The sequence below is a fragment of the Lepisma saccharinum genome, chromosome 25, assembly GCF_977018435.1.
Source record: "Lepisma saccharinum chromosome 25, izLepSacc3.1, whole genome shotgun sequence".
NCBI classification, from domain to species: domain Eukaryota; kingdom Metazoa; phylum Arthropoda; class Insecta; order Zygentoma; family Lepismatidae; genus Lepisma; species Lepisma saccharinum.
In genome coordinates, this window is record NC_139253.1 from 56,046,687 (window position 1) to 56,118,775 (window position 72,089).

At 39.5% G+C, this 72,089-nt stretch overlaps 1 long non-coding RNA gene across 1 annotated transcript; it reads left to right on the forward strand.

Moving 5' to 3' along the window:
• Nucleotides 1-23,825: 23,825 nt before the first annotated feature.
• Nucleotides 23,826-45,176, forward strand: LOC145978845 (uncharacterized). The gene is made up of 3 exons (XR_014440751.1): nucleotides 23,826-24,130; nucleotides 27,212-27,284; nucleotides 44,752-45,176. It is a non-coding gene; the product is annotated as an uncharacterized LOC145978845 (long non-coding RNA).
• Nucleotides 45,177-72,089: the final 26,913 nt, after the last annotated feature.

The following is a 72,089-nucleotide window of genomic DNA, read 5'->3' on the forward strand; positions in this document are numbered from 1 at the left end:
CAATATTGTGGTCCTGGTACAAACTTGAGAAACGAGTAAAAAGTGGGGACAGTGGTATTAATCCTCTGGATGCAGCTTGTAAAGAGCATGACATTGCATACAACACACACAAAGATCTGAATGATCGTCATGTGGCTGATCAAAAACTGAAAGAGGCAGCTTTTGGAAGATAAACAAGCAGAGATGCATCATTTGGTGAGAAGATAACAGCGTTGGGTACAACCATTGCTATGAATACAAAACAAAAATTAGGGTGGGGTTTCTAATATAAATACCCTGAATAATAATAATAATAATAATAATAATAATAATAATAAAACAACATGAAACCAAAAGGAGTTGTATACCAAATAGCATATCATGATTTTAAAAATTTTAAACTTAATTCGATTTTAACTAAAAAACAACAAGAAAAGAAGAGGCAATGTATAGGCAAAGGAAATGGAATGAAATTATTACTCAGTACGTCACAATTAAAACGATTGCAAAATACGAGAAAGAAAACACACAGTGGACGATTTATATTCACCATTTCAGCTATCCTGGCTGCATTGGGGGCAGTTGGGAGCTTAGCTGGGGGTAGTGCTGCTATTGCCAAAACTGTAATTGATTCGAAAAAAAAAAGGCAAAACTAGAAGAACAAAAGCGTCATAATCTTGCCATGGAGAAAAAAAATAGGCAAAGCCATGAAGTCTAGAGCACTCAGAAAATTAAAAAAAGAAGAATCTCTTACCAACCAAGACATTGAATCTTTAATTAAAATATTTAAAATTAAACACTTCAGGGGGGTTTTCATGTCTGATTCTCTCCCTAAAGGTAGTCCCTATTCTCGAGAATGTGGCGTGGTGAATTTGGACAAATCCGAAAACTTTGGTAATCACTGGATAAGCTATTATAAACAAAATGACAATGCTTTTATTTTCGATTCTTTCGGAGGGGTACCCCCTACAGAATTAATTCGTTACTTAAAACATGTTAAAATTTATTACAACGACGATCGTATTCAAGATTTCGATCAAATTATATTTGGCCATTTTTGCATTACGATGCTCAGAATTTTAAATAAAATACCAAACATCAAATTAAAAGATTTTCGAAAAGCTGTTTTATATATTAAATATGGGAATTTTTCATCTCTCCAGCGAGACTTCGGTTTTGAAACTACATGTTCACGATGATATTATCTATCCAAAATCCACAGCTCTAAGAGCTTTCTACAGTATATATCTGATACCAAATGCAACTACCTACAACAATACTATATTAGTAGGTAATAAAAAAATAATTATTCATCCTGGACAGTATAACTTATCTACTTTACAATTTGAACTTCCAAACACTGTCTTGCTTTCTCAGAATTCTGTAACACACAGAGTAGAGATTGTCACTACCAATGAAACAGTGGACTTATCTACCATGGGGGAACTTTTAGGATTTGAGAACAATAGCAAATTAGAACCTAGTGTTAGGCACATAGGTAAATTTATACCAAAATTCTTAGCTGTTGAGACATTGAATATATCACTGTAACATTGCCAAAGGTATGATTATCAAAGCAGAAGAATATTCGATTGCCAGTCACAAGGAGACAGGTATTTTGCTACATTTAAACCGAATTCGGAATTTATGGAATTCATCTTCTATTCCCCAATCCCACCAGTCTATTTCCCTGTTTCTATTGATAAAGTTAATTACATAGAAATAACAATTACGAATGAGAAAAATGAAATCATCGATTTTGCCGCTAATAGCACTGCGATAATAGAAATTAATATTTAAAAAATATTAATAAATACCAAGATGGAAAATATTGAGAGTTCTGAATTACAGTCCCTCCCTCCAAACAGCAGGACATTTGCAAATTTGAATCAGCCCAAGAAAGAGATACAGTATGACATCGCAGTGGGGGACGGATTCATTCATCCACATAGATCTGATCTGAATAAAAGATTTGATATTGTAAAACAAAGTAATGGTGAAGAATATCCAGCTACTGCTAATGTAAAACTTATAGATAATTTTGTTCCATTCTTTTTTTCTCAAATTGAAGTCAGAAAGCATGGTACAGTGATTGACAGGATTGATTGTCCTGGAATTACATCCACTGCAGTGTGGGACATTGAAACTGTCCAAATCAGAGAGTGCATATTACAAAGTTGGTGGGTTCGAAGCTGGAACAAAAATTCAAGCAACAAGTCATACAGTACTGTTCCCAATGAGATTGCTATTTGTATTTTTCTCTGATTATAAAGAAATTATGTGGAAAGGTGGTTTGAGTGTCATATTTCGCAGAGCACCAAATGATTATAATACTATCATGAGATACAAAACTTTGAATGCAGATGGAACAGCTAATGAGGCTAGCTTACCCGAAGCTGCGAAATGTGTGATCCAGTATATGGAGTTACGAATGCCTATAGTTGAATATGAATCGAATTATGCTCTCATATACAAAGCCAACATTTTGAAAAATCCCCAAATTCCGATACAGTTTTATACATATCAATACATACAGAGGTCAGTGGAGAGTAAATTGTTTGAATTTGATCTTACTAATCAGTTCCAATCTTTCCAATATGACATGCCAAAGTTTGTAGCTGTGCTGTTTGAAAAGGGAGAGATGACAATGAGGAAATGGATAGCAGCCAGTTTGATAATTGTAAAGTTAAAAATGTGTTTCTGAAGAATGGTAGAAATGAAGTATTTCCTCGTGAAAATTACAATTTAAACATTACAGAACAAGATTATTTAAAATTATATGGAGCTTATAGTGCATTTAAAAGAGTAACTGAAGGTAACATAGATATGTATTATAATCCAGATGAGTTCATAGTTCACAGACCAATGTTTTTACACAATGCATCAAAAAGGAAATTGGTAGTTATAAATGATCAAACTAATATAAAATTAGTATGTGAATTTCATGAAACTCTACCTGAAAATACAATATGCAGTGCAATTTTAATTGTGGAGAAATCATATTTTTATGATGTAAAAATGAAAGTGATAGAAAAATTTTAATAGGAGAGAATAATTTTTTTTATTTATTTTAAAGTCTTAGATTTAATAAAATGTATAAAAAATTAGACTACATGTAGATTGTTTTGTTATTTTCAAAATTTTGGTTTGATGTTAGGTTTATTTTTTTCACATGTGTTGAGTGCAATTATTATTAACTTATAAACTAAAGTGCCCCCAAGGCAAAGTATGGATTCCACACTCGAGGATACACCTTTTGTCGTCGTGTGGATCCAGGGTTCTTTTTTTTAAATTTTATTTGTTGTAATCTCATGGTTTGAGCTTTGTATTCCATTATCCTCTCGACGTATCCTCGACTGTGAATAAAGGCAATAAATATAATCCTGGAATGCTAGTTTGTTTTCCACGGTCTTTTTGTACGTTCCTTTTGCTTTTTTCGTGATACTGCTCACTGTTCTGAATGTATACATTTTCGAACGCAAACCAGCAAACTCAACAATAATCTCACCGTTACATTCATCTTTCAATTTGTCAAGAACCTTCTTGTTGCGGGAAGGAATTCCAAATCTGTTGGGTTGAGGATAGGAAGAAATGTCGAAATACCCAAGCATGGAAGGATGTTTAAGATCTTCGTAGAGGTTAGGTGTTTGTATGTCATAAATAAAACTATCGGTGTCTCTGTACAAAATTGACAGCTTATCATTATAGAAGGGTTTCATAATATTATAATGAAATTCGAACATGTGCAGTTTTGACAAGTCGAGAACTGTTGCACCAACGTAAATAGGTTTTCTGAATTTTATCAATTTTATATCTAGATTAAAAAGTGTCAATTTCTCGTAAATTTTTCGCGATTTGAATCTAGGATCAGATACCAATTTTCTACATTTATTGTTATCTGAAATCAATTTTATGTCCACACGCTTTCTAACGTTCTCCATCGTTTTATCATAAACAGCATTATTCATTAGTTTATAAAAATCTTTATCTAATTCTGAAATGGCAGCTGTTCTGTGTCTCGTGTTGGTCTCAATATAAGATTTTAACCATGGAGAGTGTTTGAACTTGAGAGTTCTTCTCACATTTAATATCTGAACACCCTTCCCAATCAAAAACCGGAGATTCTTGTAGTGGACGACATATCTCTCTTCTCTCTCCAGAGTTAACAAAAGGTTGCTTTGATTAGAATCAGGTGGACATTTAATTTCGGGAGCCGGAGGTAAATCGGAAAAAAATATCATGCAAATTATTTGGAAATTCAATGTCCACCTCAATAAACAGACCCAATTCACGATCGTCGAAAACGATTTATACCAATTGAAATGGAATCTATCCACTTGAATCCTCCGTAGGGAAGTTTTCGTATCATTGCGAATCCGTAGAGATTGTTTACGTCACAGTAAAATGTGTAATTCGCCCGACCCTGTGGCCGAGTGGTTAGCACATCGCGCTGCGACGCCAAGGGTCCTGGGTTCGAATCCCGGTCGGGCTTGGTTGTTTGTGAATGTCCATTCATCAATTTCATCATTTCATCACTCATCCCCATCTTCGCAAATTAGCCAAGAGGCACAAATGGCGAAGTAAAATAAACTAAATTAAATAAAAAAAAAATCAAATAAAAAATGTGTAATTCGAAGGTCGATTTGAATCGTATTGATTCTCAGACATGTGAATATTGTTTGCCTTTGCCTGTCTCTGCGAGCATTGAACCATCCCCCCACGTATCCCCCTTTCTATAAAAAGTAACATGTCCACGTCCGAAATCAATTCCAACTTGATCCTGGTCTAGAGCAACATAGCAGACCACGCCAAACCAGGAAGACTGTAGAAATATGCTGGATCTAATTTATAAATATTTATTGCTGTTTTTCTGAATACCTGAAAAACATCAGGAAGTAGTGTTACGTCTAATTTGAGATATGCATCGTGATAATCCGCGAGAGTATTGCATCTCAATTCCTTCCATATTAATTTCGCATGTTCGTATTCTTCATTCGTAATTTTGGTTTTTTCAGTTGACTGAAGAATTCTTTTTGAGGTGGGAGAGTGTCATCATCATATTTGGATTCATCGGTTACATATTCGTAAGGATAAATGCCTTTAAGTTTAATCAGTTCTACGTGTATGTTGGCGAAACTAGCTTTTGTAATTTTAAATTGTTCGTCGGTAAGTTTACTCGCTAAAGCATCGAGACTTGCCGATAGGAATCTAAAAGAATCTAGGAACCTCATCTCTATGATTTCATCCGTTCCTGGAATCTTAACTTTCTTACTTATAGAAATATAACGTTCTTGGTTTTGAGCAAGAATATCTATTTTTTGCGTATCGTATCCAAGATTCCTAATTAAAAAAATGGAAGTCGTAAATGGATCCATTGTGAAAAAATATTGGTACGAATTTGGGCTTCTGGATTTTGAGGTTGCACGTGTTACAGATTCCACTAATGTAGTTTCCGGTGAAATGATTATGGTGAAATACTTTCCAATTCTCATCCGTGAAATGATGATCACACACCGGACACGTTTCAATGTTATTGTAAGATTGAAGTTCATCACTAGATAATGGAAGCATTGGTTTCGATTGGCATGAGAGGCTGCCAGTATTCTTAACCTCCTCTACTATCTTTTTAAAAAAGAGTTCAATATCATTCGGTCCGCGATGTATATATGGTTTATCTATTCTATCCTGCCAAACAACAACATATCCAAAACTATTTGGATCATGAAACTGGTACGGTGTTGTGGAAGAAAATTCGGGATCCGGATCGCAATAGGACAATGGTTTGAGTAAAGCCTCAAAGTCTGCGATGATAATGGCCGGATGTTCCAACAAGGCCTTGTACATTTTAAATTCTTCGAATTCATTTGCTTTGGGCATCAACATGCGAGCCGGTCTGTTGACTCCACAGTAGACTTTATGTTCAGCAAGTTTTTGTTTGGCAATTTATTGATTTTGGAAATGTTGGTAATTACGTTGGTCACGATCGTCGAATACGGTTAAACACCTTGGACAAACTTCGATGTGTGCATGATGCTTGTTTGTTTGGCTTCTGACCAAGCGGGAGAGTGAACGAATTAGCGTGTAATGATGAACATCATCGTCAGCAATTGTAACGTTTTTTAATATCCACATATTATAAACATTACATAAACTGAAAATTCGACGTAATTATCCGTAGTTCAATTTTTGGCCATCAGAGGCCGTTGTCCTCGATAGCTCTACCGGTGCTGCCTCTAGCGGCAGACTCGGTACAAGCGGGCTGTGCGTAAAACCTCAGCAGTGCTTCAGAGTCGCTTCTATCGACTGGAACGGAACGGCAACAACCCTTTGGCTCTACTTGGCCGGCGAGAGGCGTACCTAGCATGCTGCCTTGGTGGATGGAAGCCTTCCTGGTGTTTCACTCGTAAAATGGGCCACTATTAAGAGAATAAGGACAATAATCGGAGTGCTGTATTACATGACTATAGAGGCCGAACACTGTTGGTTTAGGTACGTAAAAACTCTCTGCTGTGCTATAGGGACTTAATAACATCGTGCCAACGTTCCAGGTCGCCCCCCTTTGCCCTTTTATCACGCATAAGGTGCCGTTAAAAAAAAACAACCTTTTTTGTACTCTTATTCCCCTTCCCCCCTTTGTTTGTGTCGCCTTTTTGGGTGCAGTGAATGTACTAAGTGAATTAAGAAAAACTATTGACCAAATTAGCAAGAACTGAATTGCGTAACTTTTGCTTGACCATGGATTCAAAATACTATTTTGGTCGCTAAAGATTTATTGTGGACGTAAATGATCTCTTAACAATTGTGTACTCCCCTTTTGAGTGGACGAACGTATTAATTGCATTTCGTCGATCTTGTAATGTAATTCTTCGACCCACGTTTGACGTTTTGGTCTGATCGCCCAAGGCTTGTGGTTAAAATTCATTGCTTACAAAAAGAAAATCTACGAACCTTCCACCCCTCCTTTAGTCAATTCGGGACCATTGTTCCATTTACACCTTTCCATTTTTTAATGGTAGCATTAAAAGTCGGGAGAATTGGGACAATATTAATGAATGGGAAAAACGACTATCATAAAGTAAATTAGCGTGACAATATAAATGAAGACTTGCAGTGTATTTAACACCTGTGGAAGATAGTTGAAAGGTATTGTCTAATTGTCTAATGCATGTTGTTTAATTGGGTCAGGTTAAAGACACGTATGCGTACTTGTTACGTATTGTTAATGGTGTTTGATTAACTGATGTGAATTTAAATATACACGCAGGACGTGTTAGGAATTTTTGACGTGGACGCACGTCGTCTTTGTGAACTTGGAATTTGATTTATACCGACCTTGTTATTGCTGGACTCTTTTACGAGTTGCTTGTTGTTTACGAAATATATACATGTTAATTGAGCAATGCATTTTGTTGTTGATAATTGACAAACATAAGTTGTAGTTTTACCTTACCTATAATCTATAGTAAGCAAGTCAACATATATAAATAAAATACACGTTACGAGGCAATTATAATTTGAAGACAAAAATTACCATTTTGATAATAGTAGACATATACGATAAGGAGGGTGAATAAGATACGGGTTTACGAGGACAAACTAACGCAATGAAGAAGGCACGGCGTGTTATTCATTGCTGGACCCTTTGACTTTAAATGTACATTTACATATATATTTGAGTGTGCATTTTTCTTACAGGGCTTGTTTCGCGCTTCTCGTCGATTTTGCCTGTTGACTCCTGCATTGTCGTGCGAGAAGTGCGACACAAATTGTAATTTGTGATATATAGTGAGGGTATTCAATCTTATAGTGAAGTTGCGATTGCCGCGCAGCCGCTTCCAGATATAATATCGCGTGCAATCACAACTTGACCCCACTGTATCATTACACAATGAGAAGCAGATTGATTTCCACGGCTTCGTCATCAACAATATTAGTTATCCTAACGGGATGCACAAAATGCTTAACTGATTTATATGAATGAACATTTATAGCTAATCGTTTTCCTGCCCTGTTTTCAAACTTTGTTATGTCAGAAATAGCAACAGGGCATTTGATGCCTGTCATAGCATATTCAATCTCTTCGATATATTTCTTATAGTGACTAACCTGTTGCGGATGATCTTTCCAATGAACCGGGTGAAGTGCCGCTAAAACGCACCACATAAAACAATTATTGTAAGCGTTATGAATGTTCAGCACGGCTCTCTTATGCTGAATTTCTACCGGAAGTGGAACGCAGCTCGGAGCAGAAAAAGATGTAAATTTGTTTACATAAGCGATTAATCTGTGAGGACTTCTACATAAAGACGAACCTGATCCCTTAGCCTCGAATTCATCATGTTTCCTAATTAATTCACTAGTAAGAATAGAATAAAAAAACGTTCAAATTATTAATGTCTGCCAAATAAAGAACTTGGTTTTTCGTTTTGTGAAAAAAAATATTTCTTACACCATTGGTTTTCTCATATTTACAGATTAGATGAACATATACTTTTATGGAGTTGTTTTCCACTTTATTTTTCAAAATATTTATGATAAATGTTTTAATTTCACTCAAGAAACTAGAAATATCACAGCCTGGTTTCGAAGTAAAAAGAAAATCCAGGAGTTGGTTGTTGAATGCAGATCTAATCGGCTTTTGATCATTAGACATCTTAATTTGTTTGGAAGTAGAAGCTTCAGTTTCAGGATGATCAATTTTTCTTTTCAATGTTCCATGTCCGGTTGATGCCTTGCAAATTTACACGTGTTTATTTAAATTAGCATTGCTAATTATTTTTCCGCATTGAGTACAAGGCTTAGTAGGTAACAAACAATTATTTTCGAACCTGTTTCGCTACATCTTGCCCTATGCTTGCTAATATTAGTTTTGGAGATTAAGTTCCCACAAATAACACATTCGATGAAATTGGTAGTTGACATTTTTTTAATATGCTTTTCTAGAAAAAACACAAATCGAAAAAATTAAGTAAATAACAATAAGACGCAAAATCAACTCAAAATTCAATAAGATTCTATTTACTAGGAAAAAACACTATTAAACTTACGATTATTGATAGAATGTAACTTAAAAGACAATAGTTATAATTATAATAATTTTTTCAGCTCCGGTATTTATATATAAATTTTCTAGGGGAAAAATACAAAGCGCACAATCATGTCAAAATTCAATCTATATGAAAAACAACTTGAACCACCTTCAAAATAAAATAATTGTAGCTATTACGATAAAATTTTCAGCTATGCTATTTATACAGAATTTCCGGAGACAACAAGTAACATCTGATCACATCAAAACTCAATCTGATCGAAATTACTATGAAAAAAATCACTTGATACACTTTTAAACTTAAAATGATAAATAGTATGTAGCTTTAAAATAAATTAAATACTTAACTTTTAACAAAAAAATATGAGGAGCACTGCAATAACACATCCGTACTCTTACATTACAATCTTCTCGAAAATTTTGTGCAGCATTAAAATGTTCTATTCCATTCACAAATGCACTATCATGCATGTTTGGTGACTGTTGATTACCAGCAAATTATGTGCAAGGGTAAGAACGATTAAACAGTTCCCTTCTAGACTCATCGTTATCATTATGAGAATTAAATGCTCTCCGTGTATTTTTCATTCTTGAAGCTGTGTTATTTGATTTTATTTCAGGAAATGCGTTATTCGAGGAAACATCAATGTTATTCTCAGTTTGTGCTCTGTGTTCCTTTAAAATACTACTAGATATATTCATAAAAGAGCAATTAAAATTTACTTGTGTCTTTCTAAGATTATGTAATCTAGATTGTTTGCGATTTTGCTTCCAACTTATATGTTTAAGGTGCAGCTGTCTTTCATAAATAGTCTTTACTTTAGCAGTATCCGTAGAGTTAGTAGAACTTCCAACTGACTCACTCAAACCAGAATCATGTTTATGGTCAATTCCAGAATCACGCCTTACATTTAACCTTCTCGATTGGCGATTTTCAACATTATCAATACCATGAACTTGAGTGTTCGTATTAGAATATTTGTTATGAGAACTACCTGTAACATTACAATCAGCACCACCATAATTTACATTAACTGGTTTCTGTATATTATTCTCAATTACATCAACACGCAATACAAGCTGTTTCAAATTATTATCATACTGATTAACAATTTCGAAACACTGTGAAACCTTAAAATCGATTGTTTCAACTTGCGAACTACAATCATCAAATCCACATTTGAGTTTACCTATATCGTATTTTGCATTTTGCAAAGAACCTTCAATTTCATTTATGTGTTTCTCATGAAGATTTTGTGTACTAAGAATGTCTGATATTTTACAGTCATAATTTCGCATGCTTTCTTGCAACTTCTGGTTTAATTCTTCATTTGAACTTACACACGTTTCTGCTAAAGATTCTATTCTTATTGCTACATCAGAAGCCTACACGTCTATAGGGTTATTAACCTGCTTAAAATCAAAATTCATAGATTCAATTTTAGACTTGTTACGTTCCCCGGATTATTCTCAATGGATCAACTTACGTGTATTCCTCAACTGCGAGCCTGAGACTTATCAGCCTACTTTGAAGCCCTCACGTAGTGGGAAATCAAATAAGAATATGCTAACGTAAACTTTGCTAACTCTCGCACACCAAAAATATATTTAGATGTCAGTTAATGTTAATATATAACACTTGCACTCACAATTAAACGTCTTATTACAAACAAAATTGTATTAAGATCATAGTTGTTCCTGATACACAAATTAACACATTCACATTTCCAAAATCACTTCAATTATCCACAACATTTATAATAATCTCTCTCCTCACAACCCACAATCAAATGTTTTAAGGTTAGTCCATAACCATAACAGACTACCCAATTGAACAAAACAAATTACGTCATAATAGACAATTAACATATTAAACATATCAAACACATAAAAGTATACAATAAGTGGGTGCATATCATGGCATCCTCCCACAAACAAAAAGAAAATTAACAAAATGAAAATGAAGTAAATTTTCTTTTTATATCTTATTTATAGCCATTCTTCCACCTTCTCAGCAATTCTTCCCTTCCAGAATCAGAGCAGCTAATCTTCTTTAGATTATCATAGTTCTCTCGTCGAACCACTTCCTTAGTCCAGGGATCCATCAGAGTTGCAAGGTGTTGTTTTTCGTTTCAGATACTAGAAATGGTCCCACAAAATACTCGAAACATTTAGCTATAACTTTTTTTTGGCTGAGCTGAGTTTACGATTCGGCTTGAGAACGAGGTCACCAGAATGCAGGGAATAAGCGTTGCCCTTATTTTTGAACTAATGCTTATCCTTTTTCCTCCTATTACTCCCCTGGGCTCTAAACAGTTTGGTTTCCAAAGCAATTGATCGATTTTGCTCGTTAAGGGACCACTCTAGTTGCTTTAACAAATTAGCTGGAACTGGTTTGTTGTAAAATAATTCCACAGGCGCGTATCCAGTTTCCTCTGATACCGAAAAATTCAGCATCCAACACACTTTATTTACGTATTTGTGCCAGTCTCCTTGCCTTTTCTGCAGAATGTTCTAAGTAATCTAACAATTTCTTGATTGCATCGCTCTAATAAGTTACTGGCAGGGTGGTAAGGAGATGTGAGCAATGGTGATATGGAATAGCCTTCTAAAAACTTCTTTCATCTATCCGAAGTGAACTGACTTCCTCTATCTGTCACGATGTAGTTTGGTTTCATAAAATGTGTTAGATATCCCAGCTCCAACTTATTGATAATTCCTCCTGTGCTGGCAGTCCGCAGTGGGTAGGCAATCAGGAACCTACTGCCGACATCCAGCATGGTGAGCAGATAAAGATATTGACTGGATCTAGGAAATATTCCGATCAGGTCCACGGTCAGAACTTCGTGCGGAACCCTTTGAGTGGTTGTTAGTTTCTCCTTCACAATACCCAATCTGTCGGGCTTATTCTTCGAACAAATTAGACATTCCCTTACATATTCAGATACGTTTCTTTTCATATTTCCCCAGACGTATCTGGACTTTATTTTATTATAGGTTTTAGTGAATCCAAAATGTCCAGTTCCGTCGTGCTCCGCATGCAAAACTTCTTGAATAAGACATTCTGGGACTACAATTTGATGAAATTGCTGGGAGTTTTTGTTCCTTCGGAACAATAAATCCTGATGCTCCAGATATTTTTCCTTATCCTTAGTACTTTCCCTTAGATTCCTCCGTACTTTTTGACAAAAGGCGTCATTATTCTGCCTTTCCCTCCATTTGTCCAATTCAACTTCATTCAAGTTATTAGGAATTATATGCCAGACATTAAACACTAGGGTGGATTCATTAGGGAGCTTCTCCTCAGGAGCGCTAGGAGGATAACGGCTTAGAATATCAGCGAGTTGATTTTGTTTGCCTTGGATGTAATGGATTCGATAATCGAACTGCTGCAGTTTTAAGGCCCACCTAGTAAGTCTGGCATTCCAATCTGTGCTGTTTTCCAACCACACAAGATTCTTATGGTCTGTATAAATGAGGAACTTTGTGCCATATAAATACACCTTGAAGTGTTCAATACCAAACATAACAGCAAGACACTCTATTTCTTGAACAGTATAATTCTTTTCCGAAGTTTTTAATTTTCTACTGGCGTATTGCACGATAGCAATTTCTTCTAATTTCGCAGCTTCAGACAGACCTCCTTGGAAGAGTATTGCTCCCAGACCTATGAGAGAAGCTTCACACATAATGCATAAAGGTTTTGAGAAATCTGGCTGGGCCAAAGCAGGAATTTGAATCAGCTCCCTTTTCAACTTTCGGAAGCTTAACTCATGCTCATTGTTCCTTTCTCAATTTTTGTTCTTACTCAGTAGTTCCTCTAACTTAGCAGTCTTTTGATCAAGATCTCGCACAAATCCCCGCCTCCAATTTACGAGAGCCAAAAATTGTTGTAAATGCTTTTCGTTCTTTGGCCTTGGAAACTTCGTAATGGCTTCATCCTTCCACGGATCTATTCGTATATATAGTCCAGAAACAAGATGTTCTAAATATTTAATTTCTACCTTTACCAAGGAACATTTCTTAATTTTTACAGTAAAGCCTTCCTCTTGCAACTTCTGCAAAACAAAATCAACATGTTCAAAATGGGATTGAATAGAATCATCAAAGATTAGGATGTCATCAATATATACAGTGAGAAAGTCTTCTGTATCTGGACCAAATAAATTATGCATTGAATGCATGAAAATAGCAACTGCATTGGCTAAACCAAAAGGCATACTGTAAAAACACCGACCTACCATTGAAGTTGAAAGCAGTGTAGATTTGATGCTCGGTCTGAATGGGAATCTGTAAATATCCTGATACTAAATCTAAACAAGTGAAATATTTTTTTCCTCTAAATTTTTGTAACGCTTCTTGCAACAGAGGCACTGTGCTCCTGGGAGAAATGATAAGTCTATTTAGCTTCCGAAAATCTATGCAGGGCCTGACCGATCTGTCTGGCTTATCTACAACCAACATAGGATTTAAATAAGGTGAGTTACACGGACGTATCACTCCCCATGTTTTCCATTTGGTCAATTCCTCTTCCAACTTCGCCATAGGTATCGGATAAGGATGCGTATAGACTGGTTCACCAGATCCTTACAAAATTTTACATTCGTAATGTTTTGCAAGTCCAGGCCTATCCGAGAAAATATGACGATAACTCAAGAGTAATTCGAACAACCTTTCCTTACTTCTTGCCTTATGATTTCGGGTTCATAGACCTTCATTCTTAAAGCATCCTCAGAAGCTACGAAATTATCGTCCACTGTATTTTTATCACAATCTATACTATTGACCACTTTAAGTCCTTTCTCCGTCAAATCACATTCTGAGGTGCTCTTTGGAATGAGCCCCTCTTCAACAACTTGTCCATTTTCAGTAAGATATAATTTATCAGATCCTGCATCTAAATTAGCTTTATATCTTTTGGAAAATGGGTATCCAAAAAGTAACTCAGCCTCTAAATTCCAAATGACATAGACTAAATCTTCAAAGGTAACTCCAGCTATTTGAAAGTGAATTCTTCGACAACACACAACTCGGGATCTCTCAATTCCTGAAAAGTCTCTCAACTTACCTCCTGGACACTTTTGTAGTCTCAAACCTGGGAGCTTTTCTCTTAATTTTACCACATTAGATAACCCATAACGGTACACTCACTGCCGGTGTCTAAAGTACAGTTAATTTTAATCCCCAAAACTTCAGCTATAATTTCAGGTTTCTTATTAGAATAATCAAATTCTTCCAAAGCTGTCAATCGAACAAAGTTCCAGTCACTAGGAGCAGCATAAATTTCTAAATACAAAACCTCTAAAATTTCTTCTGGAAATAACCTATTCTCGCTCCCATAAACTCCACTATCTTCATGGGTTACCGTTGTGAATGACAGAGCTTTATTCACAACGGACGAGGGTTTTAACTCATTTTACTACTTGAAGGAACGTCCCATGGGGATGAAGGAACGTCCCATGGAGATGCTCTAACATTAAGCTCACTGGGCGTTGCTTCTCGAACAACGTCAGTCTGAATTCCAAATTCCTTGGTAACAGTATTACTTCTATCAACAGTCCATCCTCTTTGATAAAATGGGTTCTTTCTTCGATTCCAAAATGTTCTCCCTCCTCTCTGAGCGTTTCTGTACTGTGGTTTCCTATTAAAGTGGTCTTTACTAGAACTATCATTAGGTTCAAGCATTCCCTGAGAGCGGGACTGGTCTCTCGAATACTTCAATTGCCGGACCCTAGCTTGTTGTGGTCTCCTGTTCTCTAATCTGGGATTGTCTGCTCTCCAGCCCTTCAGTTGCTCCGAGGCTTCATATCTCCCCAAGAAACTATTGAGTTGGTCGAAGTTTTGTGGATCACGTGTAAGTACCAACTGACGCACTCGCTGTGGTAGTTGACTAGTAACCAAATTCAGCGCCTCTGTTTGGTCAACGTTATCAACAAGATTACAATACGAGCCATATGTGTCCCAGCAATATTCTTCAAGTGAGAGGCCACAGCTCCTCGAATACCGTTTGTTTCTCAGCGTCTGCATTTCCCTTTGCTTGGCATCAGCAGAGGCATATTGTTTTCTAAAGGCAGCACAAAAATGTTCAAAAGTCTTCCACTTCTTCTCATTTGCAACAAACCGCGCCTTAGCCTTTCCTACCATAAGAGAGGGCTATAACTTCAATCTAAAAATCATAGGGACATTCATTAGATCCAGGTATGTTATTAGCTCTTTTAAATACCTCTCAGTAGAGACAGTATTAATCTCTCCAGTAAACTTTGAAAGAGCGTTAACATCAGACATGTGAAAAGATTTGTAAGAACTATTCTTATAGGCATTGTCACGAGATATCTCATCCTGTCTCCATCTCGCAGACTTAACATTATTATGTCTCTTCCTGGGCTTTGTAATTTTCCTAGTTTCAGTTTCCTCAGAACTAGAGGAAACTGTAGAGCAAGAACTTGACGAGTAACGATTCCTTTTCCTCATCTTCCCCTAGGAATCACCTCTCGTTGTTGAACCGTTCATTCCCTGAAATACAGCTTCACCATTTTCAGAAGGTTCTAGAACCCGACAGCCTGCCATTAACATCTGTGGTTGATCGACCTGCCTATCCACAGATGCGACTTTCTTCGTAACATCTTCAAGTTTCTTTTCTTGCCTTCTCTAAATTATCAAGTAATTCTGAGGAAACCTGCCTTGCTTCTGGCCTTGCAATTATTTCATCACTCTGTATTCGTCCCCTCAATTTCTCAATTTCATTTTCAATTTCCTTTTCTTTAGCTTCTCTAGATGTTTTCTCCTGTGTCAAGTCTAAGTTCCACTTTTCATAATCCTCCTTTTGTTTTTCTTCCAGCTTTAGTATTAATTCAGCTACATGTTGCCTCTGACACTCAATTTCCTTCCTCAGAGTCTCCTTAATTTCTCTACATTCCTTTCGCCCCTCTTCTATTCTAAATAATAATTCTTCCTTATCTTGGTTGAGCAGCTTCATCAATTCTCCTCTTTCTTCATTCCTTTTTCTTTCTTGTTCATTTTTTATCCTTTCCTATTCCTCTTTATCTTCTCTTCTGATTCTTTCCTGTTCCTCTTTATCTTCATTTCTTTTTCTTTCTTGTTCATTTCTTATCCTTTCCTGTTCCTCTCTATCTTCTCTTCTTATTCTTTCTTGTTCATTTCTTATCCTTTCCTGTTCCTATTTATATTCTTTTCTTATTCTTTCCTGTTCCCCTTTATCTTCATTTCGTTTTCTTTCTTGTTCATTTCTTATCCTTTCCTGTTCCTCTTTATCTTCTCTTCTGATTCTTTCTTGTTCATTTCTTATCCTTTCCTGTTCCTCTCTATCTTCTCTTCTTATTCTTTCTTGGTCATTTCTTATCCTTTCCTGTTCCTCTTTATCTTCTTTTCTTCCGATTTCCATTTTCTCCATCAGGGTTTGAAACAACTGTTCCAAACAAGGACTTCCTTTGTTACCCTTCTCTTTACAAAGAAGACATTTCAATTCTTCCCCCTTATACTGCGATTTTGGCAAAGGATAACCAGCACAACGTAAGTGGAAGCTTCTTTTACAATCGTTGCACTCGACCTCTTCATCATCAGCTTTCCCTTTATCGGAACAGCAACTTAAAGTATCCATTTTTAACTTACAACGATCACTTCTTAAATTACGCTTCTGCATACCCTACTCAAACACATTTATGAAGTCCCGCGTTGCGGCACCAAAAAGTTTATACTTGTTACGTTCCCCAGATTATTCTCAATGGATCAACTTACGTGTATACCTCAACTGCGAGCCTGAGACTTATCAGCCTACTTTGAAGCCCTCACGTAGTAGGAAATCAAATAAGAATATGCTAACGTAAACCTTGCTAACTCTCGCACACCAAAAATATATTTAGATGTCAGTTAATGTTAATATATAACACTTGCACTCACAATTAAAACTTCTTATTACAAACAAAATTGTATTAAGATCATAATTGTTCTTGATACACAAATTAACACATTCACATTTCCGAAATCACTTCCATTATCCACAACATTTATAATAATCTCTCTCCTCACAACCCACAATCAAATGTTTTAAGGTTAGTCCATAACCATAACAGACTACCCAATTGAACAAAACAAATTACGTCATAATAGACAATTAACATATTAAACATATCAAGCACTTAAAATGATACAATAAGTGGGTGTGTATCAGAATTCGACATTGGAAGCTTCAATTTTGGATTTCAACTCTTCGTTGGAAGCTTCAAGCTGAGATTTTAATTTATCCGAACGAAATGTCTCAGGAATAATAATAATAATAATGTTTAAATTATTATAAATAATTATATTAAATCAAATTAATACTAATTACAATACATAAATTAATATTATAATATTATTACACAATTAGGTAAAAATACTATAAGAATAGAGATATAACAGCGCATATTCATTACGTAGCTTGCCTGTAGTTAAGATGGAATAATTTACATAAAAACAAGTGCCCTGGCAATGAAATTAATGTCAAATAGATAAATAATTGAATACTTATCGAATAACAAAAATGATGTTAAATATAGTTGGAGAAAAGTAAGTTTCTCATTAATATTTCATGCATATTATTTTGAGTAGTAGTCTACATAAATCTTCTTTGTAATGTCATTCAAAGCCGTATGATCCAAATATAATCCTTGCCTTCTAAAAAGTTCAGAGGAAATTAATAATAATAACCATCGATTATGCAACAAATGCTTACTTAATTTTAGTACTTGGTAAGTCTCCCCGGTCCCCTGGTCCCCTCTAAATACGTCCTTCGTGTCCTTCAAACCCCTTTAATCCCAATATAATACTTGTCTTCTAACAAGTTCAGAGGAAAATATACAAAAATGCTAAACGAGTATATTTTCATTGATTGATTGAGTCGGTATTTTAAGTCTACTTTATGCACAGAAAAAGGCTAATCGGGACTGGACATACAGTATAAAGTGGGATCCGTACCACTATGTGCCTCCACCGGGTATCGACCTCTTGATTACAAGGCAATATATTTTATTAAATTTTCGTACTTAATAAGTCTCTCGGGGGGGGGGGGCGTACCCCCTAAATACGTCCATCGTGTTCTTCAAAGCCCTATAATCCCAATATAGTCCTTGTCTTCCAATAAGTTCAGAGAAAATTATACAACAAATGCTAAACGAGTATATTTTCATTATTTAATTTTAGTACTTGATAAATCTTTTGGGGGGGGGGGGTCCGGACCCCCTGCACCCCCTTAATAAGTCCTTGACTGGGCCTACAGTTTAAAGTGGGATCCGAATCTTTGATTAAGCCTTAGGGGCAGGCCCGTAGCCAGAATTGATCTCCACGGGGGGCTCACGGGTTATCCGGGGGTCTTTGTAAATCAAAGCCCCCAGGCCCCTGCCTGGCTACGGCAGGAGTAGATCATAAAGATAATCTAGGAATATAATTAATTATCCCCCTATTAATTAGTGCGTTGATCGTTCGACTTAATGACAATGAAGTAAGGGGATATTTACGCAACCTATACTAGCTGGGGAGATTCAATATTCTCTATCCCTCAGTCGAGCAGAGATCCTCATGGTAGGCTCGAACCTCGGAGTGTTTTTGTGTAGACTGGTAGAAGCAGCTGCATCATTGATCAATGTAAGTAGTGTGTTATTCAAAGTACTTTTTCCAAGTGTTTAATTTTTAGTTTTATTAGCAGTATTCTTAAAGTTATTAACAGTGTACTACCATCAATGATATTTTTGTAGAATTTAAAATGTATAATCCATATATTATACTTAATGAAAACATAATTCAAAGTTAATAGGAACGTGGTCTCAACCTTTCACAAAACTCAACGTATCCTCTGAAAAGTTTGGGACTACAGCACTAGTTACACCAGCGCCAGTGCGTTGGTACTTTTCACCTCGTCAACTTTACAGGTCTTTCGCAGATCATGCCTCTTCGCTCAGATGTTTATGATTTAAGAGGCAGATTTATATGAAACTAAGAAAAGAGCAAATGAAGAGGAAGGGTTGAAAGATCCCAAGAACAAGGACCGCGACAAGAGTGGGTGCGGGTGGGCAACGGCTCACTCAAAAATTCCTCTGTACCTGTTTGCCACCCGAACAAATTCAATAGATATTTTCGCTTGAGGAAAATAAGAATATTGAGAATATAATGAGAATATTTCAATAAATAAGTATATTCTGGTCTCCACTTAATGAATGTTTTACTTTTGAATTTTATCGATACTAGAAATAATCACAAATTATCATATCATAACAAACTTTGCTGTACGTTGGTGAAGCAAATAATTTTAAACGTCTTTTATTTTCAACTTCCTTAACTCTGTTAGCCTATTCGATAGCGAAAGGAATGCCCAGAGGTCATCAAACAAAAGTTGTGATCTAATGAATAACTTTATGGTTAGAAGCAAGGTACTGGCATAATAGACTGTAGCTAAAATGAGAGATGCTAAATTATGCGGAATGACAAGGTCCACTTTTAGAGGGGCGCTGCAGCCCTGGGCTTCCACTGGGGGAAAATACTTGAAATGTGGTAAACATATACATAATAGTGTAATTAACAGTCTGACATAACTTGTCCTTAAATGTTATATCATAAATATCTAGATGTTGTCAGCCTTGGCCTACACATATACAGAGCATTCATTCCCTGACATTCGCTACGAGACTCGGCGACAAGCGGCCCGGCGTCAACGCTTGTCTTTCCCGGTGAACAGGGTCTGCGACAGTCGCTATAGTCGGCTATTAAAATTACAGTTTTCATATTGTGTACTAACCTTGATTACAGAAGGTGTTGAAAATGATGTCCGTCACGGTTGGTGTGCGGATTGTCTTTGTATATTTAATTTTTTAGATTTTTTTCTCAGTAAGTACATGTGTTTTTTCCCCACTTTTATTCAGAACTGACCCTGTTACTCTAAACTTTTTTACGAGGTTTAATACGCGTATAGTGGTCCTATGTGGAACTGGAACACCAGGAAATTTCGTTGCAAAACGTTTCCACAATTCTTCTTTCCCAAGTAACACTCGACAAGATAAATCCTTTGTTGTAATGCAAACTTTTGTGATGGCATATTAAGCCACAATCTTCAACACACGGACACGACATAACAAAACTTCCGAGGAAGGATTATACTGGCGTCAGTCTCCAACGACGGCGGAGTGGTTTTAACAGCTCCCTGCAATACCAAGGGTCCTAGGTTCGAATCCCAGTTCAGATATGGATGCTTGTGTTTGTCGAAATGAGAATAGTGAGAATACAGAATTGTCACATGTGAAAATTTAGAAAAATAGCGAATACTACCGATTAGGGGTATTCCTAAAAAAAGGCTTATACGCCAGGGTTCCCGGGTTCGAATCTCGGCTCGGACATGGACGTTTTCTGATTGTCTGTCCTGAGAGAAATGAAATAGAGAATTCAGTAAAAATTTATATGAATGAATGAAGTTTGATGGGATAAGCTGACGCTTAGGGGCCTTCCTTTAAAATAAAAAAAGTCGTTAATAAGCCTGACTGCCATGCGAGAGACACGGGCTCGATCCCCGGCAGGGGAGAACCGGGATTTTTTCCACCTCTTCAAGCGACTCCGGCGCCCACCCACCGTCGTATAAAGTGAGTACCTGGATGAAAATCTGGGGGATGGGATTAAAGGCGGCCAGGTGCCTGGTGGTGATCACATCATCCACACCTTCAGCCGCAATCCAGAACGTGTGGGGCCCTAACTCCACACCTCGTATACGCCTTCATGCCGTGGTACAAAGCACAGGGAAGCAGTTTACTTTTTTACAGTTAGAGAAAACTTTTTTTTAAAATGTTACAGTATTTCTCATCCTTTTTAAGTAAATTAGGTAGACTCGCCTATGGTAAAGTGGTAACGCAGTCAGTTTTCTAATCAATGAGACTCTAGGTCGATAACCTGTGAAGGACACCACTTCAAAAGTCTGGATTAGTCTAGCTAACCATGATGTCGACTTAAGCAAATGAACTCACAGCTAATGCTGTGTAGCAAAAATGTGTCTATCAATTCCCGATTGTAACAGAAATAAAACTCTAAGGAAGTATCAATAATTTTTATTTCTAAAATACATATCAGCTGTGGAAGTTTTACATAAAATGGTCAGTATATCTTCACGCGGGATTCACAGAGGATATCTAGACGATAATCTAGTTTCACTTATGTACGCTACATAATATAAAGTTCTACCTGTTAAAAGGCTTCAGCAATATGTCATTGAGGAACCTTTATTGTATTGTATACTGTGTCCTTGATGAAGCCTCAAATAAAGAAATTGCTTGGTAATATCAGAGGAACTGGGTGGCTATTCAAATCGAACCACAGCGTCCAATAGGTTGGGGTAACCCTAGCTCACCCGTGCGTACGATTCATTGATTGAGTTGGTGTTTTAAGTCCACTTTATGCACAGTAAGGCTAATCCGGACTGTACCTACTACAGCTTAAAGTGGGATCCGAACCACTATGCGCGTCCACCGGGAATCGAACACGGGACCCTCCGTGCCGTACGAGAAACTTAGTTACCTGAAGAGGCTCACAGGCCCACACTTTTCTTAATCACTAAAATTCAATAAACCATAGTTTTTATTTGAATTGCTTCTTGCTTTCTTGTTTATAGAAGTTTAGTAATTTATTAATTATAATGATTACAAAAAATACCATGATTACTAAAGAAATTAACCAGTTATTGCGTGAGTGTAACATAAATATTTTATAATTCGCAAAAACTCACAAAAACCATAATATTATTTTTATTAATGCTTCTTTGTTTATAGAGGGCAAGTTATTTATTAGTTACAAAAAATGCCATCATTACCAACCAATTATACACTCACAGTAACCTGAGTGTCACGAATAACACGCTTTTAAAGATGCACTTAATACACCCTCCAAGTGAATTTTGCCTCCTATTTATATTACATTTATGTATTTTTATGAACAAAGCTGATACAGAATATTCAGTATACCTTAGGGAACACTTTAATTTATTTTCATTTTTTTTTTAAAAATTCACAATTGAAAAATTTAAAGAATAGAGGCCTGAGAGCCTCCCCCATTAGACCCAGGGTTACAGGGTGCGAAATCCCGGGGGAAGGACAGGGGAGAATTCTCCCCAACAAACTTTGGGGGGGGGGGATAATTTTTGTTCTCACAACAAACATAAACAATTAGTTTGGGAGTCGAATATACTTTATTGGAAATATCAAAGACATAAGCAAAGAACGGACTACAAAGCATCATCTCTAAAGACACCGAACCCAGCAAACACCAAACACAGAAATTAGTTGGACTTGTTATTCTCAACGCCTTTCGTCAGCTACCGCAAAAATATAAATATATTAAAAAAAACATGTAATAGTATTTAGAACTGAATTTTATTTAGGAATACTATTATTTTTTAATATCTCTTAATTTTTGCTCCTCGTCCCTTATTCACGCAAATCATCATGGCATATAAATAAATATCTTGAATTTGCAATCAAATTTTGAATGAAGGACAGTTGATATAATATATTGTATATTTTATAATATAATTTGATTATTTAATAATTGACACATAAATATTTTAAGACTCTATGCTCCTTCCCCCCACACCAATCTGCAGTGATTTCGCACCCTGTAGGGTTAAACCAGTTCTAAACTTTCGAGACAGGTGGGGATGTACCGTCCTGTTGTTAAAGATGTTGGGAATATTCTGGATTTGTGGGATTACAAAGTGTTGCATCATGTTTAAACATACCTTACCAGAAAAAGTCTGCAACTCGTCTTACACATTAGCATACTTTCTGTCTCTTTGAACATGTAAATAACTGACCGATGCTTTTTCGTGTTGGCAGTTATCTGTTGTACAATCTTCTGAAATTTTGCTGCACCTGAGTTAGAGCTTTTTGTTTATTAAATTACAGCGGGCGTTTTTTTTTTTTTTAGCAAGAACGGGTGCGTGAGGGACTTTGTTAGCCCACCGTTTTTAGTCTAAAAAAATGGCTGTTTTATATTTATAAGTGAATACTTTTATGTAGACATGTTCTGCATTCTTCATTTGTGGCTTTGAATATACAATTTTTTATTTTTTATTTATCTCTTTACTTATTTTCACTCATACAATGATAAGTTATTGTTCTTATCCTAATATATATAGGTAACTTTGATTCTAAACATACTTATGATATTTATTAATTTTTGCTTCTAAAATAATACGGTTCTTGCATACTTATTTGTGTCTGAGTTTACGAATGTTTGCAAATATATATTATTTCTTTTCACTCATACAATAATAAGTTGTTGTTATTACGTAGCTAATATATATATATATATATATATATATATATATATATATATATATATATATATATATATATATATATTGCGTAATAATTCTTGTATATACGAGAATTATTTTTGGACGGTCATACAGTATAAACTTTATTACTAAAAGTTCCCCCTAAACTTGAAAAGCTTTTCCTAAACGTGTTTTGTAAAAGTTAATAAACAATATAGCTATGCAATTTGTTATATAAGTATTATCTTGCAGGCAGTAAATGCAAAAGGAGGGGAGGAAGAGATAATAGCTCTAACTCGGCCTTGGGTGTTTGTATAAATACGACCATTGAAAGCTGATGAATGCATAAGCTGAAAAGGTAAGTAGTCTTTAATACTCTCAAACAAAACCTTTGTACCTAGGTAGTTGAGAAACTTCATCGCAATGTCCGAATGCTAACTGAGAAAGTCACATGATTTTCTGGAGAACAATGTAGTTCTTGATTCTGAATATCACTTACACAATGGGTGCAGTGAATAACCAAGGAAAGAGAGAGAAAGAAAGATATATTATTAACGCTGAAGCACTTCCTCTTCGTCAGCCATTTCAGGGCGCCAAAGTAATTAAATAGGCAGCCATTAAGAAAGAAGTCCTGCAGAAGAGCAACTTTCCAGGTCACAAAAGCGGACGGTCAGGGAGGTACGACATATCTTATGAGCGTGTGAGACAGGACGCCAGAAACAGTCCTGTTGAAGGAGGGTGCGGAATTTACTATACTTGGAGGGATACGCATATCCTGGTTGTATGTGTCAGTGACAAGGGTATGTGCAGAAAGTAGGTGCACTGTGAGTCGCTCTCCGCTTCTCTCTCTCTCTCTCTCTCTCTCTCTCTCCTCTCTCTCTTCTCTCTCTTTCTGTCTCAACCAATTTGCATGTTTTATTTTAGACGTTATTTGTTCACTGCTACATCCCTAATTGTGGTCATGTGCCAAGTACAAGGTGTCTGATAGGTCACTTTTTTTAAAAAAAATATTTTAAACTTCTTTATCTGATAACAGATTCTGTTGCGAACAGTGCCATAGTATATTCCATTCACTGAGGTCCGTTTGACATGATGAAAGATGATCAACATCGACGAGAGCCAGCAATGTTGTCATCCTTATTGATATGTTCACAAGGAGTCCAGAGATCCGTGTGTCGAGTGTCTCATGAAAATGGCATCTTACATTATGCAACTGCAACAGTTCTCATGAAAAATATTACATACCGCAATTCAGGCCCGTACCCAAAAGAGGGCCAAAGGGGGCCAAAGGGGCCATGCCCCCCTCAAGCCATGAAATATTTTAATGCAAACCTATAAGAACCTACAAAAGTAACATGGACAATTTTTATGATTTTGCAAGAATTTCGATTTTCTTCTTTCATGAATGAATGTACTGTTTGTGGAGAGAGAAGTCTGCAGTCTATTATATTTAGTAATTTAGTAATCATGGCTGTTCTGTGGTGCTGGTGTAAGAAAATTGAAAACATTGTACATTTTGGAATACTGTATTATTCGAATATTCGCGGGGGGTGCGAGAATCTATTCTCGTACTGGGCGCTGAAATCTCTAGCTGCAGCTCTGATATGGAAATATTTTCTTTCGAGAAATCATTAACAGATCTACAACATTATAGAGACATAACACAATAAAAGTATGAAATTTTATTGATCATTATTAATAGAAAGCAATAATTAAATAAAATCTAACTCTTATTAAAAACATTTCACCTATCTTCTTGATATTTTGAACCAGTTGTTAAAGGAATTAGCAAATTAAATTTGTTTATATATGCTTCATGATATTAATTAACTATTTAATGATTTACAAACATATATTTCATGACAATAATATATATATATAACCTTGGGAATCAAGAGTCACCGAGCTGTAGCAAATTCTAAAGCGAGAGGTTTATGGTTCATAACTAATTCAAAAGGGAGCCCCCCTGGTCAATGAAGGAAAAGCTGAATTATAGATGAATGAGAATGCTCTCTCCACACTATCATACCTGCCCGAAGTTCTTGTAGAGTCTTGTCCTAGATAAAGATGTATCCTCAGTCCATATCGTGTCAGAGTCCATACTTCGACTCTGACCAACTTGTTCTCCGTTATCGTTATCCCGCGCTGAGTGCATCGAAGTAGATTCAGAGTAAAACTGTAAGCGAATGAGAGCGAAGTCGTTCAGGACGTCGCATTTATACTCCTGCCGGACTAGAGGTTGTTACTCCTCCAGTCCTCTATCCGCGAGGCTACTTTCGTAACCTCCCGTATGACTTCAGTATTAAAGCAATATGAAATGTAGCGCATTCCTGGGATAACTTGGAGGCAATCACTGAAGGAGGCAGGTTAATGAACAGCAAAGAGAGCATTAAATGAGCCTCTTCTCTAACTTCACTCATCATACTTCATCAATATATATATATACACCACGGTTTCGGTCTTGCCCTCCCAAAAAAAATCCTGGGTACGGTCCTGCGGAAATTGTTTGCTCACGACTGTGACAGGAGGATGGCATGTGGAGAAAATTTTCTGACGTGGCATGTTGAATGGTGCGGATTGTGTGAGAGTTTTCTTAATAGATGCAACTATCAATATTTGGTACGTGACAGTCTTCACTTTTTGTTGGGAAGGCACAGGGACGTCTGAATATAACAATATGGTGCAGTGTCATCTCTTCTGCAGCTGTTGTTTCTGTTACATTTTAAAAATGTGTCAAAAATGTTATGGTTTATGCGGAGTTTGGAGTTATGTGGAATGCCTCAAGGAGGGGATTGTATAACAACACTACTTGGAACAGAATTGGTTAGCAAATATAGAAATTTTAATATTTAAAAATACGGAGTAACTTATGAGATACCCCGTATATTTAGCGACCTAGTCGTTGTGCTCCCCACACGCATTTTGCTTCTTTTTTGCGAGAATATGTTGGTTAACAATATTGTGAGAGTTTTCATTTTCGATTCTGTTTTAGGAAGTTCCAATTCTTGTAGAAATTTAACGAATTTTTGCAACATTCTTCAATTCAAATATTTTTTTCTACAATAGTGAGAGATACATAGAACAAGTTCAGAGACCGTGTTTTAAAAATATTAATTAAGTTATTTTGAAAGTAGAGAAAAAATATAATTTCCTGATCAACGACCTAACTTCACTACTTTCAAACATACTCGTTCTATATATTCGTATGTGTTTTTTTATATTGAATTGAATTGTTGCCTTAAGTCCACTTTATGCACAGAAAGGCTAATCGGGACAATACCTACAGTTTAAAGTAGGATCCAAACCACTATGCCATGTGCCTCCACCGGGTATCGAACCCGGGACCCCGTGATTACAAGGCACCGACGTTTTTTTTATAGTTCGAAGTTTGTTGGAACTTTCATATTTAAGATCACCTTGAACAGTTCGGTTTGAAAGGTTTGAGAAAAATTATGCCACCCAAAATTCTGTTATCTCCTAATTATTATTATTATTAATGATCTTACATTTAAAGCCAGTCATCATGGCTACTGACATATTGTGAAGTTATACAGCTTCAATTAAAATAAATTATATTTCTTTTTTTAAAAAAATTCACAATATTGGCACAATAATACCTCACCTTCCTCAACAACATTTTAAAGGTTCTATTGCAATTCGTCATGTTATAAAATTGGTGTTAAGTTCGTTCCCTAATCTCTATAAATGTGCTCTACGCACCGTTAAGTAAATCTCAAGAAGAATAGAGAAGTTACTTGAAACTCAAAAAAGTCTTCTTCCTGATGCCTGGGAATGAAGTCGAAGAACTTTATAGGAATATTAATTATCGTCAAGATGCCTAAATAATATCTGTTTAAAAGTTCTAACTTCTCTATTTACAGAGCTCCACTTCCGGAAGACATGGCGAACAAGGCTCTTTTCCTCATTCTCCTCATGGCTTTTGTTCTTATGGCGGTAAGCAACAATTGCGTGTACGGTTACAAAGAATTGTTGTCGGTCTACTGTACGCCAGGATATCTGAATGGAGACTGGACGAGAAGTATAAAGTGTGATCGAACCTGGAACACATTATTATAAAGCGAAAGCCTAATCATTACGTCATCGGGAAGGCCTACATATGGTTTTGCGAACTAAAGTATTTTCCAACAAACACATTTATTCAAAGGGTGTAAACAATTAAGCTTACCGTTATAATCAAGTCATGGGTCTTTTCATCGATACAGCCATTCTGACGAGATGATCTTTCATTTAATCTAGCTAGAAATTTTTACACGTCTTCCTTACAGTTCTGACTTGACCCCGTAGTCTGTTTACTCTACTATAAGAGTATTGATGGAGGAAGAGATTGAATGGTTTGATTGAAACTGTAAAAAAAAATTGACCACAAAAACACAGTTAATAAATTAGTATGTGTTCTACTTTTTAAGGGAATGACTCATCCCCTTCATTCCACGGAATATTGATGGAGGAAGAAATTTTATAAGCCCTTGTACAACAACATTGCTTTGAAGCTCAAGAGAAATACTTGAAGAAACAGCGCTAGTTTGGTGATAGCAGCACTTCACATTTTCTATATAGAAGAAAATGTCCAGGTCACTCTCTTATATATAATCACACACACACGCATACATAAATACATACGTGCACAGAGAGACACGTTAAATACAGTTTAAGAAATTTCAAAACATTATCTGAAACGGACACCTCCAATTTTCTATTTTAAACATTTACAGTTCACGGACAGAGAAACTTTACTTTGATATGCTTTGCTTTATTTCACTTCGCTTCTTGTGTCACTTTCTGAAGATGGAGATGAGTGATGATTTAATTAAATTGATGAATGCACACACACGAACATCTATGCCCAAGCCAGGATTCGAACTCGGATCCTCTGGCGTCGTAACGAGATGTGCTAACCACTCCTCCACGGAGCCCGGCTACTGAACTGTATTTCAACGTCTTTTCATTGGCGCCTTGATCGTCTCCATCTACTCCTTGCTTCATACAAACCCTTAATGAAAAATTGTGGGAATTAAACAATATAACTTACCCTTTGAGTAGTGCAGTTTAGAGAGTTCTGCAACATCTTGTGAGGAGCTGAAGTGAGGAGCTCGCCTTAATGGATTTTTCTCGTAAATCACCAAGGTTTTTGGGGTAACCTAACCTAAAAAAGCAAGGAGTTGGCAATTTTGCTTGAGAGTTCAGAAAACCGGAAGTGAGGCTCGGTGAGGCTCGCAGTGTTGCCAATTTTTTATTCGAAAAAAAATCACCAAGGTTTTTGGTGTAACCTAACCTAAAAAAGCAAGGAGTTGGCAACTGTGCTTGAGAGTTCTGCAACCGAAAGTAAAACTCGCAGTGTTGCCAACATCTTACTCGAAAAAATCACCAAGGTTCTTGGTCTAACCTAACCTAAAGCAAGGAGCTGGCAATTTTGCTTGAGGCTTGAGTTACAGTGCATAAAGCAAGGAGCTGGCAACCTTGCTTGAGGCTTGCCTTACAGTGCATAAAGCAAGGTTGCCAACCTACTGGTACTTTTACCATAGCTTTTTACAAAAGAGAGAGAGGGAAGAGTTAAACAACCGACGGCCTACCTACAGCTTTTTTGGTCTAACCCAGCCTAAAGCAAGGAGCTGGCAACCTCGCTTGAGGCTTGCCTTACAGTGCATAAAGCGAGGTTGCCAACCTACTGGTACTTTTACCATAGTTTTTTACAAAAGAGAGAGAAGAGAGAGGGAAGAGTTAAACAACCGACAACCCACCTACAGCTTTTTTCTTGGTCTAACCTGGCCTAAAACAAGGAGCCGGCAACACTGTTTTATGCACTGTAAGGCAAGCCTCAAGCGAGGTTGCTAACTTACTGGTACTTTTACCATGGCTTTTTACAAAATAGAGAGGAGAGAGAGGGAAGAGTTAAACAACCGACAACCTACCTACCTACAGCTTTTTCTGCTCTAACCTAGCCTAAAGCAAGGAGCTGGCAATCTTGCTTGAGACTTAGCCAATTTATATACTGACGTAACATACACACACTAAACAAGGAGAGCCGGCAACAAATATATACTGCCGTAAAAGAGAAAGAGATTTATGGCTGGCAACAGTAACGAGCGAATGCGCCATATCGTAATTTTCCAACTCCGTATATCGCGATCTTTGTAAACCTCTCTCGGGGGAACGATGTGCCACACACACACACACACACGCACACACACGCACGCGCGCATATGTATTGTAACACAAACAAACAAACAAAATAATAATTGTTGTTTTTAGGATGCCTGGCCCCTATAACCTCGCCAGGGTGCGTGGTGCCCAACCAAAAATGTGAAAGTTTTCTAATGGCTGCGGTTATAGATTACCGCACCTCTGTAGAGTTTCACGTGTTTTTTTTTCTATCTACAATCATATTTTTCTTATATATTTTTTTTAATTTTTTTTATAGGGTTGATTAAAGCACATATTTGAGGAAAACAACGCCACCCATATATAAATAAACCCTCAAACTAACACTAATTAGAATTAGCCTACAAAATTTTTCTCGTAAGGCATTTTTTTGTAAACACTCTACCACCAACAGATTACATATAAATAAACATACCCCCCAAAAAATGCGCTCCATGAAAAGTTGTCCTGTGTGCAAGATAACCATATCAAGCAAAAATTTTGCAAGACATTGTCGCACCTGCGTGCCAGGCAAGCATTTGGCTGCCACTGAACTGTGTTCCGGATGCAATAAACAGCATAAGCTTAATTGTCTAAGCAAAAATACATCTGGGGCTCAGCCTTCGACCTCCACCAAGAGGAAGGCAGAAGCAGCCTCCATCAATGCACCATCCGCCAAACGCGTCAAGCCTGTGGCGAAAGCGAACCAGACTGCTTTCCAGCAGTTGTTAGAGGATTTTGTCATCACTTCGGAGGGCTCATGCGACGTACGTAGCTTTTTGGAGAACGTGCAAGCCAAAATCATTTCCATCCTCGGCGATGCGCTTGCAATGCACTCCACTAAATTCTACGCATCGCTACGTTGCCAGTACAAGAAGCCGTCTGACGAAATTTACAGCTTCTGCCACAACACCAAGGCGAAGACGCTGCATCTGGCGGATGTCGACAACCTCGAGGTCATCTACAACCAGTTTACCGATGAGCTGGTGGCAAAACAGGAGGAACATCAAGCTAAAGGCTCGGGGGGTTCGCTGTGTGGCGAGCCTCACGAACTGTGCGTCAAACTTTGTAAGTTCGTGCCTCTCTCCGCCTCCAGCTACGTCCCCTTACCACCTACCATTGTGGCAAAGAAGGCCGTCCTGAACATCCAAAATGAAGATAACAAGTGCTTCGTATGGTCGGTGCTTGCAGCATTACACCCTGTCGACCGGAAAAACAATCCACACCGAGTTAACCACTACCGACCCTACGAGGCAGAGCTGGAAGATGCGATGGCTGGGATCGACTATCCCGTGGAGGTCCCGGATATTCGCAAGTTCGAGGCCCGTACACACAACCCTCGGTTGGCCATCAACGTTTACGGTCTCACTGACGAAAATGCGGTGTACCCCATCCGGGTGAGCGACGTAAAAAACGATGGTGCGCAGGAAATTCACCTTCTGCTCATCAAGGACGAGACCCATCACCACTACACCCTTATCCGTTCCCTCTCCCGGTTGGTGTCGAGCCAAAAAAGCAAGCATCATGGTAGCATAGAAGTTTGTCGCAGGTGCTTGTCAATGTTCGACGGACAGGATCAACACAATTACCAACATGTTCGAGGCTCCAACATCGCTGCAGAGAAGCTTGCCAGCCACAAGATCTACTGCAATGCCAACGAGCCAGGTGTGGCAGTCTTGCCCAAACCTGGCACCGTGGAGCGTTTCCACATGCACGGTGCCATGGTAGAACATCCCGCTATCATCATCGCGGATTTCGAAGCCTTCCTCAAACCCCTGTCCACTTGCGATCCCGACCCTGAAGTTTCTTCCACCACCCCTTACCAACTCCACGAGGCTTCGAGTTATGCATACGTTGTGGTGCGACGAGACCAGCACATCGCCCCCGAGCCCTACGTGTATCGCGGTCCCGACGCAGCCAAACACTTCCTCGAGAGGATGGTTGTCGAGGCCAACGAGATAGGGAAGGTACTGTTGGCCCCCAAGTCTATGCTCCCACTGCCCCCCGATGATCAACGTAGACACGACGAGTCCATTGCTTGCCCTGTCTGCGTCAAGGAGTACACCGCCAACAACCGTAAAGTCCAACACCATGATCACTTCAACGGTAGGTATGTTGGTCCATGGTGCAACGGATGCAACCTCATGGCCCGGGACCCGCGCTTCATCCCTGTGTTTTTTCATAATGGCTCGGGATACGACTTCCACCACCTCGTCAAGCATCTTGGGTACGACGGCATGCGAATCAACGTCCTGGCGCAGAACGAGGAGCGTTACATTAGCTTGAGCAAGTGGGTGCGAATCTCAGAATTACGCTCTACCGTCGAGCTTCGCTTCCTCGACTCTCTGAGGTTCCTCCCGGCCAGCCTCGATGCTCTCGCAGGGAAGCTTAGCGACGAGCAAATGCTCATCACCTCCGCGAACTTTCCGAACTTGGACGCAGGTCTCTTCAGGCGTAAGGGTGTCTACCCCTACGAATACGTCACAGACCCTTCCAAGTTCGCAGAGACGTCGCTACCTCCTCGAGCAAACTTCTACAGCAAGCTGCGAGGCTCGAACATCACCGACGAGGAATATCACCACGCCCAGTCCATGTGGCGCGAGCTGGGCTGTCGAACTCTCGGGGACTACCACGACGCCTACCTCAGACTTGATGTGACACTCCTCGCCGACGTGTTCCAGACGTTCCGTGCGACTGCGAAGACCATCTACAAGCTGGACCCTGCCTACTTCTACAGTCTCCCCGGACTGGCATGGTCGGCCATGTTTCTGGTGACGAAGATCGAGCTGGAGCTTCTTTCGGACGTAAACATGATGCTGTTTGTGGAACGTGCCGTGCGGGGTGGAATGGTCCAGGTGTCGCAGCGACACTCGCGCGCCAACAATCACCACATGTCCACCGGTTACGACCCCTCACAACCGTCCAGCTACATCATGTACACGGACGTCAATAACCTCTATGGACACTCCATGATGCAGCCACTCCCTTTTAGAGGCTTCGAGTGGGCTGACCCTTCCAACTTCGACATCGAAAACTTCGACGATTCGGAACATGGGTTCTTCGCCGAGGTGGACCTTGAGTTCTCCGAGAAGCTGCAGGATTTGTTCTGCGATCTTCCCCCTGCACCCGAGTTCAAGTGTCCACCGGATTCCAACCAGAAGAAGCTCGTCATGGACTTCGAGTCCAAAGAGCGTTATGTCCTGCACTACCAAAACCTCCGGTGGTTGATGAAGCAAGGGGTCGCGGTCCACGCAGTTCACCACATCCTCAAGTTCGAGCATTCTCCATGGTTGAAGCCATACATCGAGCTCAACACCGAACATCGCACAGTCGCCACTTCTGATTTCGATCGCGATTTCTTCAAGTTAATGAATAATGCGGTGTTTGGCAAAACTATGGAGAATGTACGGAATCGCATGGACATAAAATTGGTAACGAGCAAAGCACAATGTCGCAGGCTCGTAGCAAACCCATTATTTAAATCGAGGACCATTTATAACGAGCAGCTTGCTCTGGTGCATATGAGGAAGAGTGAGGTGAGGCTCGACAAGCCAATTTATGTTGGTGCCTCAGTATTAGACCTGAGCAAGCTGCACATGTTCGAGACGTACTACGACATATTACGTCCATATTATAGCCACAACATCTCGCTTCTCTACACGGACACGGACAGCTTGGTGTACCACGTCCACTCAGCCGATGCATACAGGGATATAGTCACGGCACCAGCTTTGGTCAACCTCTTCGACACCTCGGGCTATCCCCAGCCGAACCAGTACGGCATCCTGCCCCGAAACAAAAAAGTACCTGGCAAACTCAAAGACGAGAAGGATGGTGATGTAATTCTCGAGTTTGCGGGTCTTCGCGCCAAGGCCTATGCCATCAAAGCCGAGGGCAGCGTTACCAAGAAGGCCAAGGGTGTCGGCAGACAGGTGGTTCGGGAGCATCTCGCATTCGAGGACTTTGTCGATTGCCTCAAGACCAGGTCGTCGGTTCTAAGAGAAGAACAGCGCATCCAGAGCGTCGACCATGTGTTGACCACAAACAAAGTTAGAAAAATTGCGCTGGATCCCAACGACGACAAGAGGTGCGTCCTCGAGTGTGGTATTCACACATTGCCGTGGGGGCACTATCGCTTAGCAGAAAGCAAAACCTGCAACATATGCCCATCTTCAACAGAAGATTCATAAAAACAAAACAAAACAAAAAAAAAACAAAAAAAAAACATTGACTGTCATTACAAAAAACTTTGACTGTATTCTTAAATAACCAGCATGCCTATGAATTTGTTCGGTTTCAAAAAACAGATCATTATGGAAACCATACCAGATCATGAAGTCTTACCTTCCGTGTTACCTAAACTCAACGGTCTGTTGATCATTCACCTCAACAGCATTTGGACGAAACTGAATGACGATGTGGGCAAGATGTTTTATGTTTTTAATAACAATTTACATTTCTACGAAATTCCGATCGACGGGAAACTTCAAATCACCATGAATCCGGAAAACGCAGGCGAAATCAAAATTTCTACCGGCAAAAACATTTTTCGAATCAAGCACGACAAGATGCTTTCTAACATTACGTACGATGTGTCCGCAGGAGATTATCTTTACATGGAACTCCTCGGAGATTACGACAAACTCATTCCTCTTTTTGTAGAATTACGAATCGTCTATCCTATTATAAATAACCGTTAACCAAAAATGCCTAACGACATTTTCGGCAACACCAAGCGTGTAGACCACGCAGAAGAGATTCTCATGTTGGACGTTCGAGTTAAGAAGTTGAGGACCGATTTGATCGCTTTGCAGGAGACCTTAAACAAAAGTTTAGAGTCGGAAATCGCTACGCTCCAAACGCAATGTCTCGACCCCATTCTAAAAATCGATTCCGAACTGAAAACGCTGATAAAAAATTATGTCGACGTACCTTCTTACGACAGCGTTCAAAATATACAGTTGAGCGTGGATTCGCTTCAAAATGATTTGGCCAAATTACAGCAATTTCAATCGAAAAATGAAGATTTGGAAAAACTGAAACTCGAAATCGAAGAACGAACTTCCGCAATAGAAAAGAATTTCTCCGAACTTCAAACCGTGGTGAACGATATTGATGTAGAACGCTTGCACGTCGTCGTTTCCAAATTACAAGAAGAATTCACCGGCACGTTGGAAGAAATTAAATCCAAGTTGCAGACTTTGGAAGATACAATGACAAACCTACCATCGTCGGACGAACTGCAGGTCATCGGTAAAAGCGTCGCGAACATAAAAATTCAATTGGAGGCCTATCAAGATTTCGAACACATTCAAACCACCATCGCTACGCTTCAGGCGTCCTTGGAATTGATCAACGAAGAAATTAAAAATATTCACGCTGAAGCGAGAGCGTTGACGAGCATTCAAGACACATTGAGCACGGTTCAGCATAAAATCGAATATTTAGAAAATTTAAACGTCGAAACGAATCTTGCTCATTTTCATCACGTACTCGACAACATACAGGGTGATTTGGAATCTTTACGGACGAGCGTGCCTTCGAGCGAAGATTTGGAAAAATTGAAAACGGCGGTGATGGCACTATCCGATTCGAGCGACATCAAAAGTTCATTGAGCGATCTCGAGAGTAAAGTGGCCAATCTCCCCACCTCCAAAGAATTGCACGCTTTGAAAAGAAACATATCTCGAATGCTGAAACGACTGGAAACGGAAACGGCGAACGTGGAAGAGATTCGAGACGAAATCAGTTCGCTGGTGTCGACGCTGCCCACTTCGCAGAGCGTCGCCGATCTTCACACGCAGTTTACAGAGATGCGAAGCATCGTGAACGATCTTACCGAGAAAAGTTCGAAATTGAATCAAGTCGAGAACCTTCAGAGTATCGTCGTCAACATCAGAGATCAAGTTGGAGTGCTGGAATCCACGCAGGAATCGACGCTGGCCTCTTTCGGCGCCAAGTTGCAAGAACTCAACGAAAGCTACAAGCAGTTGAAGGTGGAAGTGAAAATCAAACCGTCATTTTCTACCGTAACGGATACCATAGTCGAACATTTGTTGCCCGTACAAAACACACTGGGTCAGCTTCACAGCAACCTCGTTAGCGTCGATACTAAATTCGCTAAACTGCATTCTCTGCAAGCCATCGAAATCAACAGCGTACCCAATCAACAGAGAATCTCCACGTTCGTCGAAGGTAACAAACTGTACATGTTGCATCCTTATCATCCGTACTACAAGTTTCTCCTCGATGGCACGATTCAGATAAACGAATTTTCGTACTGGTCTCACGGTAGAAAAGCTAGCGTTCCCACCATGACTTTGATATCGAATCGTGGTGTCCAGAAAGCAGGAAACATTCCTCTGGCACGTTGGAACGAAACGCGCAACATATATGAAATACACGAAGACGAAGATCTCACCGTTTTCGACGTGAGTGCCGGCGATAAGCTGATCATTCAAAACACGAGCAAAGTGCCACCCTCTTTGAATCCCATCACGCTTGTGCTTCTTTTGAAACGTAATCTCTAAAAAAATGTCTAGGCAAGCCATCGTCGAAGAATTGCATAAACCTGCACGCCGCAACTACGAACGTTTGGCTGTGGTAACCAAGGGCATCGACGACCTCTGGCAAAGTGACCTCGTGGAGATGAGTAGCGGCAATTTGAAAAACGTGCATAAATTGAACAAGGGCAACAAGTACCTCCTCACCGTCATAGACACGTTTTCGAAATTCGCATGGGCTCTACCTTTGAAGGCGAAAACGGGAACGTGCGTCACGGAAGCATTCAAATTAATTTTTCGCGAAAGCGGCGGCAGACGACCACGGTTTCTGCAAACGGACAACGGTAAAGAATTTTACAACGCCGTATTCCAAAAATTTATTCAAAAACACAAGATTCGACATTATTCGACCTTCAGTCACATCAAAGCCAGCATCGTGGAAAGATTTAATCGAACCTTGAAAACACACATGTGGAAACGATTCACGCTTCGGGGAAATTACAAATGGGTCGACATCCTGCCGGAACTCGTCGACACCTATAATGATACGGTACACAGAACGATAGGCATGAAGCCAGCCGACGTTACCAAGTCCGACGAGCGGCGTTTAATTTCTACCGTTTACTGTCCAAAGTACACACCCACGACAAAGAAAGCTAAATACAAAATTGGAGACCAGGTGAGGATCAGCAAATTCAAACGCACCTTCGAGAAGGGGTTCACAAAAAATTGGAGCACGGAACTCTTTACGGTGGTTCGAGTTCTACCTGGAAACCGACACACGTATATAATAAAAGATAGTAGCGGCGAGATTTTGAAAGGAAGATTTTACGAAGAGGAACTCTCTAAAACGAAACACCCCGACACGTACCTCATCGAGAAAGTATTGCGTAGGAAAGGTGACAAACTGTTTGTCAAATGGCTGGGACTTCCAGAAAAGAGTTGGATCGACGCGAGCGAAGTGATCTTGTGAGTACGTGGAACGTGGTGAAGCGTCTACCGGATCCGGAAAGTCAAACGAGAAAGAAAAAGAACGGCGAGTTGCTTCCCGACAGCATCCGCTGTCTGATCGTAGGTCCTTCGGGGTGTGGGAAAACGACACTGCTCGTGGACAATTTTCTCCTCGCACCGAATTGGTTAAATTGGAAGAACAGGCACCTGTACGTGTTCTCGAAAAGTTTGGAGCAATCCAAATACCAGCAACTGATGAAACTGTACGATGGTCTGGACATTGCAACGTTCGCCTCGGAAATAAAACCACTCGACGATTGTCGTTAAAATTCAGTCGTTGTGTTCGACGACGCCATCCTGGAAAATCAAAATGAAATTCGCAACTTTTTCACGCAAGGTCGTCACAAAGGAATGGATTGTTTTTACCTAGCTCAAACGTTTTCCAAAATTCCAAAACAGTTAGTGCGCGACAACGCTAATTTTATATGTTTGTTTCGTCAAGATCACACCAACCTCAAGCACGCGTACGATGACTACGTAGGCGGAGACATGAACTACAATCAATTTTCGGAAGGCTGCTCTACTTGCTGGAACAGTGACGATTTCGGATTCGTGACGATCGACATGACGAGAAAACCCAACGACGGAAAATACAGAAACAAAATCAACGACTTTCTAAACGTTGCAACGTTGTGAGAAACGACGTGTATAAATAACATCATGACGAAACGAAAAATCGAAGACGAAAATCTCAAGCTTCGCGATTACCTCGCGAAACGCTTCAAAGGTTGGAAATCCGAGAATCGCGGATTCTACGAAGAGAAGAAACGTCAGGATCAACCTGTGATCGATGCCATCAGCGGTCTAGGTAAAGAAATTAAAAGTGTCACGGAACAAAATAAAAATTTGATCAATGAACTCGTACCGCTCGCAGCTAAAAGTTACGCCGTACCCACGCCCATTTCGAGCATTCCTTCGACGCCGTTCGAACTGAAGGATGCACCGGCACGACGTCGAGCCATAGGCAGCACATCGTCTTCGGATAAAATCGAGTTGGGACCTTTGGCACGAGACTACCTGAGCACGGGGAAATTCGACAAGGATGAAGTGTTCGGATTGTATCCCAGCATTGAAACCAGCGAAGGCGGCGGTGTGGTGTGGAAGATTGGGAAATCGAAGGTCACCTTCGAAGGCAACGACATTAAAGTCAATTTAGGCGACAAGGATAGTTGGAACAGGTATCCGGGTACGGTGGGACTGTGGGAACTCGTCGCCAAAAAGCAGCCGAAAGATTACACCGACGAAGATTACCAAAGTTACAAGGAAATTCTGATCATGACGGATGCCTTGTACCAGAACAACGACGCCTCGCAGAATAGGGTGAAATCGAGCAGCGGCGAGAAGTACAGGAATCTTATCAAACCGATTTGGAACCAGGTCAAAACAGGCAGCGGCGTCAAACGCTACAATACGTTACCTAAAGAATTTGTTTGGGTGGACGACGTTAGGAAGCTCGTGGACCGATTGTTGGTGATAGCCGGCGAAGAGAATGCAGGTAATCGTAATTTCTACAACGAGAAGGTTGGCATCGTGGACATGATCAGCACGAAACTTTCCAACTTCATCGTGAACGACGACAAGGGCATAGGTTACCTGATCAAAATCATCAACACGCTGCCTCCGAAATTTTGGAACGTGGCCGAAGGAAAGGGACTCGTGAACGACATCATCAACAAGTTACCTTTTGAGATGCATCTACCTGGCTACCAGTACTGCGGACCGGTTACCAAACTCGAGAAAAGATTGGAGAGAGGAGACAAGGGTGTGAATCCGTTGGACGCGGCATGCAAAGATCACGACATCGCCTACAACACCACGCAGACGGATCTGGACGCACGTCACGAAGCAGACAAAAAATTGGAACATGTAGCTTTCGAAAGGTTCGTGAGCAGAGACGCATCGCTGGGTGAACGGGTCGCCGCACTGGGTACCACCATCGCCATGAACACAAAACAAAAATTGGGGTGGGGTATATAAATAACATACCGTAAAAAATAATAATAATAACAACATGTCTCGTATAACTGATTTGCCACCCGAGCTACTATCTAAAATATTCAAGAAAGTAGTAAACGGAGATGTTAATAAACTTCTAATCATAGCAAGAACAACGCCGGAATTTCGCATCCCTTGTGAAATGGTTCTCAAGGACCATCTTCGGGAGATCAGCGGCCTGAGGTGCAGTGATCTCAACATTCTGCTTTCGGCTGCAGGGGAAAAATTGAACGAGAGGTCGGACGAACTGGACGAGGCGAAGCAGGGAAGAAGATGGTACACAGTAGATTGGTACAAGTCTGAGCAGGAGAGGAAAGATATCATTACGCACATCATCGCGTTTTCCGAAGCACGGACTTTCTTCCTCTGTTAAAAATAATAATATATATACGTGTCAAAAAAACTTGATATATAAATAACACACATCGTGAAAAAAATAATCTTCGGTATATATAAATAACACACATCGTAAAAAAACAATTAAATTTCTCTCTAACACTCTGAAATTTTTTTGATATGACGACTGAAAAAATAAGTGATCTCCAAGCATTAAAACAAATGCTAAATTTGTCAGTCGAGTATGTAAAAATTCAGGAATTGGAAGTCGACAAACCTTACACGATAACTTCCGGTTCAATCGTTTCTACCCAGTATGGTCCCAAGGTACGCCTGTTGCTCAACGCACAATACAGTCTATTTTTACCAGATCGATACGCTAACATGTTATCCGACGAGAAGCTACCTATTTTAATCGAGAACAAAACTCGAATCGTGTACAAGGGGACAAAGGAACTTCTTGGCAAGAAAACGAAGCACGTAATAGAATTTGTGTAACGACTGCGAGGCCTTGAAAATATATAAATAACATACCGTAAAAAAACTACACAAGAAAAAATCTCAGAATATATATATAAATAACATACCGTAAAAATAACACATAGAGCATCAACATGAAGCCCAAGGGTGTTGTGTACCAGATACCATATTCGAATCTAAAAAATCTAGGTGCCCTCGATGGGTTACTCACCAAGAAACAACGCGAGAAGAAACGTTCTTGCTTGTCGAAAGGACACGGAATGAAATTGCTGCTCAGCACACCTCAATTGAAAAGATTGCAGCGTTCGCGGAAACAGCAAAAGATCGGAGGTTTCATATTCAGCATCCCGGCCATCCTGGCGGCATTGGGGGCCGTTGGAAGTTTGGCCGGCGGAAGTGCCGCCATCGCGAAAACCGTCATCGACTCGAAGAAGAACAAGGCCGAGTTGGAAGAACAGAAACGTCACAACCTGGCCATGGAGAAGAAGGGGAAGGGCGTGATGAAAAAGTTTAAAAAAAAGAAACAGAAGCACTCACCAACCGAGACATTGAATCTCTGATCGAACCGTTACAAATCAAACACTTCAGAGGAGTTTTCATGTCCGACTCGTTACCTTCAAGCGTTAAAAAAGAAGAATGCGGCGTAGTCAACTTGGACGGTCAAGAAAATCCAGGCACGCATTGGATATGTTACCACAAAAATGATGATAAAGCATTCGTTTTCGATTCTTTCGGAGGCGTTCCACCTACAAATTTAATTCATTATCTGAAAACGAACAAAACCTCCATATACTACAACGACGAACGCATTCAAAATTTCGGAGACGTGAACTGCGGTCATCTCTGCCTCTCCGTGCTCGCGTTTCTCTCTAAAATAAATAACCCTACGATCGAGGATTTCCAGAAAGCATTGTGGAACCTCAAACAGTATCACTAGGATGGGCGTGTTCCATCTCACGAGCGAATCTTCAATCTTGAAACTCACGCTGCACGACGACATCGTCTATCCTAAATCCGTGGCTCTGCGTGCATTCTACAGCATGTACCTCATACCCAATGTTACGCATCACAACAACAAAATTAGCGTCGGAAGCGAACACATCGTCGTCACGCCAGGACAATACAATCTTTCCACTTTGCAAGCTCAGTTACCCAAAGGCACATACCTTTCTCAAAATTCGGTCACGCACAGAGTGGAAATCCTATCCGCAACGGAGACCGTGGACCTGGGCACCATGGGAGAACTTTTAGGTTTCGAGAACAACACAAAACTCGAAGCTGGCATCAAGCACGTAGCAACCAACATTCCTAAATTCTTGGCCATAGAGACTCTGAACGTACACTGTAACGTGGCCGAAGGCATGATCACGAAATCTTCGGACGGATTGTTAGGAAGTCACAAGCAGACGGGAATCATAGCCACTTTCAAACCAAGTTCCGAGTTCATGGAACCGATTATTTACACGCCCTCTTCGCCGATCTATTTTCCAGTATGTCGCAACCGCATAGACGACATAGAGTTGGTGGTGACGAACGAGAAAGGAGAGGTGGTGGATTTCGCAGGTGCAACGACCACGGCCATCGTGGAGATCAACGTATAATAAATAAACATACATGTAAAATGGAGCAAATCGAAAGTTACGAATTGCAATCTTTCCCTCCCAACCGTCGCACGTTCGCCAATCTGAACGAAGCGAACAGGGAGATCGAATACGACGTGGACGTAGGCGACGGGTTCGTTCATCCTCACAGAGCGGACCTCTACCTTCAATTCGACGTGGTGAAGAAGGAAAGCGGAGAAGCCTTTCCACCCAATGCCAATTTGAAACTCGTGGACAACTTCGTGCCTCACCTGTTCTCGCAGGTGGAGGTGAGGAAACACAACACCGTCATCGACAGAATAGATTATCCAGGCATCACGTCGACGGCAGTGGGAACGTTGAAATTATCCAAAACGGACGCAGCGTACTACCAGGCGGGAGGATTCGAAGCCGGGACCAAAATATCAACGAGAAGTCACACGGTGCTCTTTCCCATGCGTCTGCTGCCGGGTTTCTTCTCGGACTACAAGGAGATCATGTGGAAGGGAGGACTGAGGGTCACGTTTCGAAGAGCTGCCAACGACAACGACGCACTGATGCGATACACCAACTTGAACGCCGACGGCACGCCGATAGCCAACACTTTACCCGAAGCGGCGAAATGCGTCATCCAAAGCATGGAATTGAGAATGCCGGTGGTGGAATACGAAACGAACTACGCCCTCAAGTACAAAGCGGAGATCTTGAAAAGTCCGCAGGTGCCGATTCACTTTCACGGTTACCAGTGCGTTCAGAAGATGGCGTCGGGAAGTCACATGGAATTCGACGTGACGACGCAGTTCAACAACATACAGTTCGACATGCCAGATTTTGTCGTAGTGCTCTTTCAGACCGGGCGCGATAAAAATCAGGAAAAAGATTCCAGCAAGTTCGACGACTGCAAGATCAAGAACGTTTATCTGAAGAATGGACGCAACGAAGTGTTCCCGCGCGAGAATTACAACCTCGACATGACCAAAAACGATTATCTAAAACTTTACGAAGCTTACACAGCTTACAAACGCGTGACCGAGGGAAGCGTGGACATGTACTACACGCCCAGCGAATTCAAAATCCGCAGGCCGATGACCGTCATCAACACATCTAAGAGGAAGAAGGTTGTGGTCAACGATCGAACCAACATCAAGGTCGTCTGCGAGTTCCACGATGCCTTGCCCGAGGACACCCTATGCAGTGTCATCCTGATTGCAGAGAAGTCCTTCGCCTACGACGTGAAGAACGAGAGGGTCACAGAGCAGTTTTAACAAGTTTTTTTAACATCTTTTCTTGCACAAATAAGAAATTTTCTGCACTAGCACAATCAGCTACAATGGCACAATACGAATTTCACTAGTTCAGATCAGTTACAAATGTCAATTTCATTAGTTATCAGTCACAATATCTTTTTTGCACTATAGCACGAGACAATCAGAAAATTTGCACAAAAAAAATTTGTTGTTGTTTTTTACACGTGAAAATTAACAATAAAATTTCTTTTTTATCGTTTCAGATGCTGTCGAAACATCAAAAACACATACACACACACTAGAAAAAAAGCATGCAACTTTATTTGTAACACACACATACATTCTCCATCTTCATCAAGAAAATATTATAATAAACATAATCATTTTTATCTATCTCACAATAAAACTCTATATCCAAAAATATCACAACATCAAATAACACTAGAGTCGTTAGTACACGTTGCATGCATTACGGAGGTCCTCTGTAGGGTTTCATGGAAGTTTGGGGGAAAAAAAAAACACGTGAAACTCTACAGAGGTGCGGTAATCTATAACCGCAGCCATTAGAAAACTTTCACATTTTTGGTTGGGCACCACGCACCCTGGCGAGGTTATAGGGGCCAGGTGTCCTAAAAACAACAATTATTATTTTGTTTGTTTGCTTGCGTCACAATACATACGCATGCATGCATGTATGTGTGTGTGTGTGTGTGTGTGTGTGTGTGTGTGTGGCACATCGTTCCCCCGAGAGAGGTTTACAAAGGTCGCGATATACGGAGTTGGAAAATTACGATATGGCGCATTCGCTCGTTACTGTTGCCAGCCATAAATCTCTCTCTCTTTTACGGCAGTATATATTTGTTGCCGGCTCTCCTTGTTTAGTGTGTGTATGTTACGTCAGTATATAAATTGGCTAAGTCTCAAGCAAAGTTGCCAGCTCCTTGCTTTAGGCTAGGTTAGAGCAGAAAAAGCTGTAGGTAGGTAGGTTGTCGGTTGTTTAACTCTTCCCTCTCTCTCCTCTCTATTTTGTAAAAAGCCATGGTAAAAGTACCAGTAAGTTAGCAACCTCGCTTGAGGCTTGCCTTACAGTGCATAAAACATTGTTGCCGGCTCCTTGTTTTAGGCCAGGTTAGACCAAGAAAAAAGCTGTAGGTGGGTTGTCGGTTGTTTAACTCTTCCCTCTCTCTTCTCTCTCTTTTGTAAAAAACTATGGTAAAAGTACCAGTAGGTTGGCAACCTCGCTTTATGCACTGTAAGGCAAGCCTCAAGCGAGGTTGCCAGCTCCTTGCTTTAGGCTGGGTTAGACCAAAAAAGCTGTAGGTAGGCCGTCGGTTGTTTAACTCTTCCCTCTCTCTCTCTTTTGTAAAAAGCTATGGTAAAAGTACCAGTAGGTTGGCAACCTTGCTTTATGCACTGTAAGGCAAGCCTCAAGCAAGGTTGCCAGCTCCTTGCTTTATGCACTGTAACTCAAGCCTCAAGCAAAATTGCCAGCTCCTTGCTTTAGGTTAGGTTAGACCAAGAACCATGGTGATTTTTTCGAGTAAGATGTTGGCAACACTGCGAGTTTTACTTTCGGTTGCAGAACTCTCAAGCAAAGTTGCCAACTCCTTGCTTTTTTAGGTTAGGTTACACCAAAAACCTTGGTGATTTTTTTCGAGTAAGCAGTTGGCAACACTGCGAGCACCACCGAGCTCCACTTCCGGTTTCTGAACTCTCAAGCAAAATTGCCAACTTCTTGCTTTTTTAGGTTAGGTTACCCCAAAAACCTTGGTGATTTACGAGAAAAATCCATTAAGGCGAGCTCCTCACTTCAGCTCCTCACAAGATGTTGCAGAACTCTCTAAACTGCACTACTCCTTTGGAACCAGGTACAGACTGAGTCTACGTATACACATACGAAGAATGTACTTCAATTTGCCCCCCTTAATAAAAATGAAAACAGCCCATTGAATAGTGCGTCCTCTACTGTGAAGTTTCTGTAGTGGTTAAATGAAAATGGAAATGTGTTTATAAATTGAAAATTTTACCGATTGAAATATTTCATATTCGACCAATATACATCAACGAAGTCCTGTGCTTAGAGTAATCTAAATTTCTTCGCCTTTTCCAGAACTGCATTGACTTCAAACGTGCCGAGATGGCAAACGAAGATCCATTTGATAGAAGACGACGAGGAGCGGATAAATACGGGAGATGGCCTCGACGATGAGGTAGATAGAGGCTTCCCTTCCTACTAGTTTCCAGCATAAACTTCCAAGTATCCTGAGGATTCAAATAGAGCACCTAGAAACATCCCATCAGCACATATAAGTTGCCTGATACCTGCACGAGAACTAAGGAGACCTCACATTCCGTACACATAAGGCACCTTTGCCAAGGGCGCCGACTTTCCAAAATTTCTGTGGGTGCATATTAATGGCGGTTAGATCTGTAATTATCAAGTATTGTATACTTTAAACAACTTCCATGCACAATGATTGAAAAGGCAATGATATTATCACCACGTTACTAAAAGAAAATACCACATTCATACAAATTAAAATGAAAAAATCTTCATAAATGCAAATAATTTTAATTGTATTGCAGAAAGAACTATGCAAGGATTTTGTTGTGAACAGAAACTACAAAATGACTAACTTTATGTACCAAATAATAATAATAATAATTTCATGTTAACTTTCAATATGAAACACATTCCTTCTTACGTCCTTTCCACTTGTGAATTTGTTTGCAATTTTGGTAATGTTAATATTTTTAGTCATTTCTTTATGAACATGCAAAATTGCCAAATCATTCTATCTTTTTTGGGTCATTGTTGACCGCAAAAATGTTTTCAATCGTCTAAGTGCTGAAAATGACCGCTCAGAGCTACAAGAAGTAACAGGTATAGTTAAAATCACCCGTACAAACTTCACAAATTCTGTGAGCATTTCACGCATGGGACCACTGCTTTCTCTACTTAAAATATTTGTAATGTCTGACAAGTTGGCCACTTTTTCTTTGTCGTCCTGCACACATTTAGAAACATGTCCCTGTGCAATGTTAGCTTGTCTTTATCAAAGTCTGTCCCATAGAACTGCAGAATTTGATCAGCACCAATTTGATCGATAGCAAAAGCTTCAAGTTGTGAAATAAGTTCCAAAACCTTTGTTTGAAATCTACGATTTAGCGAATCAACAGCCACAGCAACTATTTCAAAAGATATTTGTCTGTACATTTCCTCCGGCGTTTGATACGCTACCTTCGTCGTAGCGTTTTGGCATCTTCCTTTTTCTAGGCAAAACTGGTTCATCAATGTTCAATTCCTCCGCTTTCCTCATGGTTCCATTCCACAACTCAAAAAATATATCCCTTTGTGAACCTAAACTTGCAGACAAAGTTTCCACCAAACTTTTGATTTCTAGGTATGGCAATGATTTCTTCTGAAAAGAAGAATGAAGTCGTTCAATCCTGCCCAAAACTGAAATTAACATTTTCAGGAAAATAAGAAATCTGAATTGATGTAGGTTTGAAAAATATCAACTAACCTTCCCACCGACTTCACTTTTTTCTTCTGACAGATCTTCCAAAAATTTCAAGAGAACGTCATAATTACTTTCCAACGATTGTAGTGATTTTTTCCTCACACACCACCTTGTGGGACAGAATGGTCGCACAGTCAGTCTGGGAATGTTTTTTACAACACCATCTTCGTTGTCTTCTTGTAGCGATTGAAACACTGCTAGCCTCTTTACGAATGTCTTACAAATGATATTAATTCACGAAGAATCACCAGAAAGTCTTGCATACGAGATAACTGATACCTTGCATCGCATCTTGCACTACCAAATTCAAATTATGCACCGAACAATGAACAAATATAGCTCTCGGCTCCAACTGAGTAATCCTATTTTCTAATCCTGTTAAATGTCCACTGACATTACTCGCGTCATTATAACATTGACCACGACAGTATTTTATGTCGAGAGATAAACGTCTTATGACATCCTGGACGACTTCAAACAATGTCCTAGAACTTGTTGAAGCTACTTCATAGAAGCCCATAAACACTTCTTCAACTTGCAGATTTTCATCGACAAATCTGAAGCATATGGATATTTGTTCCTTCACTGATATGTCGGAAGTCTCATGTACAATGAGAGAAAAATATTGTGCCACCTCAATAGATTTCACAATATTTTGCTGTACATCGCTGGATAATAAAGATGCAATTTCATTCAATATATCGTGAGAAACCCACTTATATGCAGTTCGCTGCAGCCAAGATTTCAACTCGGGAGCATCTTCTGCTCTAAGCAGAAACAACTGATGAATATTTGATGCTTCATCCGTGTGACCCCGGATTGCTATTCCTTGCTGACTTAAAATTTGGAGGGACGTTATTATCTTTAAAATCGCCTTGCGTGCATTTTTCATATCTCCTAATTTATGTGTTGAGATAGAAGATGACACATTGGTTCCTAGTTTCGTAGTTGCCAGAGCAGTCACGGACGAACGATGGAGTGTACATTTTTCGTGAACCCTGAAACGTTCAATTGCCTTTTGCCACTGGGAAAATCCATTTCGAACAAATGCATTGCACGAATGCCTGTCTGCAGAAGTAGCAGTTGCCGACGGAAGCACTATACTGGAACCAAAAGCGTTTTTACACACACACTACAGAACACTTTGTCCAATTCTTTGTCGTAATAAATCCAAGGAAATGTCTTTTTCCATCCTTCATGGTATGACTTGCCTGACGATTTTTTGACACTTGTTGCTAATGTACCACAGGAACTGGCAGAAGACATATTCTCGGGTTCCTTATTTTTTGACTGAACATGCTTTTCACTATGTTCAGTGTCAGTAATATCCACCTGTGATGACGACGACAAACGTATGACGAATTTATCCATAGCGACTAGCAAACCTACTGTTCGAATTCGAAAGTATGTAAAGAAGCAATACTCAATATTGTGTTTCAGCTTTCCACACGTGTCCCGTGCCACGTTTGAAAATTGCGAAAATTTTTGCCCGGCGAAGAGCTTTTGCTCCACGCATCCGTTCAGTAGACCCTCTTCTTTGTACTAACTATTAACACGGTAATACTCCTTTTTTTCTGAAAATGAGAACTTCCCAGTCTACAATCTAAACTCCGCGTCCTTCCAAGCCATTGTCTTTCGGAGAACAAACAAAACAGTAACAACCCAGATTACATGAAAACAACTTCACTGAAATCGGAAACCACGCCGCTCTTATCTGATTGAAACAAACAAAATAAGAAAAAAATCAACTATTGAGGTAGTCGGTCACATTCGGCTTCCTTGTGTTTCGGTTTATTCTTTATTAGTGCTCAATATCGGCAAGAAGTTATTTTAAAACAATTGTTGACGAATGGAGTGTGTCACTTGTAAGGAAACATCAAAGCAAGCAGAAAAGGCGGGATTCTATTCACAATACAATATACTTCCATTGTTATTGTGGGGACTGCCTTTGACTTGGCCAGAGACAGGCAAGGAAAGAGGGAAATGTGTTGCTTGGTTGCCTTTGCACAAACACATTTGAAACAATTATGTTTTAGAGGTAAGAAATTTTAACTTCCATCTCAACGTTTTAATTGCGTATTATTTTTTGATAATGGCAAGTGAGAAATATTTATTTTATTTTATATTTATCAAACTAAAAATCTTGTGGGTGCGGCGCACCCACAAGATTATTTATGTGGGTGCTCGAGCCCCGAAGCACCCACGTAGTTGGCGCGCATGACCTTTGCACTGTGCGAAGATATTGATCATAATGTCGCTCTTATGAGGAGATTCTTCTCTCTCTCTCTCTTGGTATCCTATAAAAGGAAATAATTAAAATTGTGAAATTTATTCTAGAGGATATTCCTTTGTATTGCTCTAAAATGCAGTAATTACAACTGGATGTGCAATGTCTAATCTTTCAACAAAACAGAGTTCCTTTTATTTTTCTCATTCAATGTTCGTTGCTTTTAAGTCGCGTGACAGGGACACAAATTTACATTCCCCACGTTTCTAAGCATACGGAACTGTGAGTAGGTACATGACGAGCCGTTCCGAAGAACAGAATTGAAAGTCTTGACCCGAAACAAGCCTTGTATATGCGAAAACACGAATTATTTTGCATTTGGCGTGATCATCATTATGTTTGAATTGCATGGTACGAGTAGCGTTATACAGACTTATGTTAATCACATGTTGCATACGTTGGCTAGCCTATGTAACTGATTTATGTCATGTTGCAGTAGAACTATTGTGCACTTTCGTGGTAAATATTCCGGGAATCATTTAGAGAGGAAAACGTTTACTACTTATGATTGATTCACATCTACGCTCAAGTAAAGCTCAGGTCACGAACCGCTCACGGTCCGGTCAAATATTGTTGAACGATTCTTAAATAGAAGCATTCAAACCTCACGGTCAGGTCAAGGTTAGCTCCGACCACATTCCGCCCACGGTCCAGTCACGATCAACTGGAAAGAATATTTGATCTGAGCTTTAGCGGAGCTGACCATGACCAGACCGAAGCTTTATCGCTGATGTGAACTTGTAACGCTCAACCTGAGCTCCAGTAACAGTCTTCGGTCTGGTTTCAAAGGACACGCAGCAGAGTTTTGTGCTAAGACGATGAGCGTCCTATTGAAACACAGAATATGTTGACCTGAGATAAAATTATTGATGGACGTAAATGAGCAAAAAATACGAAAATATTTAGTACTCATTTCTGTGTGTTTGTTTTCTTCTCTTGAAAGTTGCAACCTCCGCAATTAGGGTTTCCTCAGGAGCAATTTCATTCTGCGTCCTTTGGCCAGGCATTCTCGCTTCTTGTCACGTTGCTCTTCGGTGAGGATGACATAGAAAGCTCCCAGGTTTTTCAAATAGCTTTAAGGCACCTGATACACGACACCCTTGGGTTTCATGATTGTTAGTTGCATGTCTCATTGAGGTAGATTGTCGGCGACTAGTGTTCTTACAACCCCCTCCCAGTTAAAGTTTTGTGTTCATGGCGATCGTCGTGCTCAGGTCTGCCACTCTTTCACCCAGCGATGCGTCCCTACTAACGAGTCTTTCGAAAGCAGGATGCTCTAAATTTTGGTCTACCTCGAGACGATCTCAGAATTTTCTCACATCATACACTCACACGAATTCTTAAGGGAAGGTCCAATAGCGTTTGGGCTTGATGACGTTTCTCCATTTCTTGTCAATGCTGAATTTTGCTCTGTTCTGAGTAACATCGTTGTTTTGGTACAGGGCATATGACCATTTTAAAATTTCCATGTAATTTTCATTATCTCTGTCCGTGTAATCTTTGGAGCCCATCTTACTAAGGAGTTCCAACTATCCAGCGGTGACTGGATACCTAAGCCAGCTATCTTTCCCTCTCATGTTAATTACAGCATCGTCCACAAAGGGGACTCTCGATTTGACAACTTTCAATCATAGCTTTCTCAAGTTCTGGGATCGAGTACAAATCAAACAGCTCATCCTTGTCATCAGATCCTTATTTTGCTCTGTGACACCTTCGATTTCTTCAAACTGTACGTCCAACAAACGATTAACCTAACTGCACATAATTTAGACTTAAAAGTAAAGTTAACCTTCTCCCTAGTACACACACACAGTATCGGCATCAACTACTAATTAAATAACGAGTAGTGTAATCAGGTTGGTTCAACGCCGTACTTGGTACGAGGCCTATTATTTTTATTAATTTAAGTAGAATGGAAAACCTATTTTGACGATGTTTTTGTCGATTTTATCCTATTGCAAATCTGTGATTTTTAATCTCGTATTTCGTACGAGTACATATATTTTAGGGGTTCTAAGCCATACTTGTTACGAGGCCAATTGTTTTTATTAATTTAACTACAATGGAAAACCTATTTTGACGATGTTTTTGTTGATTTTATACAATTGCAAGTCTGTGATTTTTTCATCTCATACTTCGTACGAGTGTCACAATTTCTTTCGAGTTAAAGTACGTAACACCCACACCCACCTACACCTACACTTACACTCACACAAATTTACTTCCGGTCTGTTTCCGGTCTACTTCCGGTTTACTTCCGGTCTACTTCTGGTCTACTTCCTGTCTACTTGACAGACACCTGTGTTTTTTTCTAGTTTTTTATAAGTACATATATTTTGGGAGTTCTAAGCCATACTTTGTACGAGGCCTATTGTTTTTAATAATTTAACTACAATGGAAAACCTATTTTGACGATGTTCAATAGATAATCTTCAGAAATATTGTAATCAATGCAATAAGAATATACCCAGCCCTAATTGGGCTAGGCACCAAAGGAATTGTGATCCAGAAAAATGCAGAACACCCACAAAAATATGCCCAAAATGCCATAGAAAATATAGCATGGAATACTTCACATATAAGCATATAGATACTTGTTATGTACAGCCTTCTACTTCATCTCAGCCATCTACATCTTCATCTGGTCTAAAAAGGAAGCTTGAAACATCTGATAATGCTAGACCAGCAAAGCAGCCACGCTATACACCCATCCATAGCAGTTTTGCTGGCCAACTAAGGGATTACTGTTTTGTATCAGAGCCAAAATGTGATATTAAGAATTTTTTGAACAGTATAAATCCTGATGTGCAGGCTATTCTAAATGCACAAAATGGCTCTTATAAGCTGTCCCTCAAATTCTTTACACAATATAAGAAATCAAATGGCACAAAATTTACACAGCCCCACATAACAGAAACTGAACCTGTATACTCAAATATAAACTCAGACAAAATACTAAGCAGGTTGATAGATCAATTGCTTATCAAAGACTCTGAATTTGCTGCAAAAGAATCAGGATGGAGTTTATGTGGAACTCCACACAAGTTATATATTAATATTTCTAAATTTAACCCATTACAAGGATCTACATATCTGCCATTACCTGCCAATATTAAAAACAAAAAAAGCTGTGGTTAACATAGAAAATAATCATGAGAAATGCTTTCTGTTGTGTATTTTAGCTGCTTTGTTTCCAATTTTAAGGGATCCGCAAAGAATAAGTTATTATAAACAGCATGAACATGATTTTGATGATGCAATGGAGGGCTTAGAATATCCAATGTCTGTTCAGAATATTGATAAATTTGAAAAAAAGGCCAGAGATATCAATGGAAAACCATTATCTATTAATGTATTTATTTGTTCTACTGGTCGTGGCAATTGCCTGATAGAACCTCTCAGAATCAGTACACTTGATGATGATTTTGCTGTCTCAATTGATTTGCTCTTAATTGAAGGATGGGACATACCATTACACTTTGATACATAGTCTTGAAGCTTTAGTCAGAAAACAACAAGGCAAATCTAATACAATATTCAAGTTGTGTAGAAGATGTTTGACTGTATTTGATGGTAGAAAAATGGAAAATAGTGTTTGTGAACAGAATACAGAAATTGCTAAAAATAAGTTAGTTGAAGATTTAAAATACTGTGGGAATCATAAACCTGTTCATATGGTGATGCCTATGCCAAGTGAAAATGCCAAATTCAAAAACTTTGAAGCTTTGTTGGAACACCCAGCATATATAGTTTGTGATTTTGAATCAAACCTCAAACCCCTTGCATTCTGCAACCCAGATCCTGATGAATCTTCAATTACATCATACCAGTTACATGAACCTTGTAGTTTTTGTTATATAATTATACAGAATGGTGTTGCTAGTGAACCACAATTATACATGGGACCAAATGCTATCAAAGAATTTGCACATAGAATAGAAAATGAGTGCCATGACATAGCATCTAATATCTTATTAAAATCAAAACCCATGATGCCTTTAACAGAAGAACAGATTCAAAATTTTAACAATACAGAAAAATGTTCGGTACGTGATTTTAAATTTTCAAATACAAATATTAAGGTGAAACACCATTCCCATACAGATGGTAAATTCAAAATGGCTCTGTGTAATAGCTGTAATATTAAGATCCAGAGACCAAAATTTGTCCCAATATTTTGTCACGGGGCATCCAATTATGATTTTCATCATCTGATCAGGTACAAGGGGTTTGACAAGCAGGATTTAAATATTTTAGCAGAAAATGATGAAATATATAGCTATTAGCAAAATAATTAAAGTGAATGGTGTTCCTATTTACCTAAGATTTCTAGATTCATACAGAATTCTGTCGGCTAGCCTTGCCACTCTAGCCAGTCAATTATCTGATGATCAATTCAAAATAACATGTGCTATGTTTCCAAATCAGGACCTGAAATTAATTAGGCGGAAGGGTGTATACCCATATGACTATGTTACTGATTTTTCTAAATTTCATGAGTGTGCTCTGCCATCACAACAAGAGTTCTACAGTAAACTCAGGGCATCCGGAATCACTGATGAAGATTATCACCATGCCAAGTTGATGTGGGACAACTTAAAATGGCAGACATTTGGTGATTATCATAAGGCATATTTAATACTTGATGTAACTCTCTTAGCCGATATACTTCAGGCATTTAGAAAATCGTCGATGAAAAATTATAAACTGGATCCAATCTATTTCTACAGTGCTCCAGGCCTAGCATGGTCTGCCATGTTTTTAAACACTAAAATGCAATTGGATCTAATCCACGATCAGGACATGTATCTGTTTATGAAACAATGTATAAGAGGAGGCATGGTGCAATGCTGTCAGAGATATAGCAAAGCCAACAACAAATATATTCCCGATTATGATCCATCACGGACATCAAACTATGTACTTTATGTGGATGCCAACAGCCTGTATGGTTATGCTATGATGGATAAACTGCCATATGCAGGGCTTGAGTGGGTTGAAGATTTCAACATTGAGGATCTTCAGGACTTTGATGACAGTAACTATGGTCTATTCTTAGAGGTTGATCTGACAATTCCTGAAGATTTACACAACAAGTTCTCTGATCTGCCCCCAATTCCTGAGGTTGAGTGTTCACCTGGCTCTAAACAGAAGAAGCTAATGATGACTCTAGAGCCAAAACAGGGTTATGTCATATATTACAAAAACCTTCAATTCCTGATGCATCATGGTGTTCAAGTGACCAAAGTTGGCAAAGTCTTAAGGTTCAGGCACTCAAGATGGTTGAAGCCATACATTGATACAAACACCGAGCTTCGAACATGTGCAGTAAGCCAATTTGATAAGACCTTGTTTAAATTGATGGTCAATTCAGTGTATGGCAAAACCATAGAAAATGTCAGAAAACATACTGATGTTAAATTAGTTATTGACCCCAACCGGAGCAAAAAATTGATAGCAAAGCCTAATTGCAACTACAGAAGATGACAATATGGCACTATTTAATATGAAAAAAAAACAAAGATTAAATTTGATAAGCCTATTTATGTAGGGGCTGTGATATTAGAATTGGCCAAATTACACATGCTAGAGCTCTATTATGATGTGCTGAAGCCTTTTTATGGTGATCGTGTAAAACTGATGTACATGGACACAGATAGCTTTATCCTTGATATTCAGACAGAAGATGTCTATCAAGATATATCACAGCCTGCATTGCTTAAATATTTTGATACTAGTGAACATACAAAAATTCAACCCCACAACAAAAAGGTGCCTGGCAAGTTAAAAGATGAGACACTTGGTGATGTTATTGTGGCATTTGCTGGGTTAAGGGCTAAGATGTACAGCTTTGAAACATGTAGTGGTGCTGTTGCCAAAAAAGCCAAGGGCATTGGTAGAGTAACTGTGGACAAAAAGCTCCAATTTAAAGATTATGAAAATTGTCTCAAATCACAGAGTTTAATTAGAACATCAGAATTCAGAATTCAGAGTGTGGATCACTTGTTGACTACAAATGTTGTAAGAAAAGTGGCTCTGGACCCACATAACGATAAGAGATGCATTTTATCATGTGGCATACATACTCTACCATGGGGTCATTGTGACTTGAGAAGTGGAAAACAATGCCCAATCACAGAGCATGATTTGAAATAAATAAACATGCCAATGAACTTATTTGGGTTCAAAAAACAGGCTATTATGGACCTGCCAACACCAGCATCCTCTCCTGATATACAATCTATAATATCTAAACTAAGTGGTTTGTTAATTATTCATCTGAACAGCATACTTACAGATGTTGATGATAAAACAGGTAAAACATTGTACATATTTAACAATAACTTAAACCACTACCAGTTACCTGTAGGTGGTCAATTACAATTTATTACAACTCCCGAGGGCAATGTCAAGGTTTCAGTAGGCAGAAATATTTATAGAATTAAGCACTCAAACATGGTTTCTGGCACTGTATATACTGTCTCTGCCGTTGATTGCTTATATATTGAGGTCCCGGGATATTATGACAAGCTTATACCTTTTTTTATAGAATTAAGAATTAGATATTTTATAATAAATAACCACTAAAACAAAAATGCCTAATGATATATTTGGCCATACAAGACATGAAGATCACAGTGATGAGATTCTGATGCTTGATGTCAGAGTCAAAAAATTAAGAAGTGATTTACAAGCTTTACAAACCACACTTAATGCCAGTCTTCAACTAGAGATTACAAATTTACAATCACAATGCATGGACCCTCTTCTTAAAATTGACTCAGAACTCAAATTACTGCTTCAAAAATATACTGACTTGGCTACATTAGATAATTTTCAAAGTTTAGAGGAGGCCATAGCAGCTCTTCAAGCCAAATTTAAGACAACTAGAAGAGCAGATTGGTAGTGTCCAGACACAGCTCCAAACAATTGTCAAAAGCATAAAATCACAAGAAGATTTTGATTTAGTAATTTCCACTCTAAAAGAACAGATTCAATCACTGGAGATTCCTAATCTAGACCCTCTGAACAATGCCATAGCTGAGGTTAAAGAAAAAATTGAGACACTTGAAAATTTTATGAACAACTTACCATCTTCTGATGCTTTGAGTGCTATAACTCGCAGTGTTGCCAACATCAAACTGCAACTTGAAACATATGAAGATTTTGGGAAAATTCAGAGTACCATAACCCACCTTTAAGTTACCATAGCAGCAGTACAAAGTGATCAGACAAATGTACAAGAAACTCTAGAATCTCGCCTGCCTGGTATTGTAGACACTCTTGTCAGTGTCCAGCAACAAATCACCAAACTTGAAAACCTCAACACTGAATCTGAACTATCTCATTTTCATCACTTGATCGATGATATCCAAACAAAGCTTGAAATTTTACAACAATCAACACCTACTCGGGCAGACATAGCCCTGCTCCAAGATGCTATGCGTAGTGTGGCTGATGCTTCTGAATTAAATGCTGTGAAATTGGCACTTGAGTTTTTGCAAAATACTGTAGCCAATCTGCCTACATCTGAGGAACTTAAAAATATTAAGAGAGCAGTGAATCGCATATTGAAATCAGAAGATATCAACAATATCCAGACAGAGATGAAACAGCTTACTCAGACAGTGGCCACTCTACCAACTAATCAACATATTAATGAACTTTATGCTCTGTTTGAGGATATCAGAAGACAAGTCCATGATCTTACTGCTCAAAGTTCAAAATTGGCAGTTGTTGAAAATCTACAGCAAATTGTAGCCAACATCAAGCAACAGCTAGGGACCATTAAATCCAACCAAGCAAATGCTCTGTCTGTTTTTGCCACCCAGCTTCAAGAGATTGTCCAACAATACAAGAAACTTGCTGTGGACATAAGAATTAAACCAGGGCACGATGAGATTGTTAGGACTATCAATGAGCACCTTGAATCTGTAACAAGTAGATTGCTTACAGCAGAAAAAGAAATAACTGGCCTAATCGAGAATCCTAAACATACAGTAATTCTTGAATTGTACAGTATCCCCAACAAAGAATATGATTCACCATTTACACCAGGTGGCAAAATATATATGCTGTCCCCTGCACAATTTTATTACCAGTTTTTTGTTGGGGGCACACTCAGACCAATCAAAATCAAATATTGGCTACAACCACAGGCTCACCACTACCCTACTTTATCAATAACTAATGCTGACAACAAACCAAAGGTCACCAGTGTAGAGTTAGAAGATTTTGCAGACCCCAATACATTAGAGACATCTTATGCTGAAGATGATGGTTCTCTTGAATTTAATATACAAATAGGAGACAAATTATATTTAGAAAATCCTGTAGTATCAGCTGCTGAACACCCCATAGTTGCAATATTCTTGTTTACATACTATGTCTAGACAAATTATTGTTGATGAATTACACAAACCAGCCAGACATAACTATATGCGACTGCCAGTGGTTACAAAAGGCATAGATGATTTATGGCAGTGTGACTTGGTTGAAATGGCCCCTCATGGGGGACAGTTGAAAAACTTAGACAAGGTCAACAAAGGATATAAGTATATACTTACTGTTATAGACACATTTTCAAAATATGCCTGGGCTTTGCCGCTCAAATCTAAGACTGGAAAATGTGTTACAGAAGCTTTTAGGACAATTATTAATCATAGTGGAAGATCACCACGCTATCTACAAACAGATAATGGCAAAGAATTCTATAATTTGATGTTCCAACAATTTATTAAAAGCCAGTCAATAAAACATTACTCGAGTTACAGTGATCTCAATGCCTCTATTGTAGAAAGATTCAACAGAACTCTAAAAAATCATATGTATAAACAATTTACCCTTCAAGGTAATTATAAATGGCTTACAATCCTACCAGAACTTCTAGATAGATATAACAACTCGGTCCACACCACAATAAACATGAGGCCCTCTGAGGTAAATTCATCTGATGAGCAAAAATTGATCAGTACTGTTTACTATCCTAAATACCAACCAACAACAAAAAAAGCTAAATACAAGGTTGGTGATCAAGTAAGAATTAGCAAATATAAGCACTTATTTAAAAGAGGCTTTACCAGAAACTGGAGTACTGAATTATTTACAGTGGTTCAAGTTAAACCTGGGACCCGTAACACATATATAATAAAAGACCATCGAGGAGAAATTCTCAAAGGCAGGTTCTATGAAGAAGAACTCAGCAAAACTAAACAGCCTGACACATATCTCATAGAAAAAATCATCCGCAGAAAAGGCAACAAGATACTAGTCAAATGGCTAGGTCTCCCAGAACACAGCTGGATCAAGGCAGACAAAGTGATACTATGAACACCTGGGATGTTATAAAAAGACTACGAGCCTGAACAGCAGATTAAGAGAAATGGCAAGCTGCTGAATGATAATATTAGATGTCTTATTGTTGGGCCATCGGCTTGTGGTAAAACTACACTAATGATTGATAATTTTTTATTGGCACCTAACTGGTTAGACTGGAAAAATAGGCATTTGTATGTCTTCTCTAAGAGCTTAGAACAATTAAAATATCAGCAGCTAATGAAGCTATATGATGGACTGGATATAGCCACTTTTGAATCAGATGTTAAGCCACTCCATGAATGTCTTGATAACTCTGTTGTTGTATTTGATGATATTATATTGGAAAACCAAAACAAGGTTAGAATTTTTTTACACAGGGCCGACACAAAAATATAGATTGCTTCTACCTGGCACAAACTTTTTCTAAAATACCAAAACAGCTGATAAGAGACAACAGCAATTTTATGTGTGTGTTCATCAAGACCATACCAACCTCAAACACATACATGATGAATATGTAGGTGGGGACTTGAGCTACAATGATTTTTCTAAGTTTTGCAGTAGGTGCTGGAACCAGGACAGCTATGGGTTTGTCGCAATTGATATGACAAGAAAACCTAATAGTGGTAAATATAGAAATAAAATTAACAATTTTCTAGAGATTGAAACATATATAAATAACCATGAAAAGACCAATTATTCATGATCTTAAATTAAGAGACTATCTTGTAAAAATATTTAAGGAATGGAAATCAGAGAACCGAGGAATCTATGAACAACACAAGCAAACAGAACAGCCTATTATTGATGCTATTAGTGAACTGGGTAAAAATATCAAGACTGTTACAGAGCAAAATCAAAATTTGATCACAGAGCTTGTGCCGGTAGCTGCTAGGAACATATTAGATTATCCAATCACCCCACTTTCTAGTATTCATACACCTAGTCCTGTTCCTCCTCGAAGAATTGAAGCTACTCAGAATCCTATTGAATTGGGTCTTCTTGCTCAGAAATATTTAAGCACACCTAAAGACAACAAAGATGAGGTTTTTGGTTTATATGCTGACACAGAGGTTGACGGTAGCATCATACATAGAATTGGCAATTTCAGAGTAACATTTATGGGAGATGATCTAATAGTATATTCAGAATCTCATCTTGGAGAAAGAGGTGGTTTTCTTAAGTATCCTGGCACACCTGGATTGTGGGAACTGATGACTAGGAAGAGACCTGGCAACTATACAGATCAAGACTATGAGCACTACAAAGAAATATTAATAAAATCAGATGCTCTATACCAGAACAATGATCCCACACAAAAAAGAGTCAAGTCTAGCAGTGGAGCAAAATACAATAACTTGATCAAGCCTATATGGACAAAAATTAAGACAGCTAGTGGGATCAAACAGTACAACACCCCGCCTAAAGAAATTGTCTGGGTTGATGATGTCAGGAAACTTGTAGATAGGTTGCTGGTCATAGCTGGTGAAGAAAATGCCGGTAACCACAATTTTTACAATGAAAAGGTTGGAATTATGTACATGATAAGCACCAAATTGTCTAATTTTATAGTGAATGACACTAAGGGCATTGGATATCTTATAAAAATTATTAATACTCTACCACCTAAATTTTGGAATATCTCTGAGGGTCGAGGGCTGGTTAATCACATTATAAACAAGCTGTCATTTGAACTACACATACCAGGCTATCAGTATTGTGGTCCAGGTACCAAACTAGACCATAGACTAAACAGACGTGACCCTGGTGTTAATCCCCTAGATGCTGCTTGTAGAGACCATGACATAGCATACAACACACATGATAATCTTGACAAGCGACATGTGGCAGACAAAAAATTAGAAGAGGCTGCATTTGGTAGATTTGTAAGCAAAGATGCTTCTTTGAGTGAGAGAATAGCAGCATTGGGGATATGAACACCAAACAAAAACTGGGGTGGGGGTTGTAATAAATTAAATAAATTAGTTGCAATTTAATTGAACTAGTTAATCCCAGAATATGTATATAATAAACCAACAATGAAAGCCAAGGGTGTTATGTATCAGATACCTTATGCAGGTCTTAAATCTCTTAAAACTATTGATAGTCTTTTAACTAAAAAGCAGCGAAAGAAAAAAAAATTCTTGTCTTGCCAAGGGCCATGGTATGAAATTATTACTTAGTACCCCCCAATTAAAAAAATTATAGCAATCTAAAAAAAAAATCATACAGGGGGCTTTATATTTAGTATCCCTGCTATCTTAGCAGCACTTGGTGCAGTTGGCAGCTTAGCAGGGGGATCAGCTGCTATACCAAAAACAGTAATAGATGCCAAGAAGAATAAGGCAGAATTAGATGAACAAAGGCGCCATAATCTGGCTATGGAAAAAAAGGCAAAGGTCTTAAGAAAATTATAAATAAGTTTAAAAAAACAAGAGCCGCTTACAAACCAAGATATTGAGGCTTTAATTAAGCCACTAGGCATCAAAAATTTTAGAGGTGTGTACATGTCTGATTCTTTACCAGAAAAACCACTCAAAAAAGAGTGTGGCATAGTTAATTTGGATAAGTATAAAAATCAGGGCACTCACTGGATTTGCTATCTTAAATATTTAAACAATGAGGCATTTGTGTTTGATTCATTTGGAGGTATTCCACCTGAGAATTTAGTAAAATATCTAATATCAACTAATCTTTATTACAATAATGCCCGTGTTCAAAATTTCAAAGATGTTAATTGTGGACATCTGTGTTTATCTGTTCTTAGATATCTGTCTCAAATAAATAAACCATCAATTGAAAATTTTCAAAAAGCTTTGTGGTATCTAAAACATCATGGGAGTATTCCATCTTACCAGCCAAAATTCAATATGGAAACTCAAATTACATGATGATATAGTATATCCCAAAACAATAGCACTTAGTGCATTCTATGGCACCACCACACACCACAACAACACAATCACAGTTGGGGATCAAAAAATTGTCATCACTCCAGGGCAGTATAATCTGTCTACTTTAAATGCTCAGTTACCCAGAGGTATAGTGTTAACTCAAAATTCTGTCACTCACAGAGTAGAAATTGTGTCTGCTACAGAGACAGTGGATCTGGGTACTATAGGAGAGCTGTTAGGATTCCAGAACAACACAAAACTTGAACCAGCTATCAAACACACTGCTATTAATATACCTAAATTCTTAGCTATAGAAACTCTAAATATTCACTGTAATGTGGCCGAGGGTATGATCACCAAATCAGATGGCATAGGCACTCAGAAACAAACTGGCATTATTGCAACATTTAAACCTAACTCTGAATTTATGGAACCGATCATCTACACTCCATCACCAACATTATATTTTCCTGTGTGCCATAATAGAATAGATTATATTGAGTTGATGGTCACTAATGAAAAAGAAGAATTAGTTGATTTTGCTGGGGCCACAACAACTGCTATCATAGAAATTAATATTTAAATAAAAATACATACAAAAAAATAAATAATTAAATAAAATGGAAAATACTGAGAGTTATGAGCTACAATCATTCCCCACAAACCGGAGGACATTTGCAAATTTAAATCAAGCCAACACAGAGATTGAGGTTGACCTTGATGTAGGAGATGGCTTTATACACCCTCACAGAGCAGACCTATACATCAAATTTGATGTTGTAAAGCTCGATGGTACAGATTATCCGACTAACTCAAATATAAGACTGGTAGACAATTTTGTGCCACATCTGTTCTCTGAAATTGAGATCAGAAAACATGGTGTTGTTATAAACAGAGTAGACTACCCTGGTATTACCTCTACAGCTTTGGCCACACTAAAATTATCCAAGACCGAGGCCTCATACTACAAAATAGGTGGATTTGAGGCTGGTGATAAAATAATATCTAAGAGCCACACAGTATTGTTTCCTATGCGCCTGTTGCCAGGATTCTTCTCAGATTACAAAGATATTATGTGGAAGGGTGGTTTAAGAATTACATTTAGAAGAGCTGAAAATGATAATAATGCTTTGATGAGGTACAGTTAATTAAACTCTACTGGGGCAGCTCTGCCTAATATTCTACCTGATGAAGGTAAATGCCTTATTCAGACTATGGAGCTAAGAATCCCAGTTGTTGAATATGAAGCTAGTTATGCTCTTAAATACAAAGCAGATATACTAAAAAATCCACAGGTGCCTTTACAATTTTATACATATCAATGTGTGCAGAAGCCTGCCACTGGTAGCTATTATGAATTTGATGCTACAAACTCATTCTCCAGTATACAATATGACATGCCAGATTTTGTGGTGGTACTGTTTCAGACTGGAAGACACAATAACCAAGAAAAAAATTCAAGTAAATTTGATAGCTGCAACATCAAAAACATATATCTTAAAAATGGCAGAAATGAGGTGTTTCCTAGAGAAAATTATAATTTAAACATGTCCAAGGATGATTTCCTCTAATTATACGAGGCATATACAGAATACAAAAGAGTTACAACCGGGAATACAGACATGTATTACTCACCAGATAAATTCAAAGGACAGAGACCTATGTTTGTCATCAACACCTCAAAAAGGAAACAAGTTAGTAGACCTAGTGTCCGGGTACTGAACCCTCATTTGGGGCTCGAATCATCATGTGGGGCTCGATCGCCTTAATGGATTTCTCTCGTAAGGCATGATCAGTGTTGCCAACTCCATACTTGAAAAAATCACTAAGGTTTTTGGTCTAACCTAACCTAAAGCAAGGAGCTGGCAACTTTGCTTGAGGCTTGCCTTAATGGTTTGCTCTTGTAAGGCATAAACCCCCCCTATTTTCGGACATAGTATTAGCAACATCTTACTCGAAAAAAATCACCAAGGTTTTTGGTCTAACCTAACCTAAAGCAAGGAGCTGGCAACTTTGCTTGAGGCTTGCCTTACAGTGCATAAAGCAAGGTTGCCAACCTACTGGTACTTTTACCATAGCCTTTTACAAAAGAGAGAGGAGAGAGAGGGAAGAGTTAAACAACCGACAACCTACCTACAGCTTTTTTGGTCTAACCTAACCTAAAGCAAGTAGCTGGCAACTTTGCTTGAGGCTTGCCTTAATGGTTTGCTCTTGTAAGGCATAAACCCCCCCTATTTTCGGACATAGTATTACCAACATCTTACTCGAAAAAAATCACCAAGGTTTTTGGTCTAACCTAACCTAAAGCAAGAAACTGGCAACTTTGCTTAAGGCTTACCTTACAGTACATAAAACAAGGTTACCAACCTACTGGTACTTTTACCATAGCCTTTTACAAAAGAGAGAGAAGGACAGAGGGAAGAGTTAAACAACCGACAGCTGCCAACACCCACCCTAACCTAACCTAACCTAACCCACCCTAACCTAACCTAACCTAACCTAACCTAACCCACCCTAACCTAACCTAACCTAACCTAACCTAACCAGGTCTAACCTAACCTAAAGCAAGGAGCTGGCAATTTTACTTAAGACTTGCCTTACAGTGCATAAAACAATTTTTGCCAACCTACATATACTAAACAAGAAGAGCCGGCACTGCCGTAAAAAAAGTTAAACAACCGACAGCTGCCAACACCCACCCTAACCTAACCTAACCTAACCTAACCCACCCTAACCTAACCTAACCTAACCTAACCTAACCTAACCTAACCTAACCAGGTCTAACCTAACCTAAAGCAAGAAGCTGGCAATTTTGCTTGAGGTTTGCTTTACAGTGCATAAAGCAATTTTTGCCATAATCTTTTACAAAAAAAAGAGGAGAGAGAGAGAAGGAGAGAGGGAAGAGTTAAACAACCGACAGCTGCCAACACCCACCCTAACCTAACCTAACCTAACCTAACCTAACCTAACCTAACCTAACCCACCCTAACCTAACCTAACCTAACCTAACCTAACCTAACCAGGTCTAACCTAGCCTCAAGCAAGGAGCTGGCAACCTTGCTTGAGGCTTGCCTTACAGTGCATAAAGCAAGGTTGCCAACCTACTGGTACTTTTACCATGACTTTTTACAAAAGAGAGAGAAGAGAGAGGGAAGAGTTAAACAACCGACAACCCACCTACAGCCTTTTTCTTCTTGGTCTAACCTAACCTAAAGCAAGGGGCTGGCAACCTTGCTTGAGGCTTGCTTTAAGGTTATAGCTTTTTATGCTGTACGAATACTGGGAGCTTAACAGTGACAACCAACAGAGTAGGTAAACCTACATCCAGGAACTGGCAACACTAGTTTCTGACAGTGACTTTGAAATAAAATATTAAACAAAATACATGAGTAAGCACTGTGATTACAAATAGTACCAGTGTTATGCCCCCAACTCCAACTGGGCAACTGGGGAAAATAATTGTACAACAATTTGTACCTAATTGTACAATACTTGTACCTAATTGTACAACATATACACAGACATAAAAGAGAGAGCCTTCCCGTAACTTACTTCATGTACAATTTATATGATTTTACAACTGTGAAAAGAAAGCATATGTGTTCTGTATGCACACATTTATTCTTATTTTTCGAAGTTGAATGGAAGCACATGTTTTTACGCTCTCGTAATACTAACCTTGCTCCACTGATTTTAAATTGCTTCCATCCGGTTTTTTTTTCTGTGTTATTTCCGAATGCACGCAACATTCGCTTTCAATAGACAGAAGGAGTGTTAGTATAGCAGGCTCCGAGTTTACAATTTATTAAATTAAACAATAATTTATGTAAGAATATACTTGTACTTACCGAACACAAAATAATAAAAAGCACATGTGAATATTTGCGTGTGTTCATGTTATATGACGACTGAGTAAAAAAATAATGTTGACTCCCCGAAAGATAAAAGTTCCCAGTTCGATATCAGATGCATGCAAATTTTATGTTTTGCTCTCCAAAATCTTGATTTTTATGTTTGTGCTATTTGTCATACAGCAGAGGAGAAGAGGGGAGAGGGAGGGGAGGGGGTACTATTAGCGCCATCTATTAGCAAACAATAGAAATAAAAAGTAGGGTCAAACTTTTTCAACACCCAAAAATTTTAAACGTCCTCGTTTAGTAATACGATAGCTGAAGATGTTTAAAAGAGTACTCTTAGTCGACGAAGCTAATTGCTAGGGCCCTTATATTACTAAAATATTCTTTAATTTGCATATTTCTCATACCGCCATATGTTGTTCTATTTGACTTCTTCCAAAAAAAATGCTAATTAGCGAGAGTTAATTAAGCAAGGCAAGTAAAAGAAGCAAAATAGAACAATGTGTAGCGGCGTAAAAATTCGATTCAGAGGTGGATCGAATTAAAGTTGGGGGATATTTTGCATTTTTTCCCTATAATGTACAAAACATTTGCCGTACATAATCTTTTCCATTTACAACAGTATAAAATAAGAGGAATGTGTGACAATATCCATATTAATTAGGAAAGTATGTTGTATGCTAGGTTAGCTAATTGTGTCTTCTACAGCTTCACTGTATAGAGGGAAGATGGAAAAAGAGAGCTCTACGAAAACTGACGCTCTTAACAATATTGTACGCCCGTGAAAATTATATATAAATAAGGCATAAGCGTATTATCTGTTTTCATGTCAGATTTTCCCAACCTGTGAGCTGTAGTGTTTACGTGACAAGGGACCTGCTCAAATATGATACTCTTGACAATATTGTACGCCCGTGAAAATTATATATAAATAAGGTATATGCGTATTATCTGCTTTCATGTCAGATTTTCCCAACCTGTGAGCTGTAGTGTTTAGGTGACAAGCGACCTGCTCAAATATGATACTCTTGATAATATTGTACGCCCCGTGAAAATTACATATAAATAAGGCATAAGCGTATTAGCTGCTTTCATGTCAGATTTTCCCAACCTGTGAGCTGTAGTGTTTAGGTGACAAGCGACCTGCTCAAATATGATACTCTTGATAATATTGTACGCCCGTGAAAATTATATATAAATAAGGCATAAGCGTATTATCTGCTTTCATGTCAGATTTTCCCAACCTGTGAGCTGTAGTGTTTACGTGACAAGGGACCTGCTCAAATATGATACTGTTGACAATATTGTATGCCCGTGAAAATTATATATAAATAAGGCATAAGCGTATTATCTGCTTTCATGTCAGATTTTCCCAACCTGTGAGCTGTAGTGTTTAGGTGACAAGCGACCTGCTCAAATATGATACTCTTGATAATATTGTACGCCCCGTGAAAATTACATATAAATAAGGCATAAGCGTATTATCTGCTTTCATGTCAGATTTTCCCAACCTGTGAGCTGTAGTGTTTACGTGACAAGCGACCTGCTCAAATATGATACTCTTGACAATATTGTACGTATATTGTATTGTATAGGAGACTAGAAGCATATAATTTGGTAGAAAAAACCAAATAAGGTCATAGAAAATAGTTAAAAAAAAAGTGAACAATTATATTTTGCATTGCACAGCATTGGATATTAAATAACATACCCCCAAAAAATCTCTGCATTATGCGTTCTGTAAAAAATTGCCCTATGTTGACAATATTGTACGTATATTGTATTGTATAGGAGACTAGAAGCATATAATTTGGTAGAAAAAACCCAAATAAGGTCATAGAAAATAGTTAAAAAAAAAAGTGAACAAATATATTTTGCATTGCACAGCATTGGATATTAAATAACATACCCCCAAAAAATCTCTGTATTATGCGTTCTGTAAAAAATTGCCCTACGTTGACAATATTGTACGTATATTGTATTGTATAGGAGACTAGAAGCATATAATTTGGTAGAAAAACCCAAATAAGGTCATAGAAAATAGTTAAAAAAAGTGAACAATTATATTTTGCATTGCACAGCATTAGGTATTAAATAACATACCCCCAAAAAATCTCTGCATTATGCGTTCTGAAAAAAATTGCCCTACGTGCCAAATTGCTGTGTCAAGTAAACATTTTCAAAGGCACTGTCGTACTTGTGTGCCGGGAAAGCGAATATCTGCAACCAAATTGTGCTCTAAGTGTGGAAAAAATAAATCTATTGCCAACTTCAAGCGACACCAGCTTACTTGCAAGAGCACTGGAACATCTCTACCGCAACCTTCCAAGCGAAAGGTAGAAGTAACCTCCCTCGATGCATCGCCACCTGCCAAACGCGTCAAGCTGGCGAAGAAAGCAGACCGATTTGCGTTTGAGCATTTATTAGAAGACTTTAACATAACATCAGACAGCTCATGCGATGTGCGTAGTTTTCTGGAGAGCGAGCGAGCTAAGATAATATCCATCCTCAACGATGCATTGGCTACATACTCCACTAAATTCTATGCTGTGCTATGCTGCAAGTATAAGAAACCGTCTGATGAAATATATAAATTCTTCCATGCCACAAAAGCAAAAACACTGCATCAGGCAGATGTCACTGACCTCGACAGCATCTTCGACAAGTTTGTCGAGGAGTTTGTGGCAAAGCACGAGGAGCATCAGGCTAAAGGCTCGGGCGGTTCGCTGTGTGGCGACCCCCACGAACTTTGTCTGACACTTAGCAAGTTCCTGCCACTGGCAGGGTCTAGCTATATTGCCCTGCCGCCCGAGGTTGAAGCAAGGAAAGCTGTTCTCAATATTCAAAACAAAGACACCAAATGCTTCCTCTGGTCGGTGCTGGCAGCATTGCACCGTATACCTGGGGAAAACAATCCACGTCGTGTTAACCACTACATGCAGTATGAGTCGGAACTGGAGGATGCAATGGCCGGGATTGCCTACCCTGTAGAAGTCTCGCATATTCGCAAGTTTGAGGTTCGTGCTCGTGACTTGTTGGGCCTGCAATTAGCCATCAATGTTTACGGTCTCACCGAGAACGAAAATGAGGTCCACCCCATCCAAATAAGCAACGTGAGCAGCAACAACGAGGTACGAGAAATCAACCTCCTACTCATCAAAAACGAAACCCATCACCATTACACCCTTATCCGTTCCCTCTCTCGGCTTGTTTCGAGCCAACGGAGCAAAGACAAAACCCACGTCGAGGTGTGTCGCAGGTGCTTGGCTATATTTTATAATCGAGAACAGCGGGATTACCGGCGCATCAGAGGTCCCAACATTGCTGCTGAGAAGCTAGCCCGCCACATGTTCTACTGTAGTACCAACAAGCCTGCACGAATTATCCTGCCCGAACCTGGTGCAGTAGAGTGCTTTCGCATGCACAGTGCTATGGTGAAGCATCCTGCCTATATTGTAGCAGACTTCGAGGCCTTTCTTCAACCTCTGTCTAACTGCGAGCCCAACCCCGAAACATCCTCTACCATTCCTTTCCAAATCCACGAGGCCTCGAGTTACTCCTATGTTGTGGTGTGGCGAGACCAACATATTGCCTCCGAGCCCTATGTGTATCGCGGTCCCGACCCGGCCAAACACTTCCTGGAGAGAATGCAACAGGAAGCCATCAAGATAGGGAAGGTGCTGTTGGCCCCCAAGCCCATGCTGCCTCTGTCTCCCAAAAACAAGGCACGAAATGGCTCTAAATTGCCCTGTTTGCAACTCGGTCTTCACTGACGATAACAAAAAGGTCCACCACCATGACCATTATGGGGCCGGAAGCTACATTGGCCCGTGGTGCAACAGATGTAACTTGAGAGCCAGGGACCCGCGCTTCATACCGGTCTTTTTTCACAATGGCTCGGGATATGATTTCCATCACTTGGTCACACATCTAGGGTACGACAATGCGAGAATCAATGTCCTGGCACAGAACGAGGAGCGTTATATTAGCATCAGCAAGTGGGTGCCGATCCCCGACTCAAGCAGCAGCATCGAGCTTCGGTTCCTCGACTCTCTGAGGTTCCTCCAGGCAAGCCTCGATGCTCTTGCTGGGAAGCTCAGAGACGACCAACTAGCCATTACCACATCAAGTTTCCCGAACTTAGATGTCGCACTCATCAGACGTAAAGGGGTCTACCCCTACGAATACGTCACAGACCCTTCCAAGTTCGAAGAAGAGTTGCTGCCTCCCCAGGATAAGTTCTACAGCCAGCTAAGAGGTTCAGGTATTACCGACGAGGAGTACAAGCATGCTCAGTCTATGTGGGTCGAGTTGGGTTGCCGAACTTTCGGTGATTACCACGATGCATACCTGAAGCTTGATGTGACGCTTCTTGCCGATGTGTTCCAGGCGTTTCGGGCAACTGCGATAAACATTTACAACCTGGACCCTGTATATTTTTACAGCCTTCCTGGACTGGCATGGTCGGCCATGCTCCTGCTGACTAAAGTTAAACTTTCACTTATCTCCGATAATGATATCATGCTTTTCATCGAGAAAGCTATCCGGGGCGGCATGGTCCAAGTGTCGCAACGCTTCGCACACGCCAACAATCACCACATGGCCACTGGTTACGACCCCTCCCAACCATCAAGCTACATCATGTACACTGACGTGAATAATCTTTACGGGCACTCCATGATGCAGCCACTCCCAACAGGACAGTTTGAGTGGGCTGACCCCTCCAACTTCGACATCGAAAGCTTCGACGATTCAGAACATGGGTTCTTCGCCGAGGTGGACCTTGACTTCCCCGAGAAGCTGCAGGATACATTCTGTGACCTTTCGCCTGCTCCGGAATTGAAGTGTCCACCTGGCTCGGATCAACCGAAGCTCGTCATGGACTTGGAGCCCAAAAAGCATTATGTGCTACACTACCGGAACCTCCAGTGGTTAATGCAGCAAGGGGTCTCGGTCAAAGCAGTTTACGACGTGCTCTTGTTCAGGCAGTCTCCATGGTTGAAGCCGTACATCGAACTGAACACCAACCATCGCACTGCTGCCACTTCGGAACTTGATCGCGATTTTTTCAAATTAATGAACAATGCGGTATTTGGGAAGACCATGGAGAATGTGCGAAATCGCGTTGATGTGAGGTTGGTGACGAAGAAAACACAGTGTCGTCGACTTGTTGCAAGCCCGCTGTTCGGGTCTCGAACAATTTACAACGAACAGATGTCTCTGATTCACATGAACCGGGGCAAGGTGCTACTCAACAAGTCCATCTATGTGGGAGCTGCAGTTTTGGATCTGAGCAAGTTGTGCATGTTCGAGACATATTACGGCATACTACGTGCACACTACAACCACAATATCTCGCTCCTCTACACAGACACAGACAGCTTGGTGTACCATGTTCGCACGGCCGATGCGTATGGTGATATAGCGAAAGTTCCAGCTCTTGTCAAGCTCTTCGACACATCGGGCTATCCCCAGCTAAACCGGTATGGAATTCTGCCCCGGAACAAAAAAATACCCGGCAAACTCAAGGACGAGAAAGACGGGGATGTGATTGTGGAGTTTGCTGGACTTCGTGCCAAAGCCAATGCGATCCGGGCTGAGGGTTCTGTAACAAAAAAGGCAAAGGGTGTAAGCAGGCAAGTGGTTCGGGAGCACCTCAAGTTTGAGGATTACCTCGAGTGCCTCAGAACAAAATCGCCCATTCTACAAAAAGAGCATCGTATCCAAAGCGTTGATCATGTGCTTACAACTAATATTGTTAGGAAAGTTGCTCTGGATGCACACGACGACAAAAGGTGTATTCTTGAATGTGGGGTCCATACACTTCCGTGGGGCCACTATCGCCTCCAAACTAGTAAGGCCTGCCCAGAGTGTAACAAAAAGTAATAGGCAATGCGAAAAAAAATATTTTAATTTACTTCCACTTCCTCGATTACATGCATGCATGGCACAGCAAAATTAAACTTCTGGAAACTGCTAATTGCAATTTGTACTTATATATATAAAATTCCACATTTCTTATTGTGTGCTATTTTTTTTATTTATTTAAAACTGTTCAGTCACTCTTTCATTCTTGACGTCATACACAAATGTTTTCTCTGCAATAAGAATGACACTGCACAGAGTATCTGCAGGCAAGGCATCGTGGAACTCGCATACAATCTTGATGTTGGTACGATCGTTGACCACCACTTGCTTCCTCTTAGATGTGTTGATGACGGTCATGGGTCTCCGTGCTTTGAATTCGCTGGGCGCGTAGTACACGTCCACGCTTCCCTCGGTCACGCGTTTGTAAGCCGTGTAAGCTTCGTAAAGTTTGAGGTAATCGTCTTTGGTCATGTCGAGGTTGTAATTCTCGCGCGGGAACACTTCGTTCCTACCGTTCTTCAGATAAACGTTCTTGATCTTGCAGTCGTCGAACTTGCTGGAATCTTTTTCCTGATCGTTATCGCGTCCGGTCTGAAAAAGCACTACGACGAAATCTGGCATGTCGAACTGTATGTTGTTGAACTGCGTCGTCACGTCGAATTCCATGTGACTTCCCGACGCCATCTTCTGCACGCACTGGTAACCGTGAAAGTGAATCGGCACCTGCGGACTTTTCAAGATCTCCGCTTTGTACTTGAGGGCGTAGTTCGTTTCGTATTCCACCACCGGCATTCTCAATTCCATGCTCCGGATGACGCATTTCGCTGCTTCGGGTAAAGTGTTGGCTATCGGCGTGGTGCCGTCCGGACCCAAAGTAGCGTATCGCATCAGTGCGTCGTTGTCGTTGGCCGCTCTTCGAAACGTGATCCTCAGTCCTCCCTTCCACATGATCTCCTTGTAGTCCGAGAAGAAACCAGGCAGCAGACGCATGGGAAAGAGCACCGTGTGACTTTTCGTCGATATTTTGGTTCCGGCTTCGAATCCCCCGGCCTGGTAGTACGCTGCGTCTGTTTTGGATAATTTCAACGTTCCCACTGCCGTCGACGTGATGCCTGGATAATCTATTCTGTCGATGACGGTGTTGTGTTTCCTCACCTCCACCTGCGAGAACAGGTGAGGCACGAAGTTGTCCACGAGTATCAAGTTTGCTGCTGCAGGAAACGCGTCTCCGCTTTCCTTCTTCACCACGTCGAATTGAAGGTAGAGGTCCGCTCTGTGAGGATGAATGAACCCGTCGCCTACGTCCACGTCGTATTCGATCTCCCTGTTCGCTTCGTTCAGATTGGCGAACGTGCGACGGTTGGGAGGGAAAGATTGCAATTCGTAACTTTCGATTTGCTCCATTTTACATGTATGTTTATTTATTATACGTTGATCTCCACGATGGCCGTCGTAGTGGCACCTGCGAAATCCACCACGTCTCCTTTCTCGTTCGTCACCACCAACTCTATGTCGTCTATGCGGTTGCGACATACTGGAAAATAGATCGGCGAAGAGGGCGTGTAGATGATCGGTTCCATAAACTCGGAACTTGGTTTGAAAGTGGCTATGATTCCCGTCTGCTTGTGACTTCCTAATAATCCGTCCGAAGATTTCGTGATCATGCCTTCCGCCACGTTGCAGTGTACGTTCAGAGTCTC